This window comes from Bos mutus, chromosome 24, assembly GCF_027580195.1.
Source record: "Bos mutus isolate GX-2022 chromosome 24, NWIPB_WYAK_1.1, whole genome shotgun sequence".
Taxonomy (NCBI): Eukaryota; Metazoa; Chordata; class Mammalia; order Artiodactyla; family Bovidae; genus Bos; species Bos mutus.
This window is the reverse complement of record NC_091640.1, coordinates 59,387,074-59,459,162: the sequence shown is the minus strand read 5'-3', so window position 1 is coordinate 59,459,162 and position 72,089 is coordinate 59,387,074. Positions and strand designations below refer to the sequence as shown.

Sequence of the window (72,089 nt, the reverse complement as noted above, 5' to 3'; positions counted from 1 at the left end):
GTGAACTCCAAAGGCTGGCTTTTGATCAATACCCCCATATTTTTGTGTTTTTTTTTAAAGGCAAAATCTTTTTTTAAAAGGGTACAACTGGAAAGATTAATACTTTTGAGACGTACGGAGTGAAATTCATCCAAGAACAACTAAATTCAATATTCTTAAATATTTTAGAATACAATGCTTTAAGATTCAAGCCAGACTCAAATATTTATTAACCAGTTACCCAAGTGCTTCACAGGTCCCAAACTGTCTACAACCATAAGACTGGAAATTTCACTTTGCAATGAAATTAGATTGAACTACTAACATAGTGAGAGATTTCATACATTAGTATAACAGAGAATTTAAGTCAAAAATCATCTCTATACTAATTAGTGATATGAATCTTTGGAGACAAGGTGACATATTAAAGATCAACTAATTTTTCTCCCCAATTACACTTCTCTCAAGAAACAAGAAAAACCACAGGAGCTCTAGAAAAGAAGGTGTGTCTGCCTCAGTCTCTCAAGCATATCTGACTCTTTGTGACCTCATGACTGTAGTCTGCCAGGCTCCTCCATCCATTGTATTTCCCAAGCAAGAATTCTGGAGTGGGTTGCCATTTTTTCCTCCAGGGGATCTTCCTGACTCAGGAATCAAATCCACATCTCTTGCGTCTCCTGCATTGGCAGGCAGATTCTTTATCACTGCATCACCTGGGAATGCCTTGAAGCATAGAATATTTTCCCCCAATTTCAGGTGTTTGAAATTTGCTCATTTCTCTGGAATCACCTTCAGATGCTTTACTTAGAGACAGAAAGTACGTTTTCTTCTTTTTCCCTGTGCAAAACCACGGCAAGTTGTAAAATCAAGTTCATGTGGGCATCCAACATGCCATAACAAGGAAAAGCTATGTAAAATCCCCAGGGTTCGCCACAGAAAATAGGGACAAGCCAGAATATTAGTTAGTGCCAAGGCCATAGATGCAATGAAGTAGTGTGATATAAGACGAAAGGCCAAATCTAAGAGTCTGAAGTAAGGTCAGTATTAAATGAACACAGAGGCCTACCTAGAACCAGGGATAACCCAAAGTGAGCAGTTTCCGAAAGTTCTTAAGGTAGGGTATCTCTTCCTTCTAGACCTGAGTTCGTGTGAAGACGGGATAATTTTAGAATAGTTGATAAAATCTAATATTTGTTGAGAAATAGACTATATGACACCGTAAGTTTTCAGATCCATGTTTGCTGAATTTTCAAATTTAGTCATATCCTACCTATATTGTCATTACTGCTACGGTTGTCTATGGAAATCTAGAAACTCTTTTATATCCAACACCCTTAGGGTACTGGGAATTTTCTTATAAACTCCAGACATTTCCATAATACTATTTCAGACACCATAGCTTCTGGCACACATGCTCTGCAAGACACCCTTTCCCCGGCGCACAGCTTCTCTCGCGCACCCCTGGAAATCCACCAGAAATAACCAACAGGACAGGCGGTCTACAAGCCGCTTCTAAGATATACATCCACTGCATCTTTTGCGTGCTTTATACTTTGATAAGTATGCATAAAGTACAATATATGAAGGTCTGTTCAATAGGTCAAGTATTGACTGTGAGTCATAGCAAGCAAGCACTAAATCTATCCCAATCACTTTTCTGCCTAACTCAATGGGCATTGGTTATTTTAAAACAAGAATCAAGAAGAGTGACAGATTTCAATGCTATTGCTAGGAATATACATTACTACAAAAAACACCCATGTTATACTTGACCCTGTGTCTTAGAAGGCAGAAAATCAATATCCTTATATCCCTACTGGGATTAAATTCTCTTCTTGGAATATGCTAATTAAAAGTCAATGAGAGTGCTAACATTTTCTGCATAACTAATATGAATTTATAAAACGCAAAGTAAATTATGATGAACAAGCACTTCTGTTGGAACGTTAGTACCAAATTGTACCCCTGACACAAGAATTGCTTACTGCAACCCCAGAAGCCAAACTACGTCAGGCTGCTCTCTGTTTTTGCGTTACTATTACCTATTAATTATAAAGCGATAATGTGTATGCATGCATTTAAAACACACAAGCTCAAATTGTGGAGGATTCTGAGGTGCCTTTGTCCCTGGACAATGTGTAGGTAGAAAAGCAATTTAAAGCAATAGAATGCATTCTTTAATGTCAGTACAGCTTTCAGTGTGACTTAAACTTAATGATTTTTGAGGGGAGAAATAAATGGGTTGAGCTCCATCAGATGTCTACTCAATTTCACACTGTAGATAGTGTTTTAAGAGAAAATTTACCATGGAAGTTAGAAAAGTAATTACTCTGCAACTACAGAACTATTGTCTTTTTTAAAGATGCATATATAATTTGGCCTTGGCCTCAGAGAAAAGCTGTCACAATACTAGGGGAAAGATCCACCAGTACAGAAACACCCAGGTCTAGAAGAAATGGAAAAAATTAAGATATGCTAAATGAAGTACAAAATATTGTCATATGTGATTTTTAAAAACTAGAGATTTATGACATAAAATGAAAATCCAAACAATCCATCCTGGTCTTTCTTAGCTATTTCCTGCTGATCAATACTCTTGATGCATTTTTTTTAATTATTAAAAAAAATAGTCTCATAGATCAACCACACAGCCCAGTGCCTTTTCTAAAGGAAATATGTTCAACACTTTCAGCAACACTATCCTTACCAAATTCTGCACCAGTTCAGTTATCTTTATTTTTTTTTTAATTATATAATCTTTTTTTTTAACTTTACATAATTGTATTAGTTTTTTAGTAGAGTTGACTGAGAATCTTTCTTCCTTTATACTGCAGCTTTGAAAGACTGTAGTTTTCACCCTCTAAACACTAGTTTTTGCATGCAATTTGAAGCTGCATACATTTTCCTCTTGAGAAATTTATGCGACTCAACCTTGATTTTTTTTCCCCTTCCTTCAAAACAGCAATTTATGAACAAATTAAATTGGTTCTAATGCATTCAACAAAACAAGTGAATTGAAGCTCTAGTAGCACCATGCTCAATTCTGAGCAACAAACATAAGAAATGAACAAAAGAGACAAACATCCTTGCCGGCAAAAAAGCTTAGATATACTTCTATATATACAGTTTCCCTTTCCATTTGGGTGACTACAGCTGGGATAGGATGGTGTGTCTGTGTCTAAAAAGTCTACCCGACTTATTAAGAAAGCCTTGTCATTGTAGGCTCGGTCCTCCCTGGAAAATGCATTCCACGTGATTTCAAATCACAAGGTAACAACATAGAAAAGGGAAAATAAAAACCCTAACCAAAAACAAAATCTGCAATCTCAATGACCTATTTTAAGAGATTTTAAATTTCTATATTCAACTGCAAATTGTGAGATGTAATTAAAAAGTGAACATGTGAAAATATTAGAGAGAACGTAGATATCTACACTTTAAATACTGTATATGCCCCACGACAGTACTACAATCTCTAAAATATTGTGCCTGTTCTTTCTTTACAGCTCATATTGAATTGGCCGGTCACTCTGTCTGATCGCTCTGCCTCACAAATCCGTCATCCAGCTGATAGCAGCTGGAGAAAGGGCTTGTCGGGTCAGAATCTGAGTGCTCTCCCCTGTCCTGAGCTGCTTCCCTTCATCACCTCTTTTCCTGGACAGTAACAGCCAGAGGGGCTTCGCAGGTGGTGCTAGTGGTAAAGAACCCACCCGCCAATGCAGGAGACATAAGAGATGTAGGTTCCGTCCCTGGGTGGGAAGATCCCCTGGAAGAGGGCATGGTAATCCACTCCAGTATTCTTGCCTGGAGGATCCCATGGACAGAGGAGCCCGACAGACAGAGTGGCGAACCTCCAGAGAGGGTCCTCTTGCCAGACGATTACTTATTTTTGCATGGGGAAGGGGGCCTTCTCTGATTTGGGGAGTGACGAAAAAGGGCTGGGGTATTCATTTAGACTTGGACTGAAAGCTTCTAGGCTTTCAGTTTTCAATTGTCAACATACCACCTTTTGCCTGAATTTATTCTTTCTATTTGCATTTTGCCCCTTCCCCCTTTCTTAATCATTTTGCTACCAGGATCCACAAAGTTTTGCTTTCTATTATGTAACACTTGATAATTTAATTGATTTTCACTAACCAGGACTTGCATAGTTTCCCTGCCTTTTTTTTTTCCAGACTCTCAAGTTCTATGCATCAAATATCCTGACGTAAATAAGGAAGAAATCTTTGTTACCTAGTTCAGCTTTTCAATTTTATACACAGGGAAAAACGGACACAAAGGTAAAAGTGAGTGTGGAAGGTGTGTGTGTGTCTGTATTAGTCACTCAGTTGTTCTGACTCTGTGATCCCTTGGACTGCAGCCCGCCAGGCTCCTCCGTCCATGGAATTCTCCAGACAAGAATACTGGAGTGGGTTGCCATTCCCTTCTCTAGGGGATCTTCCAGACCCAGGGATCAAACACAGGTTTCCTGCATTGCAGGCAGATTCTTTACCATCTGAGCCACCAGAAGTAAATAAAATGAAAGCAAAGACCAGCCCCCTCTTCCCCTCCAGGAAGGGAGACTCCCAGGCTGACTCCGCTACACTGCTCAGGCAGAGGAGGCTGCACAGGGGCTGCTAGAACTCCTTCAGGAACCGCGCTTAAGGGATAAATGGACGGAACTCCTTCATGAACCGCACTTAAGGGATAAATGGACGGAACTCCTTCATGAACCGCACTTAAGGGATAAATGGACGGAACTCCTTCATGAACCGCGCTTAAGGGATAAATGGACGGAGTACCAATTTTCAACAGAACAGAAAAACGTTTTCACTTGTGTGAAATATGAAGGGACTTACTACAATATTTAAGGACACTTACAAAATGTAGTTGTGTGTGTGTGTGTGTTGGTCTTGACTCTGTGTGTGTGTGTGTGTGTGTGTGTGGTCTTGGCTCTTTTGAGATCAGTTCTCCTTCCTGAACAGTAGCTTAAGTCTGTATCCCAAAGGACTTCCTTCATTGCCCCAAGGCCAGGTCCCAGACAAGCAGGAACAGCTCCCACCCCCCAGAACCTGCTGAAGTTACTCAGATTAGCCAATCCCAAGCCAGCCTTCCTGCCTTCCCTGCCCCCTTTTCCCCATGAAATCAAAGTGAAAGTATTAGTGTCTGACTCTTTGTGACCCCATGGACTGTAGCCCACCAGGATCCTCTATTCATAGGGTTCTCCAGGCCAGAATACTGGAGTGGACTGTCATTCCCTTTTCCAGGGGATCTTTCTGACCCACGGATCAAACCTGGGTCGCATGTTCTTTACTGTCTGAGCTACCGGGGAAGCCCATAGTTTGCCTAATTCCTCACAAATAAAGAATGTCAGTTTTGCAATAACTTTTTTCTAGACTATTTCATAGCCTCTGGGCTGATCATGCCATCTGGTGGACAAATTAAATAAATGCAAGGAAGATTTCTTGGTACCTGTAGCAATGGCACCCCACTCCAGTACTCTTGCCTGGAAAATCCCATGGACGGAGGAGCCTGGAAGGCTGCAGTCCATGGGGTCGCTGAGGGTCAGGCACGACTGAGCGACTTCACTTTCACTTTTCACTTTCATGCATTGGAGAAGGAAATGGCAACCCACTCCAGTGTTCTTGCCTGGAGAATCCCAGGGACGGGGGAGCCTGGTGGGCTGCCGTCTATGGGGTCACACAGAGTCAGACACAACTGAAGCGACTTATCAGCAGTAGCAGCAGCAGTATGTGTGTGTGGTCTGTAAGGAAAGTAGTAAACGGATGGTATTAAGTCTAGTAAATAAAGTAGCATATTCAATTCAAACTATAAAAAGATCAGTTTCTAAGTAGTGGCATTCAGTTCAGTGCAGCTCAGTTTAGTACAGTTCAGTAGCTCAGTCGTGTCCGACTCTTTGTGATCCCATGGACTGCAGCACACCAGGCCTCCTTGTCCTGACCAACTCCCAGAGTTTACCCAAACTCATGTCCATTGAGTTGGTGATGCCATCCAACCATCTCATCCTCTGTCATCCCCTTCTCCTCCTGCCTTCAATCTTTCCCAGCATCAGGGTCTTTTCCAATGAGTCAGTTCTTCTCATCAGGTGGCCAAAGTATTGGAGTTTCAGCTTGAACATCAGTCCTTCCAATGAACACCCAGGACTGATCTTTAGGACGGACTGGTTGGATCTCCTTGCAGTCCAAGGGACTCTCAAGAGTCTTCTCCAACACCACAGTTCAAAGCATCAATTCTTTGGCACTCAGCTTTCTTTATAGTCCAATTCTCACGTCCATACATGACTACTGGAAAAATCATAGCTCTGACTAGACGGACCTTTTTGGCAATGTAACGTCTCTGCTTTTTAATATGCTGTCTATGTTGGTCATAATTTTTCTTCCAAGGAACAAACATCTTTTAATTTCATGGCTGCAGTCACCATCTGCAGTGATTTTGGAGCCCCCCAAAATAGTCTGTCACTGTTTCCATTGCTTCCCCATCTATTTGCCATGAAGTGATGGGACCAGATGCCATAATCTTAGTTGCGAACTCACCCCAAATATATCTAACAAGTTCTACTAAGTAGTGCCAAACCCCTATTGGTCAGTTTTCAGGATAAACTTAAGAAAACTGCATTAACTGCTGAGTCTCATTTAATTTACATTCATAATATCAGTTAATTTTCACAAGAGAAGATTACAAGGAGTATATTAATAGTCTCATTTTTTAATGGGAAATAAAATCCTATGGCTTGAAACAAATTGGGCATTCCACAGCAGGTAATTGTTCTGGCTTATCAACCCTTTGAATATTATTTCATTTATTGGAATTTTGGTTAAATGGTACACAAAAACCCATGCTCTTCTGTTTCTTTTGAAATTCTTAGAATCCATTGTACACACATAGAACTTCTGCAAACAAAGACACCATGCAATCATACATGACTTCCATTTGAACATAAGCTACAATAAGAAGCCAATGTGAAGGTTACTAGGGGAAAAGGCGCCATCTTGTGGAAAAGGAGGATAAAGGGAAGAATGAGAAACTGCTGCTGGCTTTGGCCTGAGCAGGGCTTTTGCTGGCTTTGGCCTGAGCAGGGCTTTTGAGACCACTGGATGGAAGGAAACTGCACTGTGGCGTCTTCGTCTCCATCCCCTCAGGGTGTGGGTCTTTGCATGTTTTGGCTAAGAGTCCACAGATATGTCTTTTCCAAATTTATTTTTCACTGTCTGCGGTGTTTCTTCTCATTCTTTTTAGCTATAGAGTAAAAGTTCTTTACCAAGTTGAGTAAGTTGCCCTGTGTTCGTAGTTTGTGGAGTGTTTCTATCATGAATAAATGTTGGCTTTTGTCAAATACTCTTTCTGCATCTTTTGATATGATCATAAGATTTTTCTTCTTAAGCCTGGTGATATGACAGATGACATTAATTGGTTTTCCAATGTTGAATCAACCAAATGCTCTAGAGCTTCAAAAATAAATCTATTTTGTGCTTCTGTAGACTAAAGAACAGATTTAATCAGTCAGATGGGAAGATTACATTTAGGACATTGTGGCTATTGCTGATTAGATCGTCTGTAGTCACAGACAATCTAATTGTTAAGGTTAAAAGAATTTTAAGATGAAACCCCATAAATACATAGATTTTAAGATGAAATCCCATAAATACATAAATACATATGGCTGAATTTTACCTAGACTTGACACTCCAATTTTGTTAATTATTTAACTTGAAAGTTAAAATCTAAGTGATTTAATTAACATAAAATTGTTTTCTAAAGAAAACCCCAAGATTGATTTCAATCACACTTTTCGTTTTACGTTTAAAGTGCTTTCTTTTTGTATTTTTTACATGCAGAAATATACACTGTATTTTCAACATAGGACATGCTTTTTCCCTACCTGCTCTTCACTGATAAGAAATTTACTGGCTGTAGTGGCCTTGTTCTCCGCTTTTCAGTGTTGCTGATTGACGACGTTGCCCTGCTCACTTCAGCCTCCGGCCCGCCATCTCCTTGAGACCTAACACCATGCCTTCAATTAAGTTGCAGAGCTCTGATGGAGAGATATTCGAAGTTGATGTTGAAATTGCAAAACAATCTGTGACCATCAAGACTATGTTGGAAGATTTGGGAATGGATGATGAAGGAGATGATGATCCAGTCCCCTTGCCAAATGTTAATGCAGCAATATTGAAAAAGGTCATTCAGTGGTGCACCCACCACAAGGATGATCCTCCTCCTCCTGAGGATGATGAGAACAAAGAAAAACGAACAGATGATATACCTGTTTGGGATCAAGAATTCCTGAAAGTTGACCAAGGGACACTCTTTGAACTTATATTGGCAGCAAACTACTTAGACATCAAAGGTTTGCTTGATGTTACCTGCAAGACTGTTGCTATTATGATCAAGGGCAAAACTCCTGAGGAGATTCGAAAGACATTCAATATCAAAAATGATTTTACTGAAGAAGAGGAAGCCCAGGTACGCAAAGAGAACCAGTGGTGTGAGGAGAAGTGAAATTTCATGTCTAACGCTGTAACACTGTAAGGATTATTCCAAATACTAGTTGCACTGCTTTGTTTATAATTGTTAATGTTAGAAAAAGAGTCAACAAATGCAGCAGCAAGTCAATTGTATCAGCAGAATGTTGTCCTCATTGCATGTGTAGTTTCAGTACAGTTCCCAAACTTAAGGCCCAGTTTCTTCTAGTGTGATTGAAAGTTTCTTTTCTTTGCTCTGAATAAAATTGAACTGTGGGTTCCCTATAGAAAGTGGCATTTTGGGCTTTCCCTTTTTGTAAAGCAATTTCTGCCTAGTTTATTGTCCAGTTAATTTTAGTTCAGTGACTTTTAAAGTTGGCGTTGTAAATAAAGCAACTTGCAAAAAACCTTCTGAAATAGAATTAAAAAAAAAAAAAGAAATTTACTGTAAATTATCTCCTTCCTTGAAACAAAATATTTTGTTTCAATTTATGAATCAACCTAAGGAAAGATTTGATTGGAATTATAATAATCTGTTTCAAATTTCAACGGACAAGGATTGAACAAATGATGTTTTCAACCAAGGAGTATTCTTTATATTTCATGTTTTTCTATATCTTTTTTCCCCTCAAAATTTCTGATCAAATTTATTCAAAATTTTTTTCTCAAATTCCTACAAAATGCAATGCTGTTGTCAATAATTTACTTCCTAGTGGACTCTTCTCATGTGGCCCCTGAGAGTAACTGCTGCAGTCGTAACTGGTGGAGGCACTGGAATTCCAAAATGCTTTCAATCGTATAAGTTCATACCTACTCTGTACTTCTTTTTTTTTTTGCTATTATTGAAAACTGTTCCACTTCCCAAATCTCTTATTCAAGAAACAGAATCACAATTCCTTCTATTCATCGAGTCCATTCATCTATATCCTTCAGAGTCCTCGTTTGCACACATCACAGCCTAGTCAGCTGAGATCCAAGACCACCGATTTAAGAAGATCTTCACAATGGCCTTCCCCACCCTTTTGTCTTTCTTCTGAAATCATAGCACAATTTTAACCAAGGATGAGAACTTGAGAAAATAAGAAATAAAAAGAAAAGAAAGGAAAAAGATTTCATTAGACAAACTTGCTCTCGACTCAGTCCGAAAGAGTAGGAAAAATAACATTGAAAATATTCTAAGTAACAAAAGCTGGTGTTGGTCCCTGAGTTAGATGCACCACAGTAGACACGCCAGTGCCCCCCTAACCCCCTCCCGTTCCACTTCGGCGTGCCCTGGGTCTCACACACCAGTGCCCCCCTAAACCCCCTCCCGTTCCACTTCGGCGTGCCCTGGGTCTCACACGCCAGTGCCCCCCTAAACCCCCTCCCGTTCCACTTCCCCCCTAAACGTGCCCTGGGTCTCTGCACGCCAGTGCCCCCTAAACCCCTCCCGTTCCACTTCGGCGTGCCCTGGGTCTCTGCGCCAGTGCCCCCTAAACCCCCCCGCTCCACCGGCGTGCCCTGGGTCTCACGTTCCGTGCCCCCAACCCCTCCCGTTCCACTTGGTGCCCTGGGTCTCACACGCCAGTGCCCCCACCCCCTCCCGTTCCACTTCGGCGTGCCCTGGGTCTCACACGCCAGTGCCCCCCTAAACCCCTCCCCGTTCCACTTCGGCGTGCCCTGGGTCTCACACGCCAGTGCCCCTAAACCCCTCCCCTGGGTCTCCACGCCAGTGCCCCTAAACCCCTCCTCCCTGGGTCTGGGTCTCACACGCCAGTGCCCCCCTAACCCCCTCCCGTTCCACTTCGGCGTGCCCTGGGTCTCACACGCCAGTGCCCCCCAAACCCCCTCCCGTTCCACTTCGGCGTGCCCTGGGTCTCACACGCCAGTGCCCCCTAACCCCCCCCGTCCACTTCGGGCCCCTGGGTCTCACACGCCAGTGCCCCCTAACCCCTCCCGTTCCACTGGGCGTGCCTGGGTCTCACACGCCAGTGCCCCTAAACCCCTCCCGCCTTCCTCACACGCCAGTGCCCCCTAAACCCCTCCCGCGTGCCCTGGGTCTCACACGCCAGTGCCCCCTAAACCCCCTCCCGTTCCACCCCTCCCTGGGTCTCACACGCCCCCCTGCCCCCTCCCCACCCACTTGGCGTGCCCTGGGTCTCACACGCCAGTGCGTGCCCTGGGTCTCACTCCTTGGTGCAGCACCTACTCCCTAGAGGAGGAAACGCCAACCCACTCCATTATTATAAAAACCGTCCACTTTTGCCTTGAGTGTGACTAGGGGTCTACATTTCAGCAGAATTTTTATTTTTATTTGGGCATTTTCAATTCTGTGCTCCTCTCTAGGGATACTGTTTTCCTGATCTTGAGTAATCTTCTTATCTCTTCCCCATATTCCATCCTGGGACTCTTTTCATCTTTTTTTTAATGAATTCACGGTGAATACTTGACTCCTTTCTTTCAAACAACAAATTCAGTTTTGAACTGTATGTTATGAGCAGTGACCACCGTGTTACTTAATCCAATGACTCTTCTTTAGCCCTCATCGTATACGATCTCTTAGGAGCTCGGAACACTTTGACAGCTCCATTGTCCTAGAAGCACTTTCCTCCCTTAGCTTCAATGACATCATACCCTTCTGCTTTCCACTGTATCTCTCTTGCTATTTCTTATCCTCTGTTGGCTCAGGCGTCACCTGATCTTTGATGTCAGAGGTCTTCAAGAATCAGATCAAGACTCTTATTTTTTTCCCTATTAAATTTTATTTAAAGATTCTTCAAATCTACTATAAAGAAAAAAGTATAGTAATAAGTTAATGGTTCAAGTTGGTTAGCTTTTAATTTATTTCTTCCTCTGCTGCACTTGTGGTTTAAGTGTGTTGAAGAAAAACTGGACGCACTGATACCAGCAACACCCAAAGCAAGTGGTTCTGACAGGTGACTCTGATGAGCTCAAGGGGGCAGGGTCTGTAGATGCAGGTTCAGAGTCCAGTCTGGAGACTGTGCTGGCGAAGTTCACTTCTGCCAGCTCTCAGATCTCCACAAGACGTGCTCTCTGCAGAACTGCTCTGAAGGACTCCTCAGCCCGTTGCCACTGTAAGTGCATTGACCTGGGCAGTCCTCCCCAACAAGAAAGTCCTTTCCCAACTAAGCCAAGAAAATGAAGCTTTGGAAATGAGCTGCGAGTGGAGAAGCAACTTCAAGTCAAATGGAAAAGACATCTCTTGGATGCTCTGTGATCAGTTTTTTTAATAATGAAACTTAGAGGAACTTAAAAAAATAAGAAAATAAAAAGATTTCATTAGACAAACTTGCTCTCAACTCAGTCCGAAAGAATAGGAAAAATAACATTGAAAATATTCTAAGCAGCAAAAGCTGGTGTCGGTCCCTGAGTTAGATGCACCATAGTAGACACTGCCAGTGCCCCCCCTAAACCCCCTCACCTTCCACTTCGGCGTGCCCTGGGTCTCACTCCTTGTTGTCAGCACCTATTCCCTAGAGGAGGAAATGCCAACCCACTCCATTATTCTTGCATGGAAAATTCCAAGCAAGAAGAGCCTGGGGGGCTCCAGTCCAAGGGGTTGAAAAGACTCATGCTGAGCACTCAGTACACCTCTGCCTGAGGGGCTCATCTCGCTGCTGGAGCCTGACTAGCGTGCACACATCAGAGGTCCTGGGGAATTAACATTCTAGGGACAGCCCTCAGTCCCTGATTGTTGATTTCGATTGTGTCCCAGTGGGGTTAAATTAAGGTCTGTTTGCTTACAGTGGTGGCTGGCTCGCTGAGAGATCTTTTATTGGCTGCCTCCCCCACACCCCTGTAGGTGTTGCGTTCACTTCCCATATAAATTCAAATACTGTTCTCAGAGTCTGTTTCTGGACAGATATAAATTATATGATCTATAATGTTGCCTGCATGGCTTTAAAAATATTTATGCTCATTTAGTACAATCATGCATCTTCTCACATCTTTAGATCATTCTTTAAATCTGTAAAAATTATAAATTAAATATCCTTATTAGAGTCCCCTTAGACACCCTAAATAAATTCTCTCCTGTAAATAATTAATACGCTTTTTGCTTTGATTTCCTTGGAAGGAAAAGCAACATAAACTGAACTATACTTTTTCTATGGATAAACAACCAAAACCAAATTTATGTCTTCTACTATAATTTAATATTACAGAACATAAGAGATTACAATATTGAGCAGTGTCATTTAAATAAGGCAAATATAGTATAAAACAGCATAAAGAGCAGTGGAAAGACCAATAGAAAAGAATAGAGAACTCACTGCTTACCCACATTAAGGAATGTATTAGATTTCTTCTTTGTTTTACATTTAAAATCAGTCACTGTGTTAATGAGCATCTGAGTTTAGGTGAGGAACTATCCATACCATATTGAGATGACTTGGATAAATGGCTACTCAAATGGCACGTTCTGATTTTAGTCTAGAAAAGAGGTTGGCAAACTCTGGCCTCTGGGCCAAATTCAGCTTACCAGCTATTTTTGTCAACAAAGTTTTATTGGAACACAGCTACACCCATTTGTTTGCATGTTGTCTCTGATGTTTTCACGTTACAGCAGGAGGATGGAGTATTGTGACTGAGACCATGTGGTCCTCAAAGTCCAACAGATCACTTCCATAGTTTTATATGAAAAACTAGCAAACTAATAGTAGAACATCCATGCATCCAAACCTGCTTACCATTCTTTCATTCTTTATCTTCTTTTTTTATGTAAAGAACAAGCTTACTTTTATATTTAATGTGTACAAATTCATATTTCAATACAATGGGTAAAATAACTTTGGAAAACTTGCATTTACCATGATTTATGAGCCAGTTGGACTCTTCATTTCTTTAAGGAGACTTACCATTGGGCCTCCCTGATGGCTCAGTGGTAAATAATCCGCCTTCAACATAGGAGTCACAGGAGACGCAGATTGGATCCATGGGTGGGGAAGATCCCCTGGAGGAGGGCATGGAAACCCACTCCAGTATTCTTGCCTGGAGAATCCCACGGACTGAACAGCCTGCCAGGCGATAGTCCACAGGGTCGTAAAGAGTCAGACAGGACTGAAGCGGCTCAGCACACAGGCATGCACTTCCCACTGCTCCTAACTCTTCAGTCACCTAGTACAATATCAGCAAATAAAACAGTGCTTTGTCTTTGAAACAATGCCTTACTCCAATCAAAGGCATTTTTGAAATGTTTTATAGTGGTTGAAAATGTAAACAAATAGAGTTTCTGATAACATCATTTTGAACTATTAGAAATTTAAGTAATAGCCCATATCAAGTTATACTTGATATTTTTATTCAGACATTGTTTTGCTTTTTATACAAAATGCCTGGTTTTACACTGATGGAATGTTATTTTCATCCACATAGAATTAAATGCACTTTTTCCGTTGTAATTATCTCCTAACCTGGTTGCCACAGTTTTCAAGCACATCTATCTTGTCAATTTCATGGCCCTTAGAGTAGGACTCAGCATTAGTAAAAAGAGAATATTTTGGTTTTATTTGTTCAAATAGGTTATTAAATAACTTTTAACTGATTTAAGGAATTATTGTGCTCACAATCAAGCTCTTATACCAGCTGAACTTTCTTAGCTACATGTTAAGGAAGTATTTTTTGCTATTATCTGGTATAATTTTATACATTGCTTAGTCACTTATAGAGACAAATTAAAAGTTAAAGTCTTAGATTTTATATCTAATTCAGGAATACACTGTCTATGGACGTGTGGTTTTGTATTGAGAGCTCTTTATACATCAGCATTTTATAATAAAATATTGTTTTAATAATTATTTTTCAAAAAATTTTAAGTAAAAAATTTCCTGAAAGATAACTTAGCCATTTTATCATGACCATCTAACAGATCCTTTTGAAAAGTTGCTATGACTTTTTTAATAGTCTTAAATATTAAAATGTGCTTTAAAGAAATGTTTAGTAAGCTTACTCCATGACATTTCAAAGGCATGGTTCCCAGGTCTTTGCAAAAGACATTCTTAGACTGTAAAAATGGCAAGAAGTTTTAAAAAGATTTATATTCAAAGGGTTCGTTGACAAATTTGCAATTACAAATTTTCTAAAATGAATATTTTCAGAGAAGGAAAGTCAGGGTCTGACTGAGCATCAGGAAGAAGTCTATCTAAAGTTTAGTCTCACTGAGGGAAACTTGAGACAGCTTCGTCAGGTATAAGGTATCGTGGATGCTGGCCCCTTCCAGGTGTGAGAGTTCTTTGTGAATGCCTTCTCAGTGTGAATTCTCAGAGCTCTGAGTGACTTGTAGCAAGTTTTCTGGCATCAAAGAGTAGAACTTCTACCCTGGAAGATCAAGTTTCTCTTTTTGCTATCCCCTTTGTCCTCTGTCCCCAAAACGGGAATTAAAGGTACAGTCACTGCATTTGAAAACTTGAGGGACTCCCTTGGTGGCCGTGATTAAGACTCCATCCACTATAAGGGATTCCCTCGTAGCTCAGTCGGTGAAGAATCTGCCTACAATGCAGGAGACCCAGGTTCGATTCCTGGAAGATCCTGTGGAGAAGGAAATGACAACCCACCCTGTATTCTGGCCTGAAGAATTCCATGGACAGAGGAGTCCAGCGGGCTGCAGCCCATGGACTCGCAAGATTTGGACACGACTTAGTGACTAAACCACCACCACCCCTACAAGGGGCTCAGGTTCCATCCCTGGTCAGGGAACCAAGATCCTGTGTGCTGTGAAGCACAACTCCCCACTCCCCCCATTTTTTAATATAAATGCAAAGTAAATAAAAATAAAAACTTGATCTGTTTTGTTAAGCTCTGACTTTGATTCTTCAATATTTGACGTCCCAATACAAAAGTCAAGTGTGATTGCCTTGCCTTTTGCTGACATCTGCTGGCACCTTCATGAAACTATACTCCTTTGCCTTTTTTAATATTTTTTTTAAAGTCCTGGAAAAAAGACAGCCAGGTGTCCACTCTCAGGCCTGACAGAGTAACTCCAGTAACCTAAGTGCCTGTCCACACAAAGCTCAGCGCTCTATCAATGAAGATGACAGGGAAGCTGCTCAGTGCTCTGCAGTGCCGGGAGCCGGCATATTGCATATTGAGTGCATATTGCATATTGCATATTGAGTGCAGCACTTTCCACAGCATCATCTTTCAGGATCTGGAATAGCTCAACTGGAATTCTATCACTGCCGGGAGCCAGTGTGAGGAACTCCGCCCATGACAAAGGTCATGAGGAAGGAGGCTCAGCATACGCAAAGGCGGGATCGAGCCTCAGGAGTCCCCCTGGAAATCCTCGAGCATCTACCCCCAAAACCAGAGTCTGCCTACTTTCTGCTTTGTGCTCTCACCTACACCTCTGACTTTATGGGGGGCTGTCCCCCACTACCTCTCTCTGAAAAAAGAGTTAGCTTACAGCTCCAGTTAATAATTCCTGGGTGTGACAGTGTTTAACCTACAAACTCCTTTGGAAATCCTCTAGCCTGCCTGAATAGGTTTTTCCGGCCACATGTGATTGTTCAGAGCCTCCCAACTGTGAGAGGCAGGAGATGTTCTAAACTGTCTAAACACAGATTCTTTTGAGTAGTTAAAAGATTGATTAGAAATTGTATTGGTGAAGGGATTTTCACTTGTTGGGCCAATGTTTGCTGCTAAGTTTCCATATCCCTTACCTGCTGTGTCCCTGGCAGTGTATTGATTAATATAATTGGTGTTAGTAGTAGCTTTAATGTTTGTAACCTGGGACCCCTGAGTTAATTCTTTTTCTTGTTATAGCCCACTGCACCTTTGCTCTGTAGGAATGCAACTTTATCTAATGCTTTTGGAGGGTGGCTCCTGACCAATCACCTTTAGAGAAAAATAAGTTTTCTGAAGAAAGGGTCTTAAAATGTTAACAGGTCTCTGGGCCAGAAGATGATGCAAATCACCTAAGCTTTTGCATATGATAAGTTTGCAGGAAGAAAGCCTGGCTTACTGCATGACTCTACCCCTTCCCCCATTATCCTCTATGCATAACTTAAGGTATAAAAACTACTTTGGAAAATAAAGTGGGCCTTGTTCACCAAACTTGGTCTCACCATGTCGTTTTTTTCTCTTACCTTCTGGCTGAATTATTCAGCCTCTTTTCTCCACTGAATTTCCTCACTGAGCTATCCTTATTTCAGCCTCTTTTTCTCCACTGAATTTCCCTACTGAGCTATCCTCATTCTATTACTTTTATATCCTTAATTAACATTTAATTAAGCAATTGTTTCCTGATCTTCGCCACGCCGCCTCTCCTTCGAATACCCTGGATCCTGAGAGGCCCGGTGATGGAGAGGGGAGGTCCAGGATGGCGAGTCAGTGCTGGAGAGGATAGAAAGGTGTGGACTGTGTCACACAGTGCAAAGAAAATGTAGCTGGAAAGGTTACTCTGAAGTCCCGTTGCCTTTTCCAAACGCGTGAGTGGGGCGGACACAATGAGTGAGCAGCCGTGCTGTCCGCTCCTTTCCTGTGGTCTTGTTCCGCCCTGTGCCTAGTTACAACTCACCAGACTAAATGACCACGTTGAGACCTGCCTGGAAGGCAGCAAGAGATCACTACTCTTATTAAAAAAATGACTGAAGCAGAAGTATTGTTTCGTATCTTTTTTAAACCCCCCTCTTTTTAAAATACTTCTATTTCTTTATTTCTTTGGCTGTGCCAGGCCTTAGGTTCTGCATGTGGGATCTGGTTCCACAACCAGGAATCAAACCGATGCCCCTGCAGCGGGATCGCAGAGTCTAGCCACTGGACCACCAGGGAAGTCCCACTAAATCCCCTCTTAACAGGCTTGTCTGGTCAGCAAGTAAAGCAGACACTCTGGAGGTTGAGAGTATGGAGGATCACATAGGCGGTGTCTTTTCTGGCTCCCGCTCTATGGAATGGGAAAAAGAATGAATGACTCAAAGTGAGCTGTGTCCTCACAGATCTGGCTAAGGTCTTCTTTTCAGTGCAAACTTGAAGCCCAGCCAGGCCCACTTTCCATTCTTTTGGATGGAACTCTGTAGACATTTACTATTCTCCCACTGAGATATTTGAATACATGGCCATTTGTCATAATTAGATGAGGAAGGGCTTGGAAATGATAAACATTAAGAGCCAGTTAGTGAGTTACATTGATGATATTATCATAATTGCTCCTCGGAGAATTAAGGAGCAGGAGTTAAGAACTGTAGTCACCTGCTTGACAAACACAGGCTGGCTGATAAATTCTGCTACAATTCAAAGCTCATTGAAATTCCTGGGAAATACATGGGTTAGAGCAGCCAGGGACATTACCATTTGGTGGCTGAAGGCACAGACCTCTTCTAGTGGCTTTATTTTATTAATGAGAACACTGATCCTTGACAGCTCAGTTATAGAGATAATTAAAGGCTGAAAAGGGATGAAAATTCAAGTTTTCTGACTTTCAGTTCATATTTTCCAACTACTCCAAAATAAGTTTCTAATTTGTTTAAATATGAAATATTTTAATCATATAGAAGATGATTTAACAAATTTCCATTCACCCATCATTCAGATAAACAAAGCTTAATATTGTTTTTTCCATTTGCTTGATAGTCAAGAAATGTAACTGGTGTCTTCACTGCACCCCGTGCAGCAGTGTTAATTGTAGATATCCTGTCAGACGTTACATCCCTAGCGCTTCCCACTGGAAGTTTAGACTTTTTACCACCTTCCTGCAATGGTTAACGATGCCCCATGATATACAGGGAAATTATTGAGAGTAAATTCTAAGAGCGCTCATCAAAAGTAGAAAATTTTCCTTTCCTTTTCTCCTTTCTTTTTATTGTATCTGCATGAGATGATGGATGTTAGTAATCATTTCACAATGTACGTAAATCAAGCCATCATGCTGTAAACCTTAGAGAAGGATATATGCCAATTATTTTTCAATAAAATTGGAAAAAAAGAAACATCAGTTTCCATGTTTTGTTGAAATGCTATTTGGACTGTTTCCTGTGTCAAGAAGGAAGTTATTAATCCTGAAATTGGTGTGTATCCTGCTCACCCATATTTTTACTTCTCTATTACATATAAATGAATTCTCACTTTCAGCTCCAGTCATCCAGTAAGATACTGATCTGCTCCTCTGTCATTACCTGTGTCTGAACTACTTGAGCTTTACAGGAAGTTTTGATATTCGGTAAGGCAAGTTCTTCTTCCTTATGCTGATACTTAGGCTTCAGAATGACTTAGGTATTCATGATTCTTTGTTCCATTATCAGAAGTTTGAGGTCAGGCTATCAAGTTTTGAAAAATAAACACAAAACATCTGTTGAAAACTTGATTGAAACTGCTTTGAATGTAAAGATTACTTAAGAAAACCTTCTGTTTTAAGACACTGAGTCTTCTTTTAGGGGAGCAAACACTGCTGAATACAATCTGATGGTATTTTATTTAAAATATACAACTCAGTGGTCACAAGAGTGTTTGGTATAAAATGTAGTTTTATTATACTATTCTATTTTGGTCTTACTAAAACAGTTAGAATACATGTATATTTGGGAATTAGGGGTTACTTTCTTTTCTTATTCTGTGATAAAATTATACTAACTGTTTCTTGAGGCTATAAAAAAACCCACCTACAAAAATACCAAGACCCGATGTCTGTCTCCACTATAGGGCAGCAAATTTACTGTGTCAACTGATTTAATGTTTTTACTTTCTTCTATTTTTATACTTCTTATTGAGAGTATTATGGTAATATGTTCTTCAAAATTATTAACATTAGTTTTTGCTTTGAATTTTATTATCATTTTTAAAATCTGTATTTGAGGCTCTGTTTCATCTTAAGTGTTAACATGTACTTGTATCCATTTATTGATCATTCTGCCAGAGGTTTGTTTTCTTTATCTAGAATATGAGGAGAATATATCATTTGGCAAAAGAATTTTTTTTTTCAATACTAAACTTATATCAGCAGTATAGAAGTCAAGAATTTTTAGAGGTAAAAGTTTTTATATAAGTATTTCTTTTATCAAAACCTCATATTAAAGTTTTGACCTTTAGACACAGACTGATGACATACATTTCAGACTTCTCCAATTTAGATTTATTCTTTATACCTTGAAAATAAAAGGATATTTTCCAAAATGCTCTTGAAATGCTAGTTGAAATTAAAAACTGGATTCACTCTTTTTTGGTTGCATGTTTTGTCTAGAGGGAAAAAAAAAAATCCTGAGGCAACTCCACCTGTTGAATAAATTATATAGAGAAGAGGAGTTGTTGCCACATCCTTATTTTTTTTCCCCTGTAGCCTGCCAGGCTCCTCTGTCCATGGGATTCTCCAGGCAAGAATATTGGAGTGGGTAGCCATTCCCTTCTGCAGGGGATCTTCCTGATCCAGGGATCAAATCCAGTCTCCTGAATAATAGATTCTTTATAGTCTGAGCCACCAGGGAAGACAGACATCTATTCAAATAGCAGAGTTCTTTCTATGAATACATTAAATGCTCAGATAATGAGTCCTTCGGGTCAACTGGATACTTCCAGTTCAGTTCAGTCACTCAGTCATGTCTGACTCTTTGTGACCCCATGGACTGCAGCATGCCAGGCCTTCCTGTCCATCACCAACTCCCAGAGCTTACTCAAATTCATGTCCATGGAGTCGGTGATGCCATCCAACCATCTCATCCTCTGTCGTTCCTTCTCCCCCCACCTTCAATCTTTCCCAGCATCAGGGTATTTTCCAACGACTCAGCTCTTCGCATCAGGTGGCCAAAATGTAGGAGTTTCAGCTTCAGCATCAGTCCTTCCAATGAACACCCAGGACTGATTTCCTTTAGGATGGACTGGTTGGATCCCCTTGCAGTCCAAGGGACTCTCAAGAGTCTTCTCCAACACCACAGTTCAATAGCATCAATTCTTCTGCTCTCAGCTTTCTTTATAGTCCAACTCTCACATCCATTCATGACTACTGGAAAAACCATAGCCTTGACTAGACGGACCTTTGTAAGCAAAGGTAATTTGCTTAAAGCAAAGAGACAAAGTAATGTCTCTGCTTTTTAATATGCTGTCTAGGTTGGTCATAACTTTTCTTTCAAGGAGTAAGCGTCTTTTAATTTCATGGCTGCAGTCACCATCTGCAGTGATTTTGGAGCCCCCAAAAATAAAGTCTGACAGTTTCCATTGTTTCTTCATCTATTTGCCATGAAGTGATGGGACTGGATGCCATGAGCTTTGCTTTCTGAATGTTAAGCTTTAAGCCAACTTTCTCACTCTCCTGTTTCACTTTCATCAAGAGGCTCTTTAGTTCTTCTTCACTTTCTGCCATAAGGGTGGTATCATCTGCATATTGAGGTTATTGATATTTCTCCCAGCAATCTTGATTCCAATTTGTGCTTCATCCAGCCCAGCATTTCTCATGACATTTCACTAAATGTTGTGATAGAGCAAAACATTGTGGTCAATAAATGTGTACATTCATTCCCTCAAAAAACTAGCCAGTGTATTGATGGCTGTACAGAGAATAGAACTCAGTGAGGTCAGACTTCTCTGTTTAATGTTATTGGCTGATAAGTCAGAGACTCAACTATAACTGTTTATTAGAATCACTGGTGATGCTTTAAAAACTATTCTGACCACAATCCCAGAAGTTATCATTTAATTTGTCTTGGTGGCTCCTTGCATTGTATTAAAAAAAAAAAAAAAAAAAGCTCCCCCAGAGAAAACTGAGTTGAATGAACAGGCAGGGTCATGACCCAGAATTTAAAAACTACCAGAAGCAAAATAAGGTTCAAACACCCAAAGTGCTAAATTTCAGCCAAGTAATCTCTCTCTAATAGAACACTGTACAAAACTGTGTTTTACTAAAAAATGAGAAAATATGCCACCAAGTCCTTGTCAATATAATGTGTGAAGAGTAATCAAATAATGTCACTATATTTTAAAAATTCTGGCTTTGCCTCCTCATGATACACCCAGGTATAGCCCTGGAATTCAACATACTAAAGTCTTGTTTACGGCCATCTATAATAAAGAATGAATTAACTTTTGTTTTATATAATTGCTCCCGATTTTATGTAATTTTTATATGTGTGTGGTTTATGTGGTATTTGCTCTTTGCATTAAATTATTCTGTACCATTTTCTTCTGTACCATTTCTCTACAGGACAGGGAATAAGAAATGACACGTTATACCATAGAGGAAAACAGTCCTAAATTTCATTATACTATAGTTGTCTAACCCTTGAAGCATTACCCTCGTACAGTTTAGTGCATGACACAGCAGTGTACTAGGCATCACTGCATACCTATCACTTGCGAAGAATAGCGTCATCCTTGGCCCAGAAGAGGTTACTGTCCAGTGAGAGAGCCAGTTTGCCAAGCATATCAATGCCATGTCATGTATTCAGTATTACCCATGTCAGTAAACGTATGTTAATTGTATTCTTACAGTTGTTCAGTCACTAAGTCAGTCGCTAAGTCGCTTACTGTTGTTCAGTCCATGCCACCCCATGGACTGCAGCATGCCAGGCTTCCCTGTCTTTCATTATCTCCCAGAGTTTGCTCAAACTCATGTCCATGTTGAGTCATGCAACCATCCAACCATCTCATCCTCTGTCACCCCTTTCTCTTGCCTTCAACATTCCCCAGATCAGGGTATTTTCCAATGAGTTGGCCCTTCGCATCAGGTGGCCAAAGTATTGAGCTTCTAATATTCAGTGTTGATTTCCTTTAAAATTGACTAGTTTGATCTTCTTGCTGTCCAAGAGACTCTCCAGAGTCTTCTCCAGCACCACGTTTTGAAAGTATCAATTCTTCAGCACTCAGCCTTCTTTACTGGTCCAACTCTCACATCCGTGCGTGATTACTGGAAGAGCCATAGCTTTGACTCTGTGGACCTTTGTTGGAAAATAAATGTCTCTGCTTTTTAATATTCTGTCTGGGTTTATCATAGCTTTTCTTACAATTATATTCTCGACACTCATATAATTGGTCCTGGTTACAAAATGGTAGTCCTATAGGTCATCCTCATTTTTGTAGAGATAATAGTCTAATTGAATATAAGAAGTATATATTATTGAAAGAAACATTATTTTAGAAAAAAAATCTTATAAATAAGGATATATATGTAAAGACAGAATTAAGATTCATAGCTTGGTTGATTATCTCCCCAGGCCAGTTGAGCAAGAACTTTCTCTTCTGCTGCAGATGAATAAGCATCTGGAAAACCATCAAGCTGGTAATAATTGTTTATCGAGCACAGTATATTGAGCACAGTAGTAGGGTCATCTGGAGAAGGCAATGGCACCCCACTCCAGTACTCTTGCCTGGAAAATACCATGGATGGAGGAGCCTGGTGGGCTGCAGTCCATGGGGTCGCTAAGAGTTGGACACGACTGAGTGACTTCACTTTCACTTTTCACCTTCATGCATTGGAGAAGGAAATGGCAACCCACTCCAGTGTTCTTGCCTGGAGAATCCCAGGGACAGGGGAGCCTGATGGGCTGCCGTCTATGGGGTCACATAGAGTCGGACATGACTGAAGCGACTTAGCAGCAGTAGCAGCAGCAGTAGGGTCATCAATGGAGAATATTGTGGAAATGTATGTAGTCCAGAGAAGGGGAAGGCAATGGCAACCCACTCCAGTACTCTTGCCTGGAAAATTCCATGGATGGAGGAGCCTGGTAGGCTGCAGTCCATGGGGTCGCAAAGAGTCAGACACGCCGGAGCAACTAACACACACACACACACACACACACACACATAGTCCAGAGAAGCAGTAGTTTATGAAGATCACTAGATCAAGAGGAAACAGTTTGCCAAGGTCTGACATCATAAACATTGATGGAATGGCTCAGAAGTCAGCCTGCACAAAGAAAATTCAGACAGAGTTTGGAGTGGTGTGTCGTGCTGCCATTTTTGATTAACCACATCCCCCTATCAGACATGTAATCGAGTTTCTAAAGAGACATAGTTAATAGCTTCTCCATTTCCACATCTCTGTTGTCATGACAACAAATATAGAAGACCCACTGAGTGATCAGTCACCTGAAATGAAGGATAGAAAGTTGGATATGAGTTTCTCTATTTTCCTTTGCTCGAGAAGGATCAGCCAGAAGCCCATTAAATGGGGCCCTATTAAATACTGGTCTTTCCCTAATTTTTGTGACTCACTCTTATTTTAAGACTTCAGATCATCTGTCAAAGTAGACATGCAGATTTTATGCCAGAGTGGAAGTTTTCCACATGGTTCTAGTTGTAAAACATACTTTTAATTCTATTTGTAAACTCTTTCCCTCCTTTATTTACAAAATATTCAACTCAATTATTTGTCTCCATGTATCTTATCATTAGTGATTATACTTAAAAAAAATCTATTAATAGATTTGCAAATTTTGTTGTTTTTTTTTTTTAGTAATAGAAGCAAGTATAAACCCAATGGCAATAGTATCTAAAATAGATATTACTTTTTGGATGAATGGATGAATCCCTCATGAACCTTTGGATTCCAACATTTTACTTTGCATCCAGGAGTTTCTGCCTATGGAATGGAGTGAAAATAAAGTCCATCCATGTTATAAGCTATAATTAATGCATCTGGTAAATAATTAATATATCTGGTTAAATGACTATAACAAGCATGGCAAATCCCCCAATTTCAGCAGTACAGTGGCAGGGTAATATTTTTGAAATATTTACCAGTGTTCGGTATTTTGTGACTACCGTTTGTCTCAGGTTGACTCTCTAATCCTTGAGTCAAATCATTGTATTACTTCAGAAGTGCAACCGAGGACAAAGTAGTTATTACTTTGCTTTAATTTTCCAGATTGTTATTTTTTATTTTAAAAATTACAAAGGGTAAAATTAACTTTTTACAATATACAGTTCTCTGGGTTTTGACAAAGGCATAGAGTATCACATCCACCACTACTGTCTCTACACAAAATAGTTTGATCGTCTCTTTCAGAGACCATCTCCCCCGACTTGCAACTCTTGAGAATCATTCATCTGATCTCTGTCTCCAATAATTTTGCCTTTTCCTACAATTCATGCATAATTGCTTTCACTTAACAAAATGCATTGGAGAGTCATCTGTGTTGTTACAGGAACCAGCAGTTTTTCTTACTGAGAGTATACAATGCGATATACACCACAGTCGGTTTATCTGTTTACTGGTTGAAGGACGTTTGGGTTGTTTCTTGTTTTTTGGTGATAAGAAATAGAGTTGCTATAAATAAACATTTGCCTGCAAGATTTACACAAACAAGATTTTATTCCTCTTAGACAAATAACTGAGAGTGGAATTAAGTGAGTTTTATAAGAAGTCTATGCCTAAGAAAAGGTCAAATTGGCACTATTTTGCATTCCCATTAGGAATGCAGGAGAGTTAGAGTTGATCTGCATTCTGGTAAGCAACTGGTATTGCCAATTTTTTTTCATTCTGGTTGTCTGAAGTGATATTTCACTATGGTTTTGATGGGGATTTTACTAATGAATAATTATGTTGAGCATATTTTCATGTGCTTATTAGCCATCTCTGATGAAGTATTTGTTCAGATCTTTTGCCCGTTCTTTAATATCAGGTTACTTCTTTTTCTTATTGCTGGATCCTGAGAGTTCTTATATAATCTGGAAACATGTGCTTTGTTGGAAACATGATTTTTCTCCCAGTCTATGCTTGTATGGATGTGAGAGTTGGACTGTGAAGAAAGCTGAGTGCCGAAGAATTGATGCTTTTGAACTGTGGTGTTGGAGAAGACTCTTGAGAGTACCTTGGACTGCAAGGAGATCCAACCAGTCCATTCTAAAGGAGATCAGTCCTGGGTGTTCTTTGGAAGGACTGATGCTGAAGCTGAAACTCCAATACCTTGGCCACCTCACGCGAAGAGTTGACTCATTGGAAAAGACCCTGATGCTGGGAGGGATTGGCGGCAGGAGGAGAAGGGAATGACAGAGGATGAGATGGCTGGATGGCATCACCGACTCTATGGACGTGAGTTTGAGTGAACTCTGGGAGTTGGTGATGGACAGGGAGGCCTGGCGTGCTGTGAATCACGGGGTCGCAGAGTCAGACACGACTGAGCGACTGATCTGAACTGAGACTGACTCTTGCCTCACAGCGCTCAGTTAGGAAACCCTACCTTTAATGGTCTTGGAGTTACAGGGTGAAAGGTAAGAATAAAATGCAAAGCAAAATGATATGAAGTTGTTCTTCTTATTTAAGAAGAAAAAACCCACAGAAACGTTCTTTGCTTTAGAAGTCAAGGAAAAGGTAAACAGAGACTAAAATTAATAAAGCTATAAAACAACTCTATACAGTTGGCATTCACACATTTTTGTCATCTCACTTCCTGGAGGCATTTAAAAATTATGGTAACAAAACTACTGGAGTATTAGTGGATTTTGTGTGTGTATGTGTGTGTGTGTGTGTGTGTTAGCTGCTCAGTCATGTCTGACTCTTTGCGACCCAGTGGACTGTAGCCTGACAGGCTCCTCTGTTCATGAAATTCTCCAGGCAAGAATACTGGAGTAGGTAGCCATTCCTTTCTCCAGGGATTGAACCCAGGTCTCCTGAATTACAGGCAGATTCTTTACCATATGAGCCACCAGGGAAGCCCTGGGAAAAGTAAATAGAAACCAAACTTAATAAAGGAATAAAACAACTCTATATAGTTGGCATTCTCACATTTTTGTCAACTTACTTGCAGGAGACATTTAACTTTTCTATGCGGAGTCATTGTAACAAAAATCAAGCACAGTTGAATGATCATGATAAATTATCTGTTCAAAGGAAATTTTAATTTATAACACAGTTATTGAATGCATTTGCTGTAATTATACAAGGATCAATCCATAGCATTTGAGAGGGGCTGAGTAATGTTGATTTTCAAAGTTATCCATAAATCACTGAAATAAAGGACATGTCCTAAAGTTAAATTGTTTGAACAAAGTTTTACTTTTAATTATGCAAGTTATTCCCAGCTCTGTGATCTGGGCAAAGGGAATTAATGTAAAGTGTGAATTATGCCAGGCTTCCCCAGTGGTGCTAGTGGGGAAGACCCCACCTGCCAGTGCAAGAGACATGAGACGCTGGTTTGATCCCTGGGTCGGGAAGATCCCCTGGAGGAGGAAATGGCAACCCACTCCAGTATTCTCGCCTGGAGAATCCCATGGACAGAGGCGCCTGGTGGGCTACAGTCCACGGGGTCGCAAAGAGTTAGACACGACTGAAGCAACTTAGCACGCACAAATAAATTATGTCACACCTCTGGAGTGGGTTGCCCTGCCCTGGAGAGTCTTCCCAACCCAGGGGTCGAACCCCCTTCTCTTACGTCTCCTGCATTGGCAGGTGTGTTCTTTACCACCAGTGCCCCCTGGAAGGCCTTTAAGACCTTGAATAAATCACAGATAATTTGGATAGGTATGGTTTCACTTCTATTTCTGTTTATGTTTAAGTGATTTGACAAACGGAAACATAGGAGCTGAGACAGAAAAACTGTGTCTACTACCTGTGGAAAGCTAGATTTGCCGTAAAATATTCCCAAGGGACCACGATGGTAAAATACTGTCAAGATCGCAGAGTTGCTGAGAGAAAATTTGAAATTGTGGGTCAGTTCCAAGTACAAGTTCCAAATGTGTGAGATATCTCTGCAGCCAAGATTATTTGGTCTGCCTGGGATACAGAACCAGCCTCAACAAACACAACATTCATTGTTTTGATCCACATGGGTTACTGGCTGTCTCAAAAATTTCCAACTCTCATAAATGTCTCCATAATTCACATGAGAACCTTGTTCTTGCTGAATTTCAGCCTATAAGACACCGAGATCACGACAGCCAGGAAAAATCACACAGGTCAGGGACAATTCACGGATGAAATTTGTGTAAAACTTCTTTTCCTGATACGGTTATGTCTCTTCTTTCTAGATTAATATTATATTTTCCTGATAAAGTCTGGTCATTTTATAAGAAAGGTGATGTTCTTTGCACTTAGGAAATAAAATTATAAAACCTGAGTATAATTGAAAATTGTTTTATTTTTTTGGCTTTCAGGGACCTTAGCTTCATAGAGTACTGCTAGAATTTACTGACCACAGCCAATTTAATTTTTTAAATTTAGTTTTAATTGAAGGATAATTGCTTTACAATATTGTGTTGGTTTCTGTCGTGTATCCACATGTTCCCTCTCTCTTGAACCTCCCTCCCCCCTCCTACCCCATCCCACCCCTCTAGGTTGATACAGAGCCCCGGGCTGAGCTCCCTGAGTCATGCAGCGAATTCCCGCTGACTACCTATGTTACATACCGCAGTGCGTATGTTTCCTTGTTACTCCCTCCATCCATCTGACCCGCTCTTCCCCTCCGCTCCCTGTGTCCATGAGTCTGTTCTTTATGTTTGTCTCTTGATTGCTGCCCTGCAAACTGGTTCATCAGCACCATCTTTCTAGATTCCATTTATATGTATTCATATATGGTATTTATCTCTTTCTGACTGGCTTCACTCTGTACAATCAAGCTCTAGGTTCTTCCACCTCATTAGCACTGACTCAACTGTGCTCCTTTTTAATGACTGAGTAATATTCCATTGTTTATAATTAAAAACACGGTAAGGTATGCCTCTGGACTTCCCAGCTGGTGCCAGTGATAAAGAATCCACCTGTCAATGCAGGAGATACAAGAGATGTAGGTGCTATCCCTGGGCTGGGAAGATCCCTTGGAGTAGGTAATGGCAACTCACTCTAGTATTCTTGCCTGGAAAATTCCATGGACAGAGAAACCTGGTAGGCTACAGCCCACTGGGTCACAAAGAGCTGGACATGACTAAGCGGCTGCGTGACTGAGCACACACATACACACCCAGATGTGCATGCACGTGCACCAAAGCTACTTTTTAAAAGAAATTTTTTATAGGATCATTCAGAATACTGAGTGGAAGTTGCTAGATGGTAAGACTGTTTAAATATCCAATGAGCTGCAGAATTTAAGTCACAACAGTGCTTCTCATAAATGGTTCATTAGTTTGAGAGTGTACAGGTGTGGTGTACTGGGCTGTCTATTATTCCTACATGGAGTTTAAATAACACATCAGCATAGCCACTATCACTACTTTATCAAGGAGTGTCTTGCAAAGTTTGTTTTTTTTTTTTTTTACGTGAAAAGACATTCCATGTGAGAGTGAAGGTCAGAAAGATCTAATGTACATCTATTCTTGTATTTGTGAAAGGAAAACTAAAATGGGGACCTAGAGATGAGAAGCCTCACGTGAGATTGGGAAAATCAACTCTGATATTTCTGTAAAAATATTTATTGAATTTGTATCCACATCATGCTGGGGATTTGGATTAGGAACAGAGATAGATATGTTTAGATGGACATTAAATATCACTGTTGTTGATCTTCAGAGACATTAAAAATGGCATTGCAGAAACAATTAATTGAATCACCGCATATAAGCTTGGTAGAAGCCACTGCTGCTGCTAAGTCGCTTCAGTCGTGTCCGACTCTGTGCGACCCCATAGACGGAAGCCCACCAGGCTCCCCCGTCCCTGGGATTCTCCAGGCAAGAACACTGGAGTGGGTTGCCATTTCCTTCTCCAATGCATGAAAGTGAAAAGTGAAAGGGAAGTCGCTCAGTCGTGTCCGACTCTTAGCGACCCCATGGACTGCAGCCCACCAGGCTCCTCCATCCATGGTATTTTCCAGGCAAGAGTACTGGAGTGGGGTGCCACTGCCTTCTCCAGTAGAAGCCACAATTCCTTCTAAATAAAAATGCAAGGATCAAAAGGCCAATCTGTCAGCCCTGTCATTCTCTTCTCTGACTCTCCAAAATAGAGAACACTTCTTCATCTGATTTATTGAAATAGAGAAACATCATATGTACTACTTTATTTTTTACAGAGACAGAATACTACCATATGATACTGAAAATGATTTGAACTTGGCAAGTCTTTATGCAATGAAATCAATCATGTAAATATATATTAACTTACCAAATTTTACAATGGAATTTCTTTCTTTATAAGAGGAGGGATTTCTGTCTTTTTAATTTACTGATGTATTTTAATGCACCAAGAAATGTCCCTGACAGCTGTGGTGGTTATTCAGTTGCTCAGTCATGTCCGACTCTTTGTGACCCCGTGGACTGCAGCACACCAGGCTTCCTGTCCTTCACCATCTCCTGGCCCATGCTCAAACTCATGTCCATTGAGTCGGTGATGCCATCCAACCATCTCATTCTCTGTCATCCCGTCCCCTTCTCCTCCCACCTTCAATCTTTCCCAGCATCAGAGTCTTTTCTAATGAGTCAGCTCTTTGCATCAGGTGGCCAAAGTATTGGAGCTTCAGTTTCAGCATCAGTCCTTCTAATGAATATTCAGGACTAATTTCCTTTAAGATGGATTGGTTGGATCTCCTTGCAGTCTAAGGGACTCTCAAGACTCTTCAACACCACAATTCAAAAGCATCAGTTCTTTGGCAGTCAGCTTTCTTTATAGTCCAACTCTCACATCCATACATGACTACTGGAAAAACCATAGCTTTGACTAGATGGACGTTTGTCAGCAAAGTAATGTCTTCTTTTTAATACGCCATCTAGATTTGTCATAGCTTTTCGCACAAGGAGCAAACGTGTTTTATTTTGATGGCTGCAGTCACCATCTGCGGTGATTTTGAAGCCCAAGAGAGTTGTGACTTTCCATAAATTTTACTGAATTAGTGAAAACAACAAATACGTAAAGAAACTTGAATCTCTGTATCTGTCTCCAGTGAACCCACTCCCGTCATCACCTTACACAACACAGGATAAGGAAGAATCAGACATTCTAAAGAGAGGACACCATTTATAATATCCCTTTTTTATTGTCTTCAGCAATAGATTATCTGTGTCCAGTGAACCCAGTCCCGTCATCATCTTACACAACACAGGATAAACAAGAATCAGACATTCTAAAGAGAGGATACCATTTATAATATCCCTTTTTTATTGTCTTCAGCAATAGATTATCTGTGTCCAGTGAACCCACTCCCCTGTCATCACCTTACACAACACAGGATAAGGAAGAATCAGACATTCTAAAGAGAGGATACCATTTATAATATCCCTTTTTTATTGTCTTCAGCAATAGATTATCTGTCTCCAGTGAACCCACTCCCATCATCACCTTACACAACACAGGATAAGGAAGAATCAGACATTCTAAAGAGAGGATACCATTTATAATATCCCTTTTTTATTGTCTTCAGCAATAGATTTTTCAAGTTGGTTTTTACATTTGTTATTCCAGTTTATACTGCAGTATCATAAATCTTTCCCAAGTCTTTGAATTTCATCAATAAGATAGTCAACATCTGTTTGTCTTGTGGCAGGATTAGAAAAGACCATTCGGAAAAAATTTACTTTGTCCCCACAGGGCTGGTAGCTGAGCATGGCTGTACCCTCCACTATCATCTGAGCTTTAATCTTCAGAGCAATCTGTGTATAAACGCAAATATCATTAAAAAGAAAGCTTACAAATAAATAGTGTTCTACCTCCTAGATGACTACATGACTATCATTAGCTTGAGGTAAATTGCAGGCAATTTAAAACTGTCAGGGATAATTTTTAAGAGGCAGCTTACTACAGAAAAAAAGCAGCCTGTTCTAAACACATACTAATGCTCTTGCTAGTCCATGATTCACAATTACCAAACTCATAAAATAATGCAAGTGTACTAGAATACATTAAAGAAGGTTGTATGACATTTTGTTTACATTTATATGTCAATATAGACAGCCATATTCGGGAGAGAGGTAAAATGAACTAGAGAAAGGAAAAGTAGGAATACCTTCTGATATTCTAACTTTCACTCTGAATTATTACAATACAACTTGAGTTTTTCAACAAGGTCACTGTTTTGCAGTGAAACATGGTTTTTTCGTAAATTCTACAGAGGAAAATTCTACCTGTTTAATGTCTTTCACAGCTCCTAAAACAACACTGCGCAGGTGGTGTGAGATCACATAACACTCTGGGGTCACTGGATATTATAGAGCAAAGTGGTGCTGAGACTTGGGGCATGCAGAGGGCGTGCACATGTTACCTAATGCAATATTAAAGTCATAACCCCACATCACACACACAGACTTACCTTTTGCAGTTCTTGATCTCTTTCAAAACTTTTTGGGATATGTTTAAGTCTTGGTGGGAAATACCAGAAGCAGACATTCGTGAACTCAGGCTTAAATCAAAAATTAACACTTTACAAGTATTCTTAAAGTTTCATTTACTTCTTTAGTAATTTTATGAATATTCTTAAAGCCCTACCTAATTTCTTAATTATCCCAGAAGTATTTTAATTACCCATGCCATCAGGCTGCCAAGGGGCCGACTGGCCCTTGAAGAGGAAGATGGATATAATACTAGCAAAACTCTAATTTTATCATTAATATCTATAATTTAGTACCTTAATAGTAATTACCAAGGATTATTAGGTAACTTTAAAGACCACTTTTTCTTATGTCACCTACTCTCCAGAAACCCAACTGCATAGTCTAACTTACAAGAAAAATGCTAGGAAAAATTAAATTTCTCTCGATTAAGTGCCATCAAAATCAGAAAAGCAATTATAACCAAATAGTTTTATCTTAATTTTTTTAAATTGAGAGCCTGGTGGGATATAGTCCACGGGATCACTAAGAGTCAGACACAATTAAGCACACACAAAGGCAAGGCAACTATTAAATTAATCTATTAGGCCCCAGGTCTATAAAAAAAGAGAATTTAATGGAAAAGTTTTTAAAATCTAAATGTTTTGCGGCACTTAGATAAAATAAAATGTGTATGATAATTATTGCATGTAACTTTTGAATTATCTCAAAATGTTAGACAGATAATAGATTCAAGAAAAAATACTCAGCAAAGAAAGAATAGATACATTAAAGTACCACCAAAAAAAGCCCACTAATAGAGTCCTTACCTCTGCGTCAAATACAAGCTTAAAGTTATCTTTTTTCTTTAAAACTTTATAGAAGTATTTTGCAAGTTCCATATATCTGTCAATCTGTACCTCAAACCCATAGGTTCCCTGTAGTTTAAAAAAAAAAACATCAAATGCTTTACTCAAGTAAGTACCTTTAAATTAAACTAACGAAGCTCTTGAAATGTATTAAATCCATTTAAATGTACTTATTTAAATAAATATGATTATTATCTTACTAACAGTAGGTATCCTCTATTCTCACTGCATTCTTATCTCTATCTTCTCAATCTGCTTTTACTCCCTACTGTCTGCTGAACTTGAGGCAAGTTACTTAGCCTTGTTACGCTTCTGTTGCCTAGATCTACAAATGTGTGATAGATACTTTGACATGAGTTTTTAAAATATTTGTACTTATTTGTTTGTTTTTGGCTGTGCTGTTCTCCCTGCTGGGAGGGCTTTCTCTTTAGCTGTGCTGACTCGGGGTACTCTCTAGTCGTGGGGTGCAGACTTCTCTTGCTGTAGAGTACGGGCTCTAGTGTGCGTGTGCTCTAAGGTGCGTGTGCTCTAGGGTGAGTGTGCTCTAGGGTGCGTGTGCTCTAGGGTGCGTGTGCTCTAGGGTGAGTGTGCTCTAGGGTGCGTGTGCTCTAGGGTGCGTGTGCTCTAGGGTGCGTGTGCTCTAGTGTGCGTGTGGCTCTAGGGTGAGTGTGCTCTAGGGTGAGTGTGCTCTAGGGTGAGTGTGGCTCTAGGGTGAGTGTGCTCTAGGGTGAGTGTGCTCTAGGGTGAGTGTGCTCTAGGGTGCGTGGCTCTAGGGTGAGTGTGCTCTAGGGTGCATGGCTCTAGGGTGCGTGTGCTCTAGGGTGCGTGTGCTCTAAGGTGCGTGTGCTCTAGGGTGAGTGTGGTCTAGGGTGCGTGTGCTCTAGGGTGAGTGTGCTCTAGGGTGAGTGTGCTCTAGGGTGCGTGGCTCTAGGGTGAGTGTGCTCTAGGGTGCATGGCTCTAGGGTGCGTGTGCTCTAGGGTGCGTGGCTCTAGGGTGAGTGTGCTCTAGGGTGCATGTGCTCTAGGGTGAGTGTGCTCTAGGATGCATGGCTCTAGGGTGAGTGTGCTCTAGGGTGCATGGTCTAGGGTGAATGTGCTCTAGGGTGTGTGTGCTCTAGGGTGAGTATACTCTAGGGTGAGTGTGCTCTAGGGTGAGTGTGCTCTAGGGTGCGTGTCCTCTAGTGTGCGTGTGGCTGTAGGGTGAGTGTGCTCTAGGGTGAGTGTGCTCTATGGTGAGTGTGCTCTAGGGTGCGTGGCTCTAGGGTGAGTGTGCTCTAGTGTGCGTGTGCTCTAGGGTGCATGTGCTCTAGGGTGAGTGTGCTCTAGGGTGCGTGTGGCTCTAGTGTGCATGTGCTCTAGGGTGCGTGGCTCTAGGGTGAGTGTGCTCTAGGGTGAGTGTGCTCTATGGTGCGTGTACTCTAGGGTGCGTGTGCTCTAGGGTGAGTGTGCTCTAGTGTGCATGCGGCTCTCTAGGGTGCATGTGCTCTAGTGTGTGTGTGGCTCTAGGGTGAGTGTGCTCTAGGGTGAGTGTGCTCTATGGTGCGTGTGCTCTAGGGTGAGTGTGCTCTAGTGTGCGTGTGGCTCTAGGGTGCATGTGCTCTAGTGTGTGTGTGGCTCTAGGGTGAGTGTGCTCTAGGGTGTGTGGCTCTAGGGTGAGTGTGCTCTAGGGTGCGTGGCTCTAGGGTGCGTGGGCTGTAGTAGCCATGACTCCCGGGCTCTAGAGCGCAGGCCCAGCTGTTGTGGCTCGCAGGCTCAGTTGCTCCACAGCATGCGGGATCTTTCCAGACCAGGGGTGGAACCCATGTCTCCTGCGCTGGCAGGTGGATCCTTTACCACTCAGCCACCAGGGAAGCCCTTGACATCTAATTTTTTATGTCTAGTATGCAGAGAAATTTTTAAAAAAATTTATACAGTGCAGTGAGGAACAGAAGAAATATGACAAATAAAGCCTTGGCATATTGGCTGGCATAGGATATCCTGAAACTGAGAGTTGTTGACCTTTAGCTGTAGCCCAGGCATGTAGCTCAGTGCTTTGTACTCTTGGTTTAATTCGCTCTTAGAGCGCTATAGAGTGGATGCGAAGGCACGGAGAAACCCACCCATCTCTGTCTCCGTTCGCCTTCTTTCCCTTGGTGATTGCCACTTGTCTCATGGCTCTAAGCAATATGTAAAGGCTGATGACTCTCCCACTTATATTTCCTCCTGAGACCTCATCTCTGAACCTCAGATTCATATGTTTGATTCCCTGTTAATATAACTAACATCTCAAAATGACATGCCCAGAACCGAACTCCTGACCTTTCTCCACAAACTTGTACTTCCCAGTGTTCCCAATCTCCATTCTATCCTTTAGTTGCTAAGGTCCAAACCATCAGCATCTTATCCTTGACTTTCTTCTTTTTTCACACCCACACGCAGTAGAATATTTTGGAAAATTCCACTGGATTTAACTTCAAAAGGTAATTAAATTCTAATATATCTCGACCTATTTGTTGCCACTATACTGGCCCAATCACCCTCTCCTGCATTACTGAATTTGCTTTCTAATGATCTCTGCTTCTGTCTGTACATCCCAGATATTCTTTGCTGAGGGTACCCACTACTGGTTACTTTAGGGGTATGCAATGCAGAGCCTCTACAACAATATGAGGTGGCACTTCAGCACCTTCTCAATACTTAAGCTTTTGTGACCAGGCAGACTACTGTTCTTGGGGCTGCAAAGAGTCAGACACAGCTGAGCGCACACATATACCTGTGTGCACACACATACCCGAGCGCACACACATACCTGTGTGAAAGACAGTAGGAAGGAGGTAGGCAGACTGGGAAAGCTTTCAGACTGTGAATAAATATGGCTCTGTGTGTGTGTGTGTGTTAGTCGCTCAGTCATGTCTGACTCTTTGTGACCCCAGGGACTGTGGCCCTCTGTCCCTGGGAGTCTCCAGACAAGAATGCTGCACTGGGTTGCCATTCCCTTCTCCAGGAGATCTTCCCAACCCAGGGATTAAACCCTGGTCTCTCACATTGCAGGCAAATTCTTTACCATCTGAGCCGCCAGGCAAGCCCAAATATGACTCTAAGTGAAGGAAAAAGATGGGCAAAGGTGGAGTGGAAGCATCCTAGACTACAATGAAATCTAAGATGTAGGAAGGCCTTTAAGACCTCTTCACATCCGCTCAGCTATTAGGAACAGTCTCCTGTCTCTCAGGAGTGGTATCCCTTAGCCTCCCTGCCATGCACTGCCAGTCACTGACAGGAGAAAACCGGGAAGCCCAGTCTCAGGGCAAATGCAGTCTGACTTTAGAAGAAGCAGATGGGGCTCTTGAACAATTAAGCTCGATAGCTTTCTCCTGGCCAAACAGAGTCATTTTATGAATATAAAACTAGTCCAACTTTTGTAGAAAATCCATCCAAAAAGAGAAGATTGTGCATTAGATTTGCTTTTGGACAATAATCAGTGTTTGTGGAATCTTATATTTCTATGATTTTCTTATTACTTAGTTTTATAACCTACCACAGTATTTTATGGAATTAATTTTACTTTAAAGAAATATGAATTTCATTAAAAATGGATCCTCTTTTCTGTAATCAATGAAGTATTCATTCTGTAATTACAGCAAATGAGGAAAAAATATAAAATTTTCACTTATATCTCTAGACTTTCTTCTTAATTCCCATCATCTTGTCAAGAGTACGGATGGAGACTCACCCAGCAAATGTTTAAATATTTAGTAGTTATAGATCATGCAACAAACTTGCAAGTCAACTCCTCCCTTTCAAGCCTGCCATGGATATTTACCTGAACTTGCATTTTAACATATAAAAATGCTCTTAAATATGAAAATAATTTCCATTCTGCTGGAATTTTGTTTCCCTACTCTCAGGAATGGCCTTGCTTACATAATATCTGTTTATACACCTTTTTTTTGGAACATAGTTTCCATATGCAAAAGGTGATAAACCTGCTTTTTCATCACTACTTCAGATGAGTTTTACATTCCCATGGTGCTATGAGTTATGTTAAGAAAGATAATATGGATTTGTGGGAAAATAGATTTTGAATTTGAGAGTCAGCTGTGCTCCTTAGATTAAATTCTCTTCATCTATCAGCAAGTTAATTTCTTTACCTATTTACCAGATATAACCAGCTCAACTGTTGGGACATGTAAGCTAAATTACCTAAGTAAAGCTTTGTAGCCTAATCTATGTTCAACGTATGGTAAACCCATGACTACTGAAGATCTATACTATTGAATAGATTTTTTATTATTTCAATGCCTTATTATTGAAATAATTTAAGGTGAGTTATCAATATATATATACACTATTCAAAGTGGGTTTTTTAATGCTTATTTCAAACAAGGTGATTATAAGGTTAGGAAAAAGCAGGTGATAAAAGATAAATTTGTAAGAGAAAATGCTGCCAATGTATTATAGATTACTAAAGAAGGATCTAGAGATCTCTTCAAGAAAATTAGAGATACCAAGGGAACATTTCATGCAAAGATGGGCTCGATAAAGGACAGAAATGATATGGACCTAACAGAAGCAGAAGATATTAAGAAGAGGTGGCAAGAATACACAGAAGAACTATACAAAAAAGATCTTCACGACCCAGATAATCACAATGGTGTGATCACTGACCTAGAGCCAGACAGCCTGGAATGTGATGTCAAGTGGGCCTTAGAAAGCATCACTACGAACAAAGCTAGTGGAGGTGATGGAATTCCAGTTGAGCTATTTCAAATCCTGAAAGAAGATGCTGTGAAAGTGCTACACTCAATATGCCAGCAAATTTGGAAAACTCAGCAGTGGCCACAGGACTGGAAAAAGTCAGTTTTCATTCCAATCCCAAAGAAAGGCAATGCCAAAGAATGCTCAAACTACCACACAACTGCACTCTTCTCACATGCTAGTAAAGTAATGCTCAAAATTCTCCAAGCCAGGCTTCAGCAATATGTGAACCGTGAACTTCCTGATTTTCAAGCTGGTTTTAGAAAAGGCAGAGGAACCAGAGATCAAATTGCCAACATCCGCTGGATCATGGAAAAAGCAAGAGCGTTCCAGAAAAACATCTATTTCTGCTTTATTGACTATGCCAAAGCCTTTGACTGTGTGGATCACAATAAACTGTGGAAATTCTGAAACAGATGGGAATACCAGATCACCTGACCTGCCTCTTGAGAAACCTGTATGCAGGTCAGGAAGCAACAGTTAGAACTGGACATGGAACAACAGACTGGTTCCAAATAGGAAAAGGAGTACGTCAAGGCTGTATATTGTCACCCTGCTTATTTAACTTATATGCAGAGTACATCATGAGAAATGCTGGACTAGAAGAAACACAAGCTGGAATCAAGATTGCCGGGAGAAATCTCAATAACCTCAGCTATGCAGATGACACCACCCTTATGGCAGAAAGTGAAGAGGAACTCTAAAGCCTCTTGATGAAGGTGAAAGTGGAGAGTGAAAAAGTTGGCTTAAAGCTCAACATTCAGAAAACGAAGATCATGGTATCCGGTCCCATCACTTCATGGGAAATAGAAGGGGAAACTGGAAACAGTGTCAGACTTTATGTTTTTGGGCTCCAAAATCACTACAGATGGTGACTGCAGCCATGAAATTAAAAGACGCTTACTCCTTGGAAGGAAAGTTATGACCAACCTAGATAGCATATTGAAAAGCAGAGACATTACTTTGCCAACAAAGGTCCGTCTAATCAAGGCTATGGTTTTTCCAGTGGTCATGTATGGATGTGAGAGTTGGACTATCAAGAAAGCTGAGCGCCAAATAATTGATGCTTTTGAACTGTGGTGTTGGAGAAGACTCTTAAGAGTCCCTTGGACTACAAGGAGATCCAACCAGTCCATTCTGAAGGAGATCAGCCCTGGGATTTCTTTGGAAGGACTGATGCTGAAGCTGAAACTCCAGTACTTTGGCCACCTCATGCGAAGAGTTGATTCATTGGAAAAGACTCTGATGCTGGGAGGGATTGGGGGCAGGAGGAGAAGGGGACGACAGAGGATGACATGGCTGGATGGCATCACTGACTCGATGGACGTGAGTCTGAGTGAACTCCGGGAGTTGGTGATGGACAGGGAGGCCTGGCATGCTGCGATTCATGGGGTCGCAAAGAGTCGGACACAACTGAGCGACTGAACTGAACTGAAATAAGGATCATGAATTTGCATCTATGATTCATGTTACAGAACATGTTTTTCTATTTGTGTTTTGTACTCGGAATTCTATATCCACCAAATAAAAATCTAAGCAATTTTTCTGGAGAAGGATAACTACCTGTGATACCCAGAACAGTCCCCTTGCAATGCAGAGGGTGGGTGATGTGTTGTGGAGGATCAGCTTACCACTGTGTTAAAGAAGCTGCTGGTTCATGTCAAAGCTTCCATCCTCAGAGGACCTACTGCCTATCTTCCTATAGAGGATTGGGAAGGAGGTGATAGAAATAGCTTCCTAAAAACATTTCCATTATTTAAGCTAAAAATTACAAACAAGGAGCAGAGGGAGGGTGTAGCACATGTCCTGCTGTTGCAATCTTCGGAGAGACTGTATCTGTTGTCCTTGACTCTGTGTGTGTGTGTGTGTGTGTGTGTTTTATTAGTCACTCAGTTGTGTCTGACTCTTTGCGACCCATGGACTGTATCCAGCCAGGCTCCTCTGTCCATGGGATTTTCCAGGCAAGAATACTGGAGTGGAGTGCCATTTCTTTCCTCAGGGAATCTTTCCAATCCAGGCATCAAACCCGGGTCTCTTCATCTCCTGTGTTAGCAGATGGATTTTCTACCACTGCACCAGCTGGGAAGCCCTGAGCTTGATTCTAAGGCAGATCGAATGTTCAGGTAATTAATAAGTATTCACATCTGGGAATCTATACTAACTTTAAGTGGCTTGACCTATTTCGAATTCCAATTAGAAAAAAAAAGTTTTTTTTTTTTAAACCTGCAGGCTAATTTATATTCCTAACAGATTTTACTCCTACCATTTGATAGAATATACATTAATGGTAAACAAGCTAAAATCTTGTCCACCTCAGTAGAATTTCGAGCTCAGAACGAAGCTTGCCTTTGCAGTTAGAGCAGTTTCCTCGACAGAAGTTTAACAAAATAAAAGGACCATAGCGCTCCTCTGGGGGCTCAAGGGTAAAGAACCCTACTGTGAACGTAGGAGACAGGGATTCAATCCCTGATTTGGGGAGATCCCACCTGCCGCGGAGCAAATAAGCCCGTGTGCCACGTCTACTGCGCATGTGCTCTGGAGCCTGCGAACTGCAGCTACCGGGCCCAGCGCCGCAACGACCGAAGCCCCATGCGCCCCAGAGCCTGCGCTCTGCAGCCAGAGAGGACACTGCCGGGAGAAGCCCAGGAACTAGAGCGTAGCCCCGCTTCGCTACAACTAAAGAAAAGCCTGCGCAGCGGTGAAGACCCAGCACAGCCAAACACAAATAAATAAACTTCAAAAAAGGGAAACACTTAATAAAATAAAAGGACTATAATTTGGGGAAAGACATCCAAAGTAAGCTCTAAAATATGGAACTAGTTACATCGGGTATCCAAGTACATAGGACCTAATAAAAGATGGCAAATTCCTACCTTTGCCTTCCACATTAACCAGAGCTTAAAGACATCGACATGTCGGCCGCATTGAATCGTCTTATCCCCGGTGTCAAAGTTAATATTGTAGACTTTATCAGGCTGGAAGAGGTATTCAGCCTGCATCTGGTTGCACGCTCCCAGAAGACCCTGAAAAAGGGACGATACATCTACTGTGTAAGCCATCCACATCTCAGTAAGAAGCCACAACCACTTATTCATTTCAGTTCACTTAGCATTTCTACCTTACAGGCACATTTAAATAGAACTTTTGTTTATTTTATATAAAAATATGTTACTTTCTTAGGATTTTCATGGATTCAGTTGTTCTTTGGATTTAGCTGGAACAGTAGATGGTGTAATTAGATTACCAGTTGTCTATATTTCTTTAATGTTTCTTAAAAACCTTGAAGTTTCGCTGCTCTTTTGAAATTATGTGACCAGCCTGCATTGAAGTTAATTAGAATTGAGTGCCTGGTTCATTTTAACTACGCTTTCTCATGAATCAACCCTTTAGACGCCAGTCAAGCAAACGGCTCTGATGGCCACGGGAGGCAGAGAATAAAACAGTCCATTTATTTAATTTTGCCCTTTCCTAGCCATTTCCTCTTACATAAAAGGTGTTGAAAACATTCCTCCTTGGTGTTGAAGAATGGAGAAATACTCCTTTTGAATGATTAAATAATAACCACTAGAAAAAAGAAATGTTTCCATCAACCAGTTGAAAAGAGGCTTTTCTCAAAAGATATGCATTGCCACAGCATAACAAAGGCTAAACCTGTGCGCACTGACTGGGTAGAGTTTAAATCTATACCAACTATAACCTTTTGAATATGAAGCAAATAAGAACATATTTATCACGTGCCTATTATATGCTGGAGACATCACAAATATACCATCTGATCCTCATGGAAGACTTAGGGCGTAAGTGCTACTGTTATATCATTTTTATAGATTGAAGAGACAGAAAGTTCACCACGGTAAGGAATTTTCAAGATCATATATCTGTACCGTGCTAAGTTTGAGACAAGAGGGCAGTTCGTCTGGGAGTCTGTGGCAATCCAATTTCCAAGGGAAGAAAACTCACACTCTTATTTTGGAGCGGCTTATGGGTCTAAGGAAAGGATCACAACTGGTGATAAGATTTGAAGGACTGGGGTGAAATAGAGAAGAAACGATACCTTGCAAAGGAGAGGACTTTGTGTGTGTGTGTATACACAATATACTACATATATATATATTTATGTATACTACATACACTGTTTTAAAATACTTTAGTCTCCAGCTCCTATCTAACAAAATATTAAAGTAGAAGAATACCAGAGTGGGTAGCCATTCTCTTCTCCAGGGGATCTTCCCAACCCAGGGACTGACCCATGGCTCCTGTGTCTCCTGCACTGCAGGCAGATTCTTAGATTCTTTACTGTCTGGCTCAGGAGAATTTCACGGACAGAGGAGGGCTACAGTCCACAGGGTCACAAAGAACTGGACGTGACTGAATGACTAACACGCTACACACCACAGGGTGCAATGTACACAGAGAAATATTTTCCCTGTAGTTTACTTCAAACCTGGACTTTAATATTTTGTCAGGAACTAGGAACTAAAATATTTTAAAACAGTGTAAACAATGTGAGTTTTAACTATAGTTCTTAGATAAAGACTGTGTGTGTGCTCGGTTGAGTCTGACTCTTTGCAACCCCGTGGACTATAGCCCACCAGGCTCCTGTGTCGATGAGATTTCCCAGGCAAGAATACTGCAGTCGGTTGTCATTCCCTTTTCCAGGGATCTTCCTAAGCCAGGGACTGAACCCATATCTCTGGCATCTCCTGCATTGGCAGGTGGATGCTTTAGACTGTTGTGCCACCTGGGAAGCCTCTAAGGTGAAAAATAAGCACCTAAAATCTGTCATACTGTGTGCTGGGACTGTGGATTTGTAGTAAGGAAAAACTCTAGCCTTGTTGAGTTTACAGTCTGGGTTGTAGGAGGCTGAGCAGAGAAGGGCAGGGCTACTTCCACACAGTCACTATGAGTGAAGAAATGAAGAAAGACTGCAGAAAATTTGTTTCTGAGCCCCAAACATAAAAGTACCAGAAATCTGCAAGTGGACTGGAGACCCGACAGCAAAGTGGAGGGGTTGTCGCCACGCAGCCAACTGAGCAGAAGCTGAAGCAGAGCCAACGGCTCCAGCCTGAATTGCTGAGAACGCCTCGGGTTAGGAGAGAACAAAGACTGTCTTAGAGCTAGGGAAGAGGCGTGTATTTAACGCTCAGCAGAAAGTGGGGAGTACCAGGTCAGGCAGTTGATAATGGGAAGACAAGCACTCTATTTTTAAATTCAAATCACTGGACTGCTTGTGAGTAAGAGAGAAACAAAACAAAGCTATAAATGATAGCCACGTAAAGTGTGTCTGCCCCTCTGACAGCTAAGCAGAGACAGGGAATATTCAAGTTGAACTTTGTAATTGTATCTCTTCTTGCAGGAGATCATGGGCTTATCTCCTTACGTAGCATTACATGTACTATTGGCAGAGATAAAATACACAAACTTATAAGCAAAAAATAATTTCATACAACCCATAATTTTTTGCTTTTTATGCTAAACGTACATCATCGTTACTGATAGTTATCCCTACTTAAAACAAGTCTTATTTTGGCCTTACTCTCTGAGGTAACAAATTGGTCAGCAGGCCAAATCTGACTCCAAAGAGACCTTACCTTTGTTCATGGTGTGTTTAGAAGGGAGGTCACGAGTGACCACATTTTGTATCACCCATTCTGTTTCTCACCACTGTCTATTGTCTTATCCCTGATCTCATCCACACATTAACTTACTACCTGGGGCCCTACACCACTGGGTTTTGTGACACTTTAGTTACCCACTGCCAGTGTTAGCTGCTCAGTCATGTCTGCCTCTTTGCGACTCCATGGACTCTGCCCATGGGATTCTCCAGGAAAGAGTACTGGAGTGGGTTGCCATTTCCTTCTCCAGGGGATCTTCCTGACCCAGGGATCGAACCCGGGTCTCCCACATTGCAGGCAGATTCTTTACCATTTGAGCCACTAGGGAAGCCCCGTGGTTGCTAATTAAGGAGCAGCTTTCCTCTACAGGCCAAAGGGTCCTGCACTACATGAATTCAATGAAGCCATAATGATTTTGGTTTTGAACATGCACAATGAACCTAGTCATGACCAAGGTCTCCATCACATCACTACTCGAAAACAGAGATCATTTACTTTTTCCCGGGTCAGGAGAGCAGAGCACTGAAGGGGCACACCCATGAGTTTGTGGGGGTTCCAGGTCACGGAGTCGGCCCTAGGCAATAAAACAAGTCCTGTTAGTGCTCACGGGCTAAGGAGACAAACAGAAGCCCGAAGACGCCCTTCCACTTGCACGAGCAGCGGCCCAGTTCTCACCTTTCAATGCCACTGAGTCTACAGGAATGCTTTCTGGACAACAGCAATCCACCTCCCCAAGCTGCCTACAGTGGACACAAAGGATTTGTGTGTTTACATTAATGATTTCTTTTTACATAGCACTGACTGCTCTTTCCTATGTTATATTTATTTCAAAAGTTGATGAGGATTTAATTGCTATACTAGATAATTACAAACTTGGCTATAATTGTCTCACTTAAAAGAACCATGCATTTAAAATTTTCCTCCTAGGAATTCTCATTATCTCTTCATGACATAGTAAAGTTTTAGGTTTCTATTGATAACTAATGCAAAGAGACACCTTCTGTATAATTTCCAGAGACAGAATTTTTTAAAAGTTGGCATCAGATTTGGCAATACTACAGAAAAATTAAAATATCTACCATATTATATAACTTTACATTTGTCCAACTCTAATCAAAGCCAAAGACGTTTTTGCACAAAGTCATTGTACTAATAACATCAAAAGTTTTGACTTCCATAACAGCTATTAATTAAGAAATATATATTAGAGTAAGGGGCTAAGTTTCTTTGATTTAAAATCAGGTTTAACTCTTTCTTCAAATTGATCTTCTAAATTGTTGGTTGAATATTGATAGGCATTTAGACTTTTAAAAAAATATTGATACATACATAGCTCTTTCTATGGTAGTGCATTGTCTATTTTAAGGTAATTTATGCAAATGAGACTATTTTTTCTTGATATTTATTCATTATAAAAATTAGAGTTACAGAGAAATTTTGGTCTTGCTTGTAATGTCAGTTAAGAAATTATGAGGATTGTTCACAGGTAACATTTTTAAAAAAGGGAAATTATGAGCCAGACTCTAGGACATGACTTACATCCACATGCATCCAGAGCTTGTGTGTCTCACAAATATCTGCGATGTCATGGAGCGGGTCGAAGGCCCCGAATACGGTGCTGCCAGCTGTGGCCACAACACAGAAAGGAGTCTGGCCCTGGGGAGGACAAAAGCTGCATCATTCTTACAATCTCAGGAAGCCCTTTGTTGTTTAGCTGCTAACTCACATTCGAATCTTTTGCAACCCCACGGACTATAGCCCGCCAGATTCCTCTTTCCATGGGATTTCCCAGACAAGAACACTGGAGTGGGTTGCTGTTTCCTACTCCAGCCAATCTTCTCAACTCAGGGGTTGAACCCATGTCTCCTGAACTGGCAGGCGGATTCTTTACTGCTGAGCGACCAGGGAAGCCCCTGACTGAGGACATTAGATAACTAATAACTTCAAATGTTTAGAGGCACCTACAGTAATGGAAAAAGTAGCTTAACCATAAGATGAACAAATACCATTGCCTCTGAGTCCCATTTATTGTTATTTCTCTCTGAATTTATTCTCAGAAGATCATACCACAACAATAAAGACGACTAAACTCCTTTAGTAGTAAATTAACTACTTTATTTACTTTGGGTGATAACTTGTCTTTTGATATTTAACAGGAACAGAATGGTCAGGGAAATATTGCAATGTCGTTTAATTATTTCACTTCAGTTTTAGAAGAAATTTCCTACATTTAGAGATTACTTTATTTCCTGTAGCAGTTCTTATCAGTTGCTTGCCACTAATGAAAGTCAGTAAAGAAAATAAAGATGCATTTGCAAGTTAAATATGGAACTTCAGAACTTACCTTTCTTTTAGCTTGTAATATATTTTTCTCTAACTCAGCTGGAATCATCTTTCCCCTTAAAAAGTCAAATACACATTGTTTTCTTATGAGTGAATAAACATATCGATTCTACCAGTTAGAAAAATTAATAATATTCAAGATTAAAAAATTAGTTTTTAGTGACTCCCAAAGGTATTTATAGGTGTGGAAAACAAGCAATAAGCAGTTCCCTAAAACCAAGATAAAATATCATGTTATTTGAATTAAAGGAAGCTGAGTTTACTATTCAATCATCTTAAAATCTGCATTATTTACATATCAGAAGATTCTGATTTTTCTAAGATACATAATGGTTTTCTTCCTTCCTTTTCTTTCTTCCTTTTTTTCTCTAATGATTAACCTTTAATTATAAAGACTTCTTAGGGCTTCCCTGATAGCTCAGTTGGTAAAGAACCCACCTGCAATGCAGGAGACCCCCAGTGGTTTGATTCCTGGGCCGGGAAGATCCCCTCGAGAAGGGATAAGCTACCCACTCCAATATTCTTGGATTTCCCTTGTGGCTCAGCTGGTAAAGAATCTGCCTGCAATGTGGGAGACCTGGGTTCGATCCCTGGGTTGGGAAGATTCCCAGGAGAAGGGAACAGGTACCCACTCCAGTATTCTGGCCTGTATAGTCCATGGGGTCACAAAGAGTCGGACATGGCTGAGTGACTTTCACTTTCATAAAGACTTCTTGGCATTAAGACATAAAAATCAAAGATACAAATTGTTGGGGGGAATGTGGCAAAAATTCAGGTGGTCTCACATTTTTCTTCACAGCAAATTTCTGGGACGAAAAAACAAAAGCCAGTATCTTCCTGCTCCACCCCGTTATCAGACTGAAACACCGTCTTCTTGTAAGCATTCCTCTTAAAGTCCGGAATCAAGTAAGAATGCCTACCACCATCAATATTACAGCATCCTTTTTCTGAAGAAATACCTGTTATCTAGGGAGGTAATCATGATGATAATAGATGATAGATAGAAACGAAAATAAGAAAAATCCCTAATTCAAGTACATATGGTTGTACACCTGGAATACCTAACATTGCTTATTGAAAAACTTTTGAAAACTATAAGAATGTTGAGCAATGGGAGGGTTACAATAGTAAATTAGGTTCCTATTTTTTTTAAAACTAATTGTTCTTAATAAACATAGAACATATCCTATTCATAGTAGTAAAAACAGATACAAAATATCTGGGAAAGAGATTCTCAGCAAATGTACAGGGTTTATATAAAGAAAACCAAACAACTTGAAATACATATAGAATGACAAACTTACAAAGCATATTTGCAAAATGTTTTATATTCATATATTTTACATTTAAAAATATCTCAATATATAAATATTTTTACAAGCCAATAAATAATAAACTACCAATAAAAAATTGGCAAATGAAAATGAACAGACATATTGCGGTAACACACAGCTGGTTGGTCAGTATACTAGACATATATAGTTCCAAACAACTGAAGGTCATCTTCATTTATCAGAATTTTCAAGTACAGAAGTATTGATAATATTCAAGTTTCTCCCAGTAGATAAGCATCAGTTAACTCAAAAATATTTGAAGGGCAAATAAAAATCTATATGAAATTTAAAGTGCAGACAATCTTTGAACCTGTAATTGAACTTCTAGGGATTTATGTGAGAAATATTCAAATATAGACACTCAAGTATACTTGTATAATTATATTCATTAAATCAGGGCTTCCCAGGTACTGTGAGTGGTAAAGAATCCACCTGCCAATGCAGGAGACCCAAAAGACTCAGATTCGATCCCTGGGTCAGGAACATCTCTTCAAGAGGAAATGGCAACCCACTCTAGTATTCTTGCCTGGAAAATTCCATGGACAGAGGAGCCTGGCAGGCTACAGTCCATGGGGTCAGAGTCAGACACGACTGAGCACACACACACACATACACACACACATTCATTTAATCATTGTCTTTAAATACTTAAATCTAGGTGAAAACCTTTTAAATAAGATATGTGAAATTATATTTACAAAATGGAAAACTCCAAAATAATTAAAAAAGAATAAGGAAAGTCTGTATACATTCACAGGCTAAGGTTTCTAAGATATACTCTAAAGCCAAAAAAATTTACAAAATAAGTTGCAGATTGTAACACAGAACTTGAGATGTATACATATATTTAATATGCATCAAAATGATCTTCCAGAATATATGTATTTATAATATAGTTTATTCATTTCAAGAGAAATGGAAATATATTTTTACTCTGTAGATTTCTGATGCATCTGAATTTTTCATCTCCAGACATCATTATACTGCTACTTCAATATACTTAACAAAGAAAAGGTATGCGACACTCTCACTTGTATAGGACTATATTCAGTATAGGATACTGTATAGGGTAACTTTGGTGTTTCTTTCATAATTACTTCCAGTTAAAATTATTGAAACTAATCTGGGAAAATATTCTTGCTAAAAATTGGGATAATAGAAAAATGGGGTTTTAATCTTCATATGAAGCATAATGATAATAAAAATCTTGAGACTGTGTTAAGAAACATACCTTTCATCACATTTTACTTCAATTACATTATCTGTTCCAATACCAAGAGTTGCTGCAGCCTTTTTTATGGAATAATGACCCTTGGGCAAAAATGAAAACAGGAAAGGCATTAATTTTCCTGCCTTAAATCATCACTTACACTAGTGCACCACTCAAATTAGGGCATATATGCATACCTCTGAATGGATCTGTGCATATATAAATACATGTACATATATACACACACACACATATAGAAGTGAGGTTCTCAAGGCATACTTCCAGACTCTTACCATGACGTTAGTTGAGATGAAGAAGGCTGTAGCACCTCTTTCTAGGAGGCGCTGTCACTCAGACAACACTTTAAACACAGGACTGTGATTCTTATTCTAGTTTTCTGTATCCACATGAATCGTGTCATTTATACATTTACTGACAATATCCTCCAGGTAAATCCTTGCATGTTATGGACAGCTTTAAGTCTTGAATTTGCAATTTTTTTTTAAGAGAGGCCTAAAGAAAGGAATCAATTTTTCCTCTGCTTGTAGTTTTTAATTTAATTTTATTTTTTTAATTTTATTTTATTTTTAAACTATACATAATTGTATTTGTAGTTTTTAATTTTAACTTTGATATCAAATTTGATTTCTTGCCTTCTGGGTGACTACTATCTCATGGCATAGTTTGATAATATAAACAGAATCAGTAAGATGGAGGTGACAGCTCAAAGATAAACTTTTCCTGGGTAATTTTTAGCTGCCTGGAAAAGACCACATATATGAGAGAAAAGGGAAATTTAAAACCCTTATGATGTTTTCATTTCAAGGGAGAATATCAATACATAGATTAAATAGGAAATGATTTTTTTTTAAATGACATTATGGGATTTCAGCTTATTTGCTCATAATATTGAAAAAGTATATGTCAAATGATAAAAATGACATTTATAAACAAGTATCTTTGATTGTATTATTTTATAGTAAATTACATTAAGTATGCAGCAGTGGGATTTGCCTGGTGGCTCAGTGGTAAAGAATCCACCTGCAATGCAGGAGACTCGGGTTCAATCGCTGGATCAGGAACCCGAGTCTCCTGCATTGCAGGCAAATCCCACTTAATGATTTTTTTTTGGTAAAGATAGCAGAATGTTTTATATTTACAATCATATCTTTTTTCTGTTAGTTTCTCCTATATTGAAATAAAATTTTCCTGAATTATTTGTATTGCTAATCTATATAGTCTGTATAGGCTGGAAAGTTGTTTTTCTCCTTTCCAATATCAATATATAGATCCAAACAGAGATTACAGAGTGTTTTTACCACAAAAGTGAAGCTAATATTCTCAATGTTTAAATTACTTTATCGGTATATCTTAGAAGATTCTTAAAGCTTAGAAAAATCTAGACTTGATACTTACTTGTTCAGAAACAAACAACACAATGCACGGAAGGACTGCCATGCCTCTTGCTTTTATCTCTGGATATTGCTTATAACGAGCTACTAGTATACCATAGAGGTTTGATATACTCCCACCTACGGAAAAGAAATTGTGACTGTTAATCTAATTTCAAAAATCTGAAATGTTGATTGAGACGATTTGAGAGTTTTCTGAAGTAAAATGGTACCAAATCACTGATGTCATTTTTAAAATGGTCTTCCTTGAAAGTATTAAAGGAATCACAAACAGCAAAATCCACAACTTTCAGATTTCAAAAAACTTTGTTTATGATTATAGCCAACAATATGGCTTATGAACATTCACATCAATTCAATGACTCAAAAACAATCATATTAATTTAAATACATTTTTACTTTCTCCTATTATTTCTTTTCACTTATAAACCTTTTTCTTACCAGGTGAAAATATTCCATCTGCTTCTGTTTCTCTCCAGCCAATAATTCCACACATTTTCTTAAGAAGAACTGTTTCCATGACAGTAAATACTGGAGCTATTTCATAGGTAAACCTATAATATATGTATAGAAATTCCACTGTGAATTATATTACATGGAAGAGGATAAATAAAATCATGTGCTAGGTATTCACATCTGTTGATTAAAGAATAATTCAAACGTGTAGAACCATCTCTTACCTCCTTTCTCTTTGCATTTTTCTACTATTTCTCTATTTAAATCAAAAATCTATATTTTCTTTGAACAGAGAATGATTGTTTCACAGCAATAGGATTCCAAATAATGGAGTAAGATTTGTAAAATGATTTTTATGTAATAAAATGCATCACATTTTATATATCGCAAACGATATAGGTTCATTAAGGGTCTCCTACATTACAGGTGGATTCTTTACCAACTGAGCTATCAGAGAAGCTCTCCAAAGTGTTACTCTATGTGTGTTCAAATAAAGGGCTACAATCAAGCAATGAAAACTAAAACTAGCAATAAACTGTGCAGCTTGTTTTTCTATGCATTTCACATTTATAAAACCCTGTGCACCATTAAGATCCCAGTGACAACTAAACAGTTAAAATAAACCACAGCTTTCCTACACAGTGAAGCAGTCACTTCTCATAATGTTTAGTTCCTGGTTTTAAAGTTTAAACTTCTACCAGCTATCTCTTTTGATTATAGTTATATATTAACATCTGAGGCAGACTGTTCCTTCCAATTGCATGTCCAATCACTTCCCTATTCCTTTAAACTTGAAATACATTGCCCTAAAGTTAATTTTACTTCAAAACATTACAGCAGTGTATCTCATTTCGTATACCTGCAAGTTTTGTTCTGACAAAGGTCAAAATTTTTAAGGAATCACATTGGAGCTCGATTTAACTTTAATAGTTTACTTTCTTCACCTTTGAGCAAACTGAAGTTCCAGTTAACACTCAGGCAACTTTTCCTACCCTGGCGTGTGTCGTTTTTAGACTCTGTGCTCTGGGCTGTTCTGGGTAGTATTGCAGTGATTTCAGTCCCAGAGCTGGACTCCCAGTCTGCACACTAATAACTCAGACTAATCAACTGCACTTTACTATTTACAAGGAATTTCAGATCCTAAGAGTTTCTAGAGAGGAGAGACAGTCCAGAGGACCAGTTAAAATGTCCCCAGGGAACACGAACCATCTTTGCATTTCTTTCTGGTATCACGTATTTGTTTCTGATAGAGCAAACATCCTGTCCAGCAAAACGGAACTTCAACAACTGACACCTACACCCTTGCTCCGTGTCTCACAGTCTCACGTTCCTTAGACCCAGAAGGATACTCACATGTTGGTATTTGCAGTGGCTGTCAACCATTCCCCTGCAAGTCCAATCACATCTAGCCCACTGGAGAGCTGGTTAAAATAGCGAGGATGTCCTGGGGAAAAAAGACAAAATCACACATGGGTCAAAGTGTAAACACACAGCTGAAATGTGGTTAAATTTCATAGCAGTTTCTCAGTGAACAGGTGTTATGGATCGAGTACACGATTTCATTCAGTGAACATTCCTGAGCGATTATCATATGCTGGGACTGTTCTGGGTATTAGAGCCCAGCGGTCATACGGACATAGCCGCTACATGGGGATCTCACTTACTATTGAAAGAAGGAGACACAATCAAATAATGACACAAATGTATTTAAGTACAGTAAAAAGCAAAAATTACAAAGCAAAGGATCAGGATGTTAAAAGACCATTTCTAAGGGGTCAGGAGTAGGAGAGGCAGTCTCCAGAGAAGGCTTTTGGAGGAAGTGATCTTTCAGAGAAGGTCTTAAGTCTATTTCCAAACAGTGGAGGAGGAGGAGCAGCTGTAAGAAGGCACCAAAATGAGAAAGGGCTCAAATACCAGAGTGAGGAACCCAACTGAAGTAGAAAGACCGAGGGTGGGGTGTGGGAAGCTACCTCAGTGGATGGGGGAAAGATCACCTAGAAGACGAAATAATTTTCCTTCCAAAGCTGCTTATACACTTTTTGGGTGAAATAGAAGGTCCCTAGAGATTATCATACTAAGCAAGAAACAGCTGGACCATAAAGAAGACTGAGCGCCAGAGAACTGACGCTCTCCAACTGTGGCGCTGGAGGAGACTCGAGAGTTCCTTGGACTGCAAGGAGGTCAAACCAGCCAATCTCAAAGGAAACCAACCCTGATTATTCACTGGGAGAACTAATGCTGAAGCCACCGCTGCTGCTGCTGCTGCTAAATCGCTTCAGTCGTGTCCGACTCTGTGCGACCCCATAGACGGCAGCCCACCAGGCTCCCCCATCCCTGGGATTCTCCAGGCAGGAACACTGGAGTGGGTTGCCATTTCCTTCTCCAATGCATGAAAGTGAAAAGTGAAAGTGAAGTCGCTCAGTCGTGTCCGACTCTTCCCGACCCCATGGACTGCAGCCTACAAGGCTCCTCCGTCCATGGGATTTTCCAGGCAGTAGTACTGGAGTGGGGTGCCATTGCCTTCTCTGGATGCTGAAGCTGAAGCCCCATTATTTTGGCTACCTGATGCAAAGAGCGAACACATCGGAAAAGACTGTGATGCTGGTAAAGATTGAGGGCAGAAGGAGAAGGGGGCGGCAGAGGCTGAGATAGTTCGAGAGCATCACAAACTCAATGAACATGGATTTGAGCAAACTCCAGAAGACAATAGAGGACAGAGGAGCCTGGCATGCTCCAGCCCATGGGATCGCAGAGTCAGACACAACTTAGCGGCTGAACAACAAATATGTGGAGTCCAAAATACGACACAAATAAGCTTATCTACAAAACAGAAACAGGATCACAAGCACAGATAACAGACTTGTGATCACCAAGGGGGAGGGGGTGGAGGATGAACTGGTTTGGGAGTTTGGGGTTAGCAGATGGAGACTGTTACATGTAGGATGGATAAACAGCAAGGTCCTAGTGTAGAGCACAGGATATTCAATATCCTGTAAGAAACCATAGTGGAAAAGAATTCTTTAAAAATACAGGCAGCAAAAAAAGATAAATAATTTCAACTATAAAAATAGGTTCCTCTTATAATGATCTTTCAAAATTTTATATTAAGGAAGAATCACCAAACATTGCTTGTCAAATTGAACAATCTATATTGAACTCAGTTTAAATTAAGCTTCTCCTCCTCAGCTCCACAATGGATTGTTCTGTGCACTAGTTTTACACTCTGTCTTAAAGATAATGTGTGTAATAGCTCTTTGTGAATCTCTGTTTTGCCTCTAGAGTTTTGTTCAAATGTTGTTTGCTCCTGGAAGTATCATTGTTTTAAGAGATTAAGAATTCAGTTCTAATGAGATGGATAAAACTGGAACCTATTATACAGAGTGAAGTAAGCCAGAAAGAAAAACACCAATACAGTATACTAAAGCATATATATGGAATTTAGAAAGATGGTAACAATAACCCTGTGTACGAGACAGCAAAAGAGACACCGATGTTTAGATCAGTCTTATGGACTCTGTGGAAGAGGGAGAGGGTGGGGAGATTTGGGAGAATAGCATTGAAACATGTATAATATCATGTATGAAACGAGTCGCTAGTCCAGGTTCGATGCACGATACTGGATGCTTGGGGCTGGTGCACTGGGACGACCCAGAGGGAGGTGGGGGGGAGGAGGGAGGAGGGTTCAGGATGGGGAACGCGGGTATACCTGTGGCGGATTCCTTTCGATATTTGGCAAAACTAATACAATATTGTAAAGTTTAAAAATAAAATAAAATTTAAAAAAAATGTTAAAAAAAAAGAATTAAGTTACAATAATGTCATTTTAATCAGAAAACACTTTCTAAAATATAGGTTATATATATGAATTATACATATATCTAATTTTAGCATTCTATATTTTATTGAAGTACAGAGATAATAAATCAAGCATCCAGTAATGAATATGATCAAATAAAGCAAAAAATGAAAAAGGTAAATAAAAACTGTATGTTATTTGCCATTGGGATATATCCCTCCAAACCAAAATCATTTTGTTTACTTTCTCTGTTAACTAATAAACAATTCTATATGAAAATACCAGTTTAAAATAAACTAGACAAATGTTTTAAATAAAAATGAATGAAATTAGGGTATTTTTCAATGCAAATGTAAACTTAAGGCTACTCATTCAGTCTCCAGTTCGGACAAACAAATTTGAAAATTACCTGTTTTTACCCCATATTTTAAGGTGTCTGTGCAATCAACCAGCAACTGCTCCAGAGATTCAGGATGGTCAGACAGTTCTAAGTCAAACCCATCCAAACCTTCAAGAAGTTGATGAGGATGATGAAAGTCCAATATTTTACTCTTATCATCAAAAGTTTTCTCAATGTAGTGCAGAAGAATATTTACCACTCGCAGCAGAAAACATTTTGTTAAATCTTTGCCCTCCTTGGATGGCAACAAATCTAGAGAAAAAAGAAATAAACAACAAGGTCGGTTTCTAAACAGTCGAAGAAACTCACCATCAGATAGAATTTTGATCATAGAAGATTAAAGATACTTGAAGGCCATGCCAAATAGTTAAATAAAGCAGCATCTGTCCAAATCCTACAAATAATCTTCATTTGAAGTCCCACTGAATAACAATTTTCACCAAAAAGTAAGCCACTTTAGATTAACGCCATGAAATTAATTGGCCCTTTAAGCTCTACCAGGTGGTCCTTATTTGACTGTTGTTAAAAATGAGCTGGTAAGTTGTACTTTTAAAAGTCAGTTAAAGTATACTTATAAAAGTTAGTCTATAGATCTTAAGAAAATCAAAATGACTTCAGTAATATGTAGATAACATAGAATTTTATAAAAAAAATAAAACAAATAACATTTGTTAACAGCATCCATACCTGAAGCATAAGCATTTGATAAATTAGTCATTAAATTCTCAGCGTGAGCTTCTTTTATCACATCTTTGTCAGTTGATTGACAAGGATGAATGGATTTTTTTCTCATCTGTTTTCTATCTAAGTTGAGAAAGAAAATATTTATAATTATTAAAACATGCTAATAAGATATATTACTGTAATCAAATCTGTAATCAAGTAGATGCCTCAAAAAAACTCATAACATTTGAAATTTTTATTTACATGTGATCTATGGTGGAGAGGGATAAACTGGAGAGAAGTACGAGCTCTACTGAAATTATGTAAGGTTCTTTTATCACCACACAGAGAGCAATGATATAACTCTCACATGTTAGCTTCATATCAGCTTAGCATAGAGGATTAATAATCTAATAATAAAGACCTATCATGAAAGTAAAGTGAAAGTGTTAGTCACTCAGTCATGTCTGACTCTTTGCGACCCCATGGACTGGAGCCCATGAGGAATTCTCCAGGCAAGAATCCTGGAGTGGATTGCCATTCCCTTCTTCAGGGGATCTTCCCAACCCAGGGACTGAACCCTGGTTTCCTACATTGCAACTTGATTCTTGACTGTCTGAGCCACTAGGGAAGACCTGTTATCTTTAACTATAAATAACAATCCTGCTACAGGATAAGATCCTTAAGTGCCTTGCATGTGTATTGACATTTAAGTACATATAACCATATCTACTCGGAGAAGGCAATGGCACCCCACTCCAGTACTCTTGCCTGGAAATCCCATGGACGGAGGAGCCTGGTAGACTGAAGTCCATGGGGTCGCTAAGAGTCAGACACGACTGAGCGACTTCACTTTCACTTTTCACTTTCATGCATTGGAGAAGGAAATGGCAACCCACTCCAGTGTTCTTGCCTGGAGAATCCCAGGGACAGAGGAGCCTGGTGGGCTGCTGTCTATGGGGTCTCACAGAGTCGGACACGACTGAAGTGACTTCGCAGCAGCAGCAACCATATCTACTACATATTAAGAGTCCTAAGTTCTGTGCACACAATTTGATCCTCACAGTAACCATACAATATAGGAACATTTCCCCAGTATGTCGATAAACAGATTTAAAGAAGTTAAGTAACAGTAATAAACTAACTCTTGTTGAGCACTTATTATGGCCCAGGCACTGTTCTAAGTACTGCACATGTGTCATTCTATTCAATCCTCATAATATAGGCTTATGATATGGATACTATTATTAACAAAAATAGCTTTATATATGGTTGGACTGGAATTTATAGACAAGTGTTTGAATCCAAAGATCAATATATTATCCTCTTTAAAAATTAATATTTGAAAATAATAAGTCTTAGAGTCTTCTTCAATAAAATAGTTAAACCAAATATCCCATCAAGCAAGCTATTTCATTGTTAATATCATTTCATGTCCTGAACAATGTAGGAGAAAAAAGAAAGTACAAACTGTAGTTTATAAAATCTACTTGTTTGCCAATAGTTCTATAGAAAAAACACGAAGTAATCAGAAAATGCCCTGGAGAAGGAAATGGGAAATCCCATGGACAGAGTAGCCTGGTGGGCTACAGTCCATGGGGTCACAAAAGAGTCAGACAAGTTAGTGACTAAAAAACAACAGCAAATCAGAAAATGATGTATGGCTAAATTTTGTGGCTTCTATTTTGTAAGCTTAGTAGTATTGTTTTAAGTTCTAATTGAGTTTTCTTGAAATAAAATAAGCTATTCCCCTATATAATCCAGATTGCATTTGTTAAGACTGCAGCAAGATTAATTTGGTTTAACTTTTAAGCATTGATACATTTATCAGTTTATAAAACAAGCATTTTAAATGTTTATGTATGACAGACAAAAGTGTTTCAGTGTGGCTTTCTCTGTAAATACAATAGAATACAATAATACATTAGAAAACTGCACATAAGAAAAGACAGCATAGATTATAGAAATGTGAGATGATTTTGCAGAAAATTCAGTGTACTTAAAAACAGATTTTCATATTACATGGTGATCCAGTAGACATAAATTAATGTTTTGTACAATTTTTTTTCTAGAGGAAAATTGCTTTTTCCAAGTTTCAGTGCTATAGACAATGAGTGATAATTGATAATAAATACATTTTAAAGTACTAAAGGTTTAAATGCATCACTTCTTATATATAGTGGAAACAAAAATCACAAGAAAAGTGAAATAAAAAAATTCTATACATGAAAGAGTATTACAGAACATTTATTAAAAAGCTATGTAGCAACTAAAAGATTTGATATAGTGGAATAAGAATTATACTCCATTAATAGTTCAACCATGCATTGGCTCTACAACCTGAAATTAAATTAATATTTAATAACAAAATGCTTGCTTTAAATGCATAAGTAAGACAAAGATTGCTAATATGTTCTGTCAAAATATGTTAATAACTAATAATCATAGAAAATAAACAAGACTCGAGAGTCTGAACTTTTAATTTTCACTTTTTCTCACAAAATTTCAACTTACTTGCCAGGCTATATCCACACTCCTTGAGGTCCATGTACAGTGAAAAAATAATATCAACTTTGAGAGAATTCCTGTAGCCAGAGCGTGCTTTGATGTAATGAAAAGAACTTGACTATTAAAGATGAGTAACTGCTGTAATTTATAAGGGACCCTTTCAAGGTTCTTTTTTTTTTTTTTGATGGCATAGAAATTTGGAGCAATTCCATTATTTGTAGAGAAAGGCTGCAATACAATGCTCCTATTTGTTTAGAGAATTTACTGAGAGAGAATTGTATGTAAAGGTTAGTTGCTCAGTCATTCCAACTCTTTGCAACCCTATGGACTGTAGCTCGCCAGGCTCCTCTGTTCATGGGATGCTCTAGGCAAGAATACTGGAGTGGGTTGCCATTTTCTTCTCCAGGAAATCTTCTCAACCAAGGAATCAAACCTGGGTCTCCTTTGCAGGTGGATTCTTTACTATTTGAGTTACCAGGGAAGTTATAATTGTATGTATTGGTGTTTAAACATCACTTGCTTTTTAAAAGTATGATTTACTGGGAAAAAAAAACGAATTTCAACTTCCCTTTAACAATTACAACTTTTATCTATAGATCGACAAATATATCAGGTATATTAATATTCTAGGGTACAAACAAAAATAATGCATGGGCAAATTAATAGTATAATTCACATGTTTGTAACACAGGAATTATTTTCTACTTTTGGATTGAAAATTCTAAAATAATCCAAAAATACATAATGATCGTCATTTCTGAGCCCCATTTCCAGGTGAACCTTTTCTCAAGAATTTGTCAACTAGTCCCTTGGAATTTCAGTTCAGCTCAGTTCAGTTCAGTTGCTCAGTTGTGTCCAACTCTTCGCGACCCCATGAATCACAGCACACCAGGCCCCCCTGTCCATCACCAGTTCCTGGAGTTCACCCAGACTCACGGCCATCGAGTTGGTGATGCCATCCAGCCATGTCCTCCTCTGTCGTCCCCTTCTCCTCCTGCCCCCAATCCCTCCCAGCATCAGAGTCTTTTCCAATGAGTCAACTCTTCGAAGTAGCCAAAGTACTGGAGTTTCAGCTTTAGCATCAGTCCTTCCAGAGAACACCCAGGACTGATCTCCTTCAGAATGGACTGGTTGGATCTCCTTGCAGTCCAAGGGACTCTCAGGAGTCTTCTCCAACACCACAGTTCAAAAGCATCAATTCTTCGGTGCTCAGCTTTCTTCACAGTCCAACTCTCACATCTATACACGACCACAGGAAAAACCATAGCCTTGACTAGACGGACCTTTGTTGGCAAAGTAATGTCTCTGCTTTTGAATATGCTATCTAGGTTGGTCATAACTTTCCTTCCAAGGAGTAAGCATCTTTTAATTTCATGGCTGCAGTCACCATCTGCAGTGATTTTGGAGCCCCAAAAAATAAAGTCTGACACTGTTTCCACTCTTTCCCCATCTATTTCCCATGAAGTGGTGGGACCGGATGCCATGATCTTCGTTTTCTGAATGTTGAGCTTTAAGCCAACTTTTTCACTCTCCACTTTCACTTTCATCAAGAGGCTTTTGAGTTCCTCTTCACTTTGTGCCATAAGGGTGGTGTCATCTGCATATCTGAGGTTATTGATATTTCTCTTGGCAATCTTGATTCCAGCTTGTGTTTCTTCCAGTCCAGCGTTTCTCATGATGTACTCTGCATATAAGTTAAATAAGCAGGGTGACAATATACAGCCTTGACGTACTCCTTTTCCTATTTGGAACCAGTCTGTTGTTCCATGTCCAGTTCTAACTGTTGCTACCTGACCTGCATATAGGTTTCTCAAGAGGCAGGTCAGGTGGTCTGGTATTCCCATCTCTTGAAGAATTTTCCACAGTTTATTGTGATCCACACAGTCAAAGGCTTTGGCATAGTCAATAAAGCAGAAATAGATGTTTTTCTGGAACTCTCTTGCTTTTTCCATGATCCAGCGGATGTTGGCAATTTGATCTCTGGTTCCTCTGCCTTTTCTAAAACCAGCTTGAACATCAGGAAGTTCACAGTTCACATATTGCTGAAGCCTGGCTTGGAGAATTTTGAGCATTACTTTACTAGCGTGTGAGATGAATGCAATTGTGCGGTAGTTTGAGCATTCTTTGGCATTGCCTTTCTTTGGGATTGGAATGAAAACTGTCCTTTTCCAGTCCTGTGGCCACTGCTGAGTTTTCCAAATTTGCTGGCATATTGAGTGCAGCACTTTCACAGCATCATCTTTCAGGATTTGAAATAGCTCAACTGGAATTCCATCACCTCCACTAGCTTTGTTCACAGTGATACTTTCTAAGGCCCACTTGACTTCACATTCCAGGATGTCTGGCTCTAGGTGAGTGATCACACCATCATGATTATCTGGGTCGTGAAGTTCTTTTTTGTACAGTTCTTCTGTGTATTCTTGCCACCTCTTCTTAATATCTTCTGCTTCTGTTAGGTCCATACCATTTCTGTCCTTTGGAATTTACAACGATTAAATAACGTGCTGGTCAACATTGCTATTTTTTAAAATTAAGCATCTTTTGAGCATGCTAATGAAAGACCCTGAGAAGATCGGTGGTTCACAAAACAAAAGGATCTGGAAATACGTTAGCTTCTCTTCTGTGCATTTGGTGCAGTCTTCGCTCAGTCCTGTCCGACTCTCTGCGACCCCCTGGACTGTAGCCTACCAGGCTCCTCCCTCCATGGGATTCTCCAGGCAAGAGTACTGGAGTGGGGTGCCATTTCCTTCTCCAGAATAAAAAGATTCGGTGATGTCTAATTCATTCTGATAATGAAAGGGGGGAAAAATGAGGGTTGTCAAAAGCCACTGACAAACTTCAACCTAATATGGACCCATTATTACAATCTTTTCCTCATCAAGGAGTTCACTAGAGCCTCTAACAAATAAACAAAAAACATATTGGATGATTTGAAAATCATTTTTCTCTGTGTCTTTCTTCCTCCTTTCATTGCTTCCAATGAAATTGACTGATGATTGTGACATAGAAAAGGGAAAAATAGACAACATAAGCTTCCCGGAGTCCGTAGCTGCTTTTCCGTTCCCTTCGATGGTCAGCAAACCTTGCTTGTGCTAATAGCATCGCCACATCCACCGGGCCGTGCTAAGCCGCTTCCGCCGCGTCCAGCTCTGTGCGACCCCATGGATGGAGCCCACCAGGCTCCTCTGTCCGTGGGACTCCCCAGGCAAGAAGACGGAGTGGGTTGCCGTTTCCTCCTCCAGGGGATCTTCCGACCTGGCAGGCGGGTTCTTCACCGCTCGCGTCACCACATCCGCTAGGGAAGATTATCTCATTATCTTCATTGAAAATCGGCTCTGCTCCTGACTCCTGGACCCCCGCTCATTTCTGTTCATAAACCCAGCTCTGTCCCTGCCCTGCTTGCTCTGTGAGAACCCTCTCCCTACACAGTTCATCCCACAAAGTCCCCTACCTTCCTCCTCCTCCTCCTCCTCCTCCTCGCCCGCTCCTTCCCCACACACTAACCACCGGCACTCTGCGCTCGGACGGGCTCGGTCAATCCCGGTTCTGAGGAAACGGGTCTCCCCCACAGAGTCCTCTCTGTCACTCTGTTTCCTCCCCTTCATGTCCTGACAATGAGACCTTTATTTCTAAACACACAGCGTGAAGCTGACCCTCCCCAACCCAAGGGGAAATTAATGTTGCTGTTGTTTTCACTTGATTCTAATTATATACATTTATAAAACATATATAAGTTCAAATGAAAACTCAATAACTTTTATCTACAAGGCATGTGCAAGATTTCTTGTATTATATTACACTATATTAGATAGGACCTCAAGAGGAAATGGGGATAATACTCTTAGAAAACAGTCACTCAAGGTTAAACCCGTAGCTTTTTTCCTATTGGACACTCACTGTATTTAATACAGTGCTAAACATATTTCATATATTGCCTCCTCATAGTAGCTTCAGTGATTTAGATATTATTACTGTTGTGTTCTGTTTCACATCTTCCTTTACTTCAGTCCTCCCATCAATAAAGTGGGCACCGTAGTAATACCTACTCATGGGCTTTCAGTATGAAAAGAGATGATGCTTTTGAAGTGTTTATAGCAAACTATGAATTATTTTTCCTGACAATCTTGACAGACAGAACAAAAACAATCAAAACATGATTCTGATAATGCCATTGCCTTGACCAAAAACTTCTAATGATGATATCTACTATAAAGTTCTTAAGTTGACCCTTTTCTTGCCTTACCTCCTACCACTCACCTACAGAAACCTTCTGCATCTCAAAAATAGTTCCCTCACGCTCTCCTATTAACATCACCTCTTCTTACTTCCTTGTACTTTATAAAGAGCAATTTCATATGTTTTAAATGACTTCTCTCCTTCTTTCTCCTAATTTGAAGCCCGTGTATCACACGTTTACTGAGTACTTATGTGCAAAGCACTCTTGTAAGATAGATTCACTTTAATTCATTTAATTCTCCCTGCAGCCTTATAAAAACACTGCTATTTACTTCCCTCATTTTACAGATGAAGAACCTAAAGCACAGAGAAGTCAAGCTATTTTCCAGAGACCACACAGCTAGTAAGTGGCAGATCCAGGATTCAAACTTGATCATTCTCATTGTAGAGTCCACTCTCTTGTTACACCCTCTTGTCATGTCTTAGTAGCTCCATAAATATTTGCATATTTCCACCACTGAGCTGAAGTGATCTTTATTTCCCTCTGAATTATCACAGCAACGTTTTTTCAACTTTTGCACAGCTCCTTTGGCAGTTTAATGTATTTATTAGAAGTTCTATCTTGGTGTTGGAGGGGAGGTACAAAAAGTACCATCAAATCCACCCTCAAGGAAGTTACAATTTAGCAGAAAGGAGAGTAACAAACAAGACAAAACTCGACATGTTTTAATGATGTGAAAAATGCCACACATAATAAAATTATAATCAAGCATTATAGTAGTGACCTGGGAAAGGGTGGTCCATGAATGTGCCACCAGGTTGCTCTGAGAGAATTCACAGAAGACTAATGGTCTGAAGGGCCATCTGCAGCTCTCTGAAGAGGGTGTGTGTGAGCTGAAATCTGAACTAAGTGAATTTAACTAGGTGATGAAACAGGAAAATCACATTAGAGAACATTTTTAAAATGCACAATATCTTGAGATGCTAATTGAGGAAATAAGGAAAAATAAGTGTATGTGACACCCCAGAAAACCAACAGGGAGCAGTTATCGACAGGGGAAGTGGGAAAGACACATAAATGTGTTTGGCGTTTAGCGTTAAAAAACCACACAAGGATCTGGGCTGTGGAATGACGTGATCGTGGTTTCCTTCTGGTTGTAGAAACAATTGTGAAGGGATTGTGATTGAAAACGGTCAGTCTCTTGGTAAAACTTAGAGCAAGAGTTTTTCTTTTTTTTTTTTAATTGTCTGTGAGACCAGCAGAGATGCTAGAAGCAGGAGCGTAGGCTCTCTGACAAATTCTTCAAAATGAATCCCAATCAAAGGCATGAAATTGAATGATGATGGCACTACGTAATACAAATATATAAAACGGGCTATAGGATTATGGAGGGAGGAAATTTATTTCTGTTTGGAAATACATTAAGAAGGATAAATCTTATAAGCTTGGAACTTGTAGTAAACTGTGCGTGTGGGCTCACTCGTGTCCGACTCTTTGGGACCCCGTGGACTATAGCCCACCAGGCTCTCTGTCCATGGAATTTTCCAGGCAAGAATACTGGAGAGGGTTGCCTTTTCCTCCTCCAGGGGATCGTCCACCCAGGAATCAAACCCATATCTCTTGCATCTGCTGCATTGGTAGGCGGATTCTTTACCACTGAGCCACCTGGAAAGCCCTGGGCTTTAGTATGGCAGGCTCTAGTCTAAGCCCTTCTGGAGCATTAATTCATTCAATCCTCTCAACAAATTTCTCTTTTACAAAGAAATCTGCAGTGGATGGAAGGTGTTCAGAGTGTATGAGTTCATCCAAAGACCTGAGTTCCTTTCTTCTTGTGGCACAGACATTCCCTTGATCTGTGCTATCTATTTTATATGGCACTTAAAAGTAAGAGAAAAAAATGCTCAGAAAAGTTACATATTTAACAATTTAAAAAAACAGGTGAATTAAATAATAATATATTTAAGTTTTATTATTTCAAGCATGAACTGCTTCTCAATGAGGATGTTAAATTTCATCTGAAATACTTAGTCTGTATTTAGCTTTCATGAAATTTTCAATTAAAAAATAAATGAACATACATAAATTGTTTCAAAGATACTTAAAAGTTTCCAATAACTAAATTGAGTATGAGTTTTTATATTTAAATTAACTGTAAGGAAGTAAAATTTTAAATTTATCTCAATTACACTAGCTGCATTTCAAGTACTCAAAAGCCACACGTGGCCACTGGCCACTGAACTGGACAGCACAAGTCAAGATTGTTTCTTTTACCTACTTTTTATCCACAAAGCTCGCTTATTAGCACTGTACCTGAATTCTAGACCAAGGAACGGGACGAAAGGAGATAAAAGAAATTAGGCTACTGTTTAAAGTGTGAGTTAGAACTTAACATACATCCCATTGGCCAAATCTTAGTTCCATGGTCAGAGATAGCTGACCTGGTCATACAGAACTGCTGGGAGGCAAAGTTAGAAACTATAGTCACCTTCTAAACAAACTTCTTTGCTAACACTTTGTGCATAGGGTAAGGAGGAGGGGAGTGGGGGAAGGGGGGTTTTCCATTTCTAAAACAAAGAAGAGAAGAGGGATACTGGGAAAAATTAACAGTCTATGCCATGCGCAGATACTACTGTAGAACTTCCTTTAGATAAGTAATGGGAAACACAAAATGATCATGCACCTTGGGCACATTTATAGCTTTTAATGAGTAGAGTTGAAAAAAAAATGATATTTGGACCATGATAGAAAGGATGTTTGTAATTTCAATATATTGTTAAAAAAATAAGGTATGGATCATTGCCATTTAATGTTTTATTATTTTTTTAACTTTTCCTGTGTTGATATTCTACCCCTTAAATTGCATAAACTTTCAAAGAAAATCATTTAATTATTTTCATACCTATATGATGTTTAGTCATACTACAAAGTCCAAAGAAGACTTGTTACCCTTTTCACTGGAAATATTTATTAGCTTTTCTTTCCATATAATGTCTGATTATCTGGGTTCAAATAGAAAGATAAATTTGAAGACAGAGTAAATAATTAAGACTGTGGAATAGAAAGATACAAATAACTCCCAGAAGACATTGATGTGTGTTTACTTTGTAAGGTTTGACTTCATTTGTTTTCATTAGTCACTAATTTCTTCTGGGAGAATTTGTTTTCGTCTTTGAGAAACGATTCTAACAATACCATGAAGCATAATACTCTAAATATACAAAGGACAGAGAGGACAGCTCTTGCTTTCTGGAACGTTCTGGTCTTTACAATAATGTGATTCTTTCATCTTGCATTTCACTGTAGTTTTCCGTGAGCACTTGCAAACCTGCTGTTTACACATTGTAAGAAGAAAAGATTATAATCATTCAACATACTTGAGCCAATATTTTTCTTTGTACTTTTTGTGTCTAGACTACAGGACATCTTTCTTTTATCAGCTTGCTTTGTAAAGCAGAAAAAGAGCTTTTTTGTTGTGCTTTGTTTTTTGTAGCAAAGCAAAACAAAGGCCATTCCCATTATTCAGATATATAATTCTAACAAAATACCAACAGTGTAGAAACTGTTTTACAGAAAACTTAGGGAGTTTGCCCCTATAAAGTATAACTAACAACTTTCAGAACAGAGATGCAACCCCAGACCAAAACGCAGATCTTCCAACTTTATTCTCTTTATTTTATTAAAACAACATAGCATACCATTTTCCATTTCTTTCCACCTAGTGACTTTTTAAAATATAGCCTATCATGTTATTAATATTTTATATTGTGTTCAGTTGGTGTGTGTTTTCACTTCAACATAAAATATTAATATGTAAAGTAATACTGATCCTTGGCTTTCCAAATTCCTGATTTACCCACTTCTTCAGGGTACCTTCCCAACCCAGGGATCAAGGCCACGTCTCCTATATTGCAGGCAGATTCATTACCATCTGAGCCACCAGGGAAGCCCCTCATTGGGGGAAATGAATGGCCATTTCATTTTGCTACATTCTATTTGTTAACACATGCACTTTATGTTTCTTTTCTCAGAAGTTCCTACATTTTCTCAAAGCCTACATTTTGAAGCATGATTTTAGAACACGGACTAATAGCAACAAATAATTCCAAGTTGAATTTCACAGAGTTTAGTGTAACCTGGCCTGAACCAGATCTATAACATCTGCACTAACTGACTGACAGCAGCTTTAGAAAACAAAGGCAAATCTCAAGTTATCCCAGTCACGAAAGCCGGAAAACAGCTAAGTGTTAATAGTATCAAGTTTGCTACAAATAGTTGTTATGATGAGTTTTAGATTGGTTTTGGGAAATAGACCTATTTTTTATAAAAACCATGTTATTTCTGTTAATATATAATGCATTGCATGCAAATTCTTTACCATCTGAGCCACCAGGGAAGTGTAATATATATAATAGATTTACAATTTTTGCTTTTAAATAAACTGATAAATATTTTAAATTTACTAATTTTAATTTGGAATATTTCTAGTAGAACCAGATTATTAGATATAACCCACATAAAGCAAATTCTTTGAGGTTTTCACTAATTTTAAAGACTATATGTAAAAGGGATCCTGAGACCAAAAAGTTATAAAGTGCTGTGTTTGTAAACTTCAGTGTGGATACAAAATTGTTCTGAAATACACAACAGGATTTCAAATGGTATTGTCTTATTGAAAAGGAGGCAATATGTTATTTTTTTCCTCATGAAGATGTATTATTCATTTTTTAATGATGGACAGGTATGCCAACTTCATCTAGTGTTTGCGTTTGAATCTCAAATGATCATTACTGAACACAAAGAGGGAAAGATAACATCTGGATATCACGAAATAAACCAGTAACACAAATTGGCTCATGAATATTTATTTGTGCATTAATTCTTCTATAGATAAAACAAATGAATAAACTCATAGAATTATTTATCTATGCATCTTTTTGTAGAAGAGGCTTTATACAAAAATGTTGCTCCTTGTATAAACAACATTCAAATAGTTTTTTAAAATCCTCTCCCATTATAATCGCTGGATACCACTATGCTAATAAAAAGACGGAGATTTGTATAATTAACACTGTTTGAAAATAAGATAGTAGCCTGATTCTTGTTTACACATTAGAAAGCTGTAAAACTGTCTGAGATAGCCATGATTAACCAGAAAAGAGCAGAGGACAATACATTTATCTCTCATCTTTCTAGTTTGCAATAGGAATGAGGATGGAGTTCTATTCATCTATTAATTGTCATTCACTTAGTCTACAGTGTGAACTATATATACAAGATGAGAGGACTTCAGTCACTTGAGTTAATTAATTATTAAATGTATTTGTTTTGCTGTTAACTCAATTTTGCATGTCTTCCCCAAATATCCTTTATTATTTGAAGTCCCACTTATTCTTACAGGACTCACTTATTCTTTCTCAATACCATAAGATAAAATAGTTTTCTGTTTCCTTATTATTGATACAGAATATTTTTTCAGTATTCTGGGTTTTTACCTGAGGGTGTTGATTATCTTGCAACGTAATTATTTGCTTTTATACGTTCTGCTTCATTGCCTACGTTATCAGTTTCTTGAAGTAACTGCTACTGTGTCTTTCTCAGCTTTGTATTGATGTAGTGCGAAACTGAGAACTTAGTAGATGGCTATTTTGTGTTAATGAAGTGAATTAAACAACCTCAGAAAATTCTATCAGCTTAGTCCAAATCACCTGGTGTGCGGACCAAAAATTAAATTTTAACCAAGGAAATAAAGCATCAAAAATACCATCTTTATATTTTGTATTATTATTGAATAAGAATTTAAGAACATGTTATATCTTACCATGAAAGAAGAAATATAAAATGCATGCTTTTAAGTCTTGGAATAAATGCAAAATATAGACCTAGAATTGAGCATCTACAGTATCTGTGACACCGAGGTTCCATTTCTGGAAGTCAATTTAAATCATATCTTTGTCTCATTTTCTTCTAAGTTGCCAGCAAGATTTCAAAAGTTTCCTAACTGAATTTATTCTCTGTAATTTTATTTCTTTCTTTTTTCTTTTTATTTTTTAAATTATGAAGGTATACACATTTACAGGAGATTTGGAAAATTCAGAACAAAGTAACATTAATTAAATTTTATTCAATGCTTAAAAACCACAGTAAAGTGAGTGTTATGTTAGTTCACTGATTTCTCCAAAGGACATTTATTGACTGTAATGTGTCTGTAGGGGAGGAAAAAATGTTTTTGTTTCCAGGAAATTCCAGGTTCTTGACTGAGACTCGCCTGTAATAAAGACATATTCAGTTCAGTTCAGTTCAGTCACTCAGTTCAGTTCAGTCACTCAATTATGTCCTACTCTTTGCGACCCCATGAACCGGAGCATGCCAGGAATCCCTGTCAAAACAATAATAAGTTTAATAACTTGTTTACCTTCTGCATACATAAGATTTAGCCAGAAAAACTTTTGTAACTCCCAAAATGGCCCAAGCTACCACCTTAAATACAATTTTCAGCTAAAGATAAAAGAATATGTTGGAAGTCTGAGGGAAGACAGTTGTGGGAGGTTGTCAGGAACAGCAGGAGTAAGGTTGTCGTGCAGATTTACACCAGTGCCTTCTCCACTGACAAGAATTTCCAGAGAAGCGTGCGTGTGGGCATGCTCAGTCGTGTCCGACTCTTTGCAACCCCATGGACCGCAGCCCGCCAGGCTCCTGTGTCCATGGTATTTTCCAGGCAAGAATACTGGAGTGGATATCCATTGCCTACTCCAGGGGATCTGACCCAGGGATCGAACCCAAGTTTCCTGCATTGGCAGGCGGATCTTTTGCCACTGAGCCACCAGGGAAGCCCCATGGCTGCATATTTGATGTAATTTACTATAAAACAATACAATTGAAGATGCTTGTTTACAAATGTCATTTCATCAATTTCCCTTTTCTGCTATGCTTAATTCTTCAAAACAGAATTATCTTAAGGACTTCTTTAATCTTAAAAGGCCACATAAAGATTAGTTATTTCTTTCTGGAGAAAAATCGTGGGGAAAGACCTTCCTATTCAGAGCAGATGTAAACTATGTTTGAACAGTTATACACTTCTCTGTGTGTCTCTGTATTATTCCCTTTGCCTGGAATGTTTTCCTTTTTTCATACCTAGCCAATTTATATGTCAAAGTCAGTTCTAATCTTATTTATGAAGATTCCCTACTTCTTATAGTATTACTAACAGCTTACTCCTCCCAAGATACATATGAACCACTGCTGCTGCTAAGTCACTTCAGTCACGTCCAACTCTGCGCGACCCCACAGACAGCAGCCCACCAGGCTCCCCTGTCCACAGGATTCTCTAGGCAAGAACACTGGAATGGTTTGCCATTTCCTTCTCCAGTATGAACCACTACAATTGTGTAATTGATTGAGCCATGGCAACCAGTAAGCGCAAACCAAGTAATATCTTTGACTCGACTTCGGCCTTTTCAGTGTCAGGAATAGCGCTTGCTTTATTCCATATCTCAGGGCTCTGGCATATGCCTAGGACCTAGTACACATTCAATTAAGACTTTTCAAATGAACAAAACAATTATTTCAGCCTCAGAACTGGATTGCTTCCTTTCAAATAAGCTGTGAGGAGGATCCCTACGTCATCCTCTTTTTACTGAATTTTACCTGGCTTTCTCCACCCATCCCAAAACAGATTTTCCATCTGCTCAAACTGGTCCCCATAAAGCAAATGTGAATGAGTCCAGCTGATGAATCCAAATTCTAAATTAACGCTGACGCTCAAAATTTACTTCACTCTGAGGTTCAGATTCCACTTAAGTCCATCTCAGCAGGATCCTTGCATCCATGGAAGGCTGAAGGAATGTAGCTGAAAAAGGAATCTGAAAAAGGGTGAGGAATGTAACAGTGGAACTCTTTGAGGTAAAGACTGGATGAGCATAACCATGTACAATTCATTTAACTCCATTTTCTAAATCATCAAATAATTTATTTCTTTGTCATCAAGGGACAGATGGAGCAGGAGTGAAACTGCAAAGTCAGGAGATTGAAGGAAGACTCACATTTCATGAGAGACATTTGTGAGTTTACATCACACCAGCAATAGTGGTCATCACCACAGGAAAAACCATAGCCTTGACTAGACGGACCTTTGTTGGCAAAGTAATCTCTCTGCTTTTGAATATGCTATCTAGGTTGGTCATAACTTTCCTTCCAAGGAGTAAGTGTCTTTTAATTTCATGGCTGCAGTCACCATCTGTAGTGATTTTGGAGCCCAGAAAAATAAAGTCTGACACTGTTTCCACTGTTTCCCCATCTGTTTCCCATGAAGTGATGGGACCGGATGCCATGATCTTCATTTTCTGAATGTTGAGCTTTAAGCCAACTTTTTCACTCTCCACTTTCACTTTCATCAAGAGGCTTTTTAGTTCCTCTTCAGGTTCGTCTAGTCAAGGCTATGGTTTTTCCTGTGGTCATGTATGGATGTGAGAGTTGGAAGTGAAGAAGGCTGAGTGCCGAAGAATTGATGCTTTTGAACTGTGGTGTTGGAGAAGACTCTTGAGAGTCCCTTTGACTGCAAGGAGATCCAACCAGTCCATTCTGAAGGAGATCAGCCCTGGGATTTCTTTGGAAGGAATGATGCTAAAGCTGAAACTCCAGTACTTTGGCCACCTCATGTGAAGAGTTGTCTCATTGGAAAAGACTCTGATGCTGGGAGGGATTGGGGGCAGGAGAAGGGGATGACAGAGGATGAGATGGCTGGATGGCATCACTGACTCGATGGACGTGAGTCTCTGTGAATTCCAGGAGTTGGTGATGGACCGGGAGGCCTGGCGTGCTGCGATTCATGGGGTTGCAAAGAGTCGGACATGACTGAGCGACTGATCTGATCTGATCTGAGCAATAGTGGTCAGCAAGCAGTGAAAGTTGTCAAAGTGACGAATCATCAGTGGGATTTTTGTATCACATGACACACTAGCTGTACTTTTGGAAAATAAATTTTATTTTAAAGAATACACTACTTGACCTAACGGAGAAGGCGATGGCACCCCACTCCAGTACTCTTGCTTGGAAAATCCCATGGATGGAGGAGCCTGGTGGGCTGCAGTCCATGGGGTCGCTAAGAGTCAGACACGACTGAGCGACTTCCCTTTCACTTTTCACTTTCATGCATTGGAGAAGGAAATGGCAACCCACTCCAGTGTTCTTGCCTGGAGAATTCCAGGGACAGGGGAGCCTGGTGGGCTTCCATCTATGGGGTCGCACAGAGTCGGACACGACTGAAGCGACTTAGCAGCAGCAGCAGCACTTGACCTAAATGCTTAATAAATTCATATCTTAGTTTTCTTGCTTTAAAGGTATGAATTTTAACAGACTTTAATAATTGTGCAGTACTAACTTACAAGTAAGGAGCTGAAAAACTGTTTAAACTACATGAAGCAGACTTAAAATAGACATTTACAACCCAGCCATAATTATGTCACTCTCTTTAGCTCTCGTTTTATTTACTTTGATGCTCTTGCAGGGGAGATTTATTCCCCCACCCCACACCCACCATTGTTTTCTGTTCCAGAGATTTATTAACAAATTATTTTTCTGCTTTCCACTTGTAGGTGCCCTCTGCAATCTCTCATCCTTTGCAGCAAGCAATTTTCACTAGTAGTCATGGACATTTTAACCCTCAGTTCTATTCCTTCAAAATAAGTATTATGTTTTTAAATCCAAGGGCAATGTCTTTCAAAACATCATAAGATAGTAAGCAAATATGCTTTGTACTGTAAATAAGCCATACCTGATATAAAAGGAGGTACTGGGTGATTGTATTAACCTCTATGAAAGAACAAACAACTTTCTTAAGTGGAGAGTTTAATGATGTTTGAAGATGATAAAACACTGATAGATTTAGCTAATAATAAGAGTTAGGAAAAGCAAAATCCCATAGATTTTATTTTTCAAATCAATCAATACTAAATCTTGAGAGCTTCAAGTTCTCAACACCTGCTTTAATACCTTCCCATTAACTACTTCTTATCTTTAGTCCCTTCCCCAGCTAGCAGAGGCCCCATGGTTCATTACTGTAGTCTTGTCAATATTCTCAACATCTTGCTTTATTGTTTTCTAGCCTCTTTCACACCCAGTAGATCTTCCTCAAAATTTCAGCCCAACTCCTCTACCATATTTCTTCTTCCTGCAGTGATAGCAACCATCGAGCTCCAGTATCTCTGCACACTAAGGGCACCTGCATCTATCTGGCTTTCGGTTTCTGTTACCTTAATGACCCCTCCTCGATGCCCGATCCTCATCTGCATCTTTTTCTATCCTATCTCCCATGGGGACTGCACTCCCTCTTGATTCCCTTCTTTCTCCTCTGACTCCAACTCCTTCCCCTTTACAGGAAACATAGCTCCAACGGAATGTTTTGTGGGTGGGGTCGTGTCCCCACAAATCTCATATGATGAAGTCTTTCCCCCCAGTACCTTAGAATGCGACTGCGTTTGGAAATAGGGTCTTTACATAGCTGATTGAGTTAAACGGGGTTATTAGGATGGATCCTAATCCAATATAACTCGTGTTGTTATAGGAAAAAGAAATCAGGTCACGGAAATACACAGAGAAAAGAACAAGTAAGACAGAGAAAGACGGCCAGCTACAAAGCCAAGAAAACAGAGCAGACTCAGAAGAAACCAGTCTTATTGACATCTTAATCTCAAGACTTCTAGCCTCTAGAACCAGAGAAGGCAATGGCACCCCACTCCAGTACTCTTGCCTGGAAAATCCCATGGATGGAGGAGCCTGGTAGGCTGCAGTCCATGGGGTCGCTAAGAGTCAGGCACGACTGAGCGACTTCACTTTCACTTTCTACTTTCATGCTTTGGAGAAGGCAATGGCAAGCCACTCCAGTGTTCTTGCCTGGAGAATCCCATGGACGGAGAAGCCTGGTAGGCTGCAGTCCATGGGGTCGCTAAGAGTCAGACACGACTTTCACTTTCACTTTTCACTTTCATGCATTGGAGAAGGAAATGGCAACCCACTCCAGTGTTCTTGCCTTGAGTGGGCTGCTGTCTATGGGGTCGGACA

General features: G+C 39.6%; 1 protein-coding gene and 1 pseudogene across 1 annotated transcript; one reads left to right on the top strand and one right to left on the bottom strand.

Annotated features, from left to right (window-relative positions):
- Nucleotides 1–7,919: 7,919 nt before the first annotated feature.
- On the top strand, nucleotides 7,920–8,736 carry LOC102286982 (S-phase kinase-associated protein 1 pseudogene; annotated as a pseudogene).
- A 21,953-nt stretch (nucleotides 8,737–30,689) lies between these two features.
- LOC102287268 (glutamate decarboxylase 1) lies at nucleotides 30,690–60,462 on the bottom strand. Its single transcript, XM_070361811.1, has 15 exons — nucleotides 60,309–60,462; nucleotides 60,113–60,152; nucleotides 53,696–53,973; nucleotides 50,844–50,934; nucleotides 49,476–49,588; nucleotides 49,039–49,154; nucleotides 47,644–47,723; nucleotides 45,080–45,134; nucleotides 44,275–44,391; nucleotides 43,411–43,475; nucleotides 43,231–43,309; nucleotides 39,994–40,143; nucleotides 32,348–32,455; nucleotides 31,520–31,609; nucleotides 30,690–30,863 (listed from the first exon to the last, which is right to left on the bottom strand). Exons 1-15 carry the CDS (start codon nucleotides 60,460–60,462, stop codon nucleotides 30,690–30,692), a joined length of 1,710 nt encoding a protein of 569 aa, XP_070217912.1.
- Between the last annotated feature and the right edge of the window lie 11,627 nt (nucleotides 60,463–72,089).

Bases quoted from the DNA above. Each gene is read 5' to 3' on its own strand.
- LOC102287268 (XM_070361811.1), bottom strand. From the start codon at position 60,462: ATGAAGGGGAGGAAACAGAGTGACAGAGAGGACTCTGTGGGGGAGACC. The intron at 43,310-43,410 runs GTGAGAACTGGG...TTTATTGCCTAG, and splicing joins AGACTCAGTGGCATTGAAAG to GGCCGACTCCGTGACCTGGA. The intron at 31,610-32,347 runs GTAAGGACTCTA...TTTTGATTTAAG, and splicing joins AGCTTGTATTTGACGCAGAG to CCTGAGTTCACGAATGTCTG.